Source organism: Cupressus sempervirens, unplaced genomic scaffold (assembly GCF_028749045.1).
Source record: "Cupressus sempervirens isolate cs-2001-9-10 unplaced genomic scaffold, ASM2874904v1 CseChr00s100001_01, whole genome shotgun sequence".
NCBI classification, from domain to species: Eukaryota; Viridiplantae; Streptophyta; class Pinopsida; order Cupressales; family Cupressaceae; genus Cupressus; species Cupressus sempervirens.
In genome coordinates, this window is record NW_028322205.1 from 6,807,195 (window position 1) to 6,879,283 (window position 72,089).

At 33.9% G+C, this 72,089-nt stretch overlaps 1 protein-coding gene across 1 annotated transcript; it reads left to right on the forward strand.

Annotated features, from left to right (window-relative positions):
* Positions 1 to 30,220: 30,220 nt before the first annotated feature.
* Positions 30,221 to 31,953, forward strand: LOC149527890 (geraniol 8-hydroxylase-like). Its single transcript, XM_089812038.1, has 2 exons — positions 30,221 to 31,114; positions 31,190 to 31,953. The coding sequence occupies exons 1-2, from the start codon at positions 30,227 to 30,229 to the stop codon at positions 31,823 to 31,825; spliced, it is 1,524 nt and encodes a 507-aa protein (XP_089668164.1). The 5' UTR covers positions 30,221 to 30,226; the 3' UTR covers positions 31,826 to 31,953.
* The last annotated feature ends 40,136 nt before the right edge of the window (positions 31,954 to 72,089 follow it).

Genomic DNA, 72,089 nt, shown 5'->3' on the forward strand with positions numbered 1-72,089 from the left:
GTGATGAAAGGTTGATTACTTGGTCCCATGGGTGGCATCCCTATTGTATATTGCTGAGGTTGGCCAAAGATACTATCACTAGTTTGCAAGATGGGTGGATTTGGAAGGCTGGGTTGGAGAGCAGCAACAACAATAGTGAAGGCAGTTAATGGTGAGGTGTTTTGGGAAAAGATAGTTTGGAGTGGCAAGGTATGAACCAAGGATGGAGTGGTGGTGGCTGGATTGGCTTGCAGAATGGAGATTTCAACTTGGGTGGAAGATGGTATGTTTGGGTCTATTGGATCATATGGATTGGCTTGAGGCTCTTCTTTTGGCTCATATTGAGGATAATTTGAATCATAAGAGCATATCGGGAGTGGTAGTTGCCTAAACAATGGGTGAGATGGTTTTGATAAGGGAGGAGGTCTTCCAAAGTCGAAGACTCCTATGTTGTCCCTTTGAAAGTTATCCATGATTGTTTCTTTGTTCTTGTCTATAATGGTGTTCACCAATATTGCATTTCCTGGTTGGTTCATGAAAGCTTCAATGTCAGTAGGTGATGGTATAGTGTTCTCTAGGCTGAAGGATGGTTGACTGCTCAAGCGAAGCGAAGCTATTTGATCCAAATGATAGTGCTCCATTGTTTCCTTCTTCTTCTTGGCTAAGCAAGTGATGGGTGGCATGAAAATGCAGAATGTTTCCTAGGGATGAGATGCAACAATGCTGATGGATGCAAAGGGGGAAGGCTTTACTATGCAAATGATTTCCTAGGTTGAGGCAAAGCTATATGACAAACCTAAGGAGGATTGGGTTGGGGATTCTAACTTCAAAGATATGTTGTGAAAGCATGAAAGGTCTGCTTTCCTATGTGCAAGCTTGGTGGTGATTGTGTCAACTTAAGGATAGACTGATGATCATTTAGAAAGAACATGAGATTGACCACTTGTGGATCCCAACCTTTAGCTGAAGGTGATGAGGGATGACAAGTGACAAAGCTAGACTACCCTAGATAATGCTCTGTCAAAGGGATAAACTTGGTGAGATTGGTGGATTTGGAAGATGTTAGGAATGGCAAACTTTTGCCAAGGTGACAACAATTTTGAAGGCTTGGATGTGAAGTTTTTGGATTGTTGGCTAGATGGTTTGGTTCTAAATGAGATGGATGAGCTAAAATGCTTAAGGGGAGGACTAAAGATGGCTGGCTTTCCTACAAATATGACTCTAAAGTGAAGATTATGCAAGAAGATGTAGAGAAACAAGGGGGTCTAATCATAGAAATCATGCCTAGTTGGTAAGGCATAAGCAGGGTTAACTCCTAGATGTTTGCTAAATCTGATAGTGCGATCTAACCAAGCCTCTTGAAGGGCTTCATCGACAGCTTTTTCTTTTGCTTTATGGAGTTTGGTAATTGAAGGACTTGGTGTTATTTCCTTTCTCTTGGCTAAAAGTTCTTGGTATGCCTGAGATGGCTTGAGTTTGGCTTTGTGAAACTTTTGTTTGGGTTTGGGTTGTTCTGACATGAATTCTTCAATCTACTTGGCTTTGAGAGATCTCAATTGTTTTGCTTTGATTTGTTCAACTTCTAAAATAGGTAGTGACTACACTAAGTATGCCCTAAGCTAGGATTGACCAAGTTTGGCAAACATTCATTCAACAAATAAAAAATCAAGTAATAGATAGGAACAACCAGATAGAAGTTTTTGATTCTCAGAATGTGATACTTGCACCAAGGAGTGTGTATGTTTTACAAATGTTTCGATCAGTCACTTCAAACACATTAACACCCTAGATGGTTGTCTGTAAGGCTGACAGTTGGTTTAGCTAGGGAGTCCTTGATATACCCAAGGTATGTGAGGCCCAAATCCATAGATGAAACCAAAAAGATGTCACACAGTTGAGAGGAGCGGTAACCCACTTCTCCTCTTTCACTTCTCAAGGGTATAAAGTTCCTTGAGGCTTAGCCCGAGTGACAAAATCTTGATTCCAAGAGAGGTTTCTTTGGATTCACCTCCCGATCTTTATACTCTACTGGAATGCTGGAGTTGAGGTTGTCCCAAGGGGTGATAAAATCTCCAAGTAGGCCTCCTAAAACTTAAACAAGATTTTGGATCCTAATCTTATGCACCCAAGTTGGCCTCGAAAGACGACAAGGGGAGAGAAGACTTAGATGATCTTGGGCTAAAAGATAGAATTCTTTTCCAACTGATGTTTAAGATTTCTGATCTAGACCTTGCAAACACACATGTTTAGGATGCAAATGTTCAATTCCAACTTGAAGCGTTAACAAAAGTAAAATTTATTGAAGAATGAATACACCAAGAAGATTTAGGGTCTAAAAAAGTAAACTCGTGTGCCTGGAGGCCCTCCACGTCAAGTATCGATTGATTTTTATTTAAGCCATTCAAGATTGAGTGTGAGTTTTTTTTAAGCCCAAAACAAAGATGTGTGAAATTTGATTTCAAGCGCATGCCCAGAGGCGCTCCATGTCAAGATTTGTTCAATTTTTATACCCAAATGAAGTGTTAGCGAGACTAATGTGCATTCAAGAAATTTTTTAACTTAGAAAAACCAATAAAAACACAAGTAAATAGAGTTTTATTTTTGTGGAGCACTTAACACCCTCTTAGGTAGACCCATCCCCATATATGGCACTGAGATTGCAACCAATGGTTAGAATGATGGGTGATTAAAAGAGGTGAGTCCAACAACAAACTCAGTCAAAGCGTCTTTATTTGATTTTTGTAACTTAGAAATTTTCTAAAATATGGATTCTTTTTATGCCCCAAAAGATGAAGTGTGATGTATGATAGTGATTAATTGATCCTTAGTATTGAAGATTGTGTTTGAGCCACATACATTCAAAGAAAAATGTTTAAACATTCAAGTTCATCTTAGCAACATGCATTCAAAGACAAGTGTTTAAACATTCAAGTTCATTTTCCAAGAGCAATTAAACTATGTAAGGAGAACCTGCAAGAAACATGGTTAGTGGTTTCATACATGCTCCAACCTGCAATAGCTATAAAAGCCAATTTGATTAGTCACCCAAAAATCTCAAATATTGAAGCTTAACTATGGGGAAAATAAAATCAACTTTTTTTGTTCTTTTTCTTAGGCATAAAAATGCTTAGAAAAACCTCTACTCTATGCTAAAATAGAAATGATGATGGTGCAGATAGGCAACAATAACAGGCGGAGATGATAGTTCACCAGGCGGAGACGCTAAACTGCGGAGACTCTAAACTGTGGAGATGCCAATCTGCGGAGATGAAAGAGAAAGAGGTGGAGATGACAGTTTAGTTTGGCGGCACAGACAATCAAAAAGTAGGTGAAGATGCTGAACTATGGAGATGATAGTTGAGTTGGCGGCGTAGATAATCAAAAACTAGGCAAAAACACTAAATTACAAAGATGACAATTGAGTTGGTAGTGCAGACAACCGGAAAGCAAGCGAAGATGCTGAACTGTGGAGATGAAAGTTGAGGTTGTGGAGATGACAATTTGGTGGAAGTTTAGCCAATAGGAGCCTAGGTGGAGACACCAAACTTTAGAGATGACAATTTGTCAAGCAGAGATGATAGTTGATCTGACGGAGACAATAGTTCACCAAGCGCACACGCCAATCTGCAGAGACGACACTACGCATGAACAAAACTTATGGGCACAATTTTTTTCAGAATATTTTATTTTTTTTATTATTTTTGGATCTTAGAGGGTATTTTGTCTTCCCAAATGCGTCCTTCAACTTGGAAAAATAAGAGAAACACCCTACAACCCACTCAAACAACAAAAAACGTTAGATTGTTAGTTTACAACAACAAAACATGGATTGAAATGGATGAATGAATGATCCATAGTGGGATCCCACCGGGTATGCCAAAATGTATACACTAATATGTTATCAAGAAATACTAATCTATTTAAAGAGACAAAGCATTAACTAACAAAACTAATATAACATATAAGAGAGACTAAAGAGGAAACCCTAATTGGGAATATGAGCCATTGAAAGACTCTCCCAATAGGAATGGCTCTTTTTTGATTTGCTATTTCTAATTAAGGTTTGTGCTTTAAGGATGTATGCTCAAGATTGGTGCTCAAATTTGCTTTAATGGTGGGGATGGGTAATGTCAAATTGGTAGCTTTGTGAGCTCTCAATTTGGCATAATAAAGGTATGGTTAAGGGTTTTGTTTCTCAAAATAGCATTATAACTTTAGCTTAAGGATTCTGATGAAATGACTTGGGAGGGGATCCAATTTATAGGCTAAGGGCCTGAGGGTTTGAGGGCTAAGATGCAAGGATGGAGAAAAGCTCATAGAGGGCTCAAATTGCATGAGAGGAGAGCACATGGATTGTGCTTCCTTACAACCAATCAGAGAATGACACATGTCACAGGGTGAGTGGATGGAGGAAAGGGCAAGGATGAGTCAAAAAAGGAGGCTCAAGGCCTTAAAGACCCTCATAAATGGCTTGTAAGAGCAATGAATGGGTTTGTAAGAGTCTTTATGGCCTTGTAAGAGCATTCATGGCTAGGTGGTTGGGATATTTTGGAGATTGTTGACTTTGCTTGGCTTAAGAAAGTCTTAAGCTTGCTTAGGGAATGTGACAAGGTTGAGGGGGGATTAGAGGTGATTTAGGATTAGATTAAGCTTGTTAGAGATAGGCAAGTGGATGGCATTTAATGAGGGTGGGTGAGTTAGTGGCTAAGCTTAGTTAGTATGGGTGGATGGGATGGATTAGGCTAAAATGGAGATTTAGAGATAGGCTTAGGGTGAGGATGAAGACCTTCTAGAAGAGTCTAGAATTTCTTAGGATGAGGATAAAAAAAATTTTAGGAAATAAATAAATTTTTATTTATTTCAAGGGTTTGGATTGAAGAGATATTTATTCAAATATTTTTAATAAACATGAGGATTAATATTTAATCTTAATTAAATATTTTGAGTTGGGATTAGGGGTAGGAAATGATGAGATTAGCCTTTAATCAAAATTAAAGAAGGATTAGAAGATTTTGGAAGAGGTTAGTGGTCTTAAGGAAATTGGCCAAGTTTTGGGCAAAAAATAAATAAATAATTTATTTTGGGATTTTTGGTCAATTTATTAATTAAATAATTAATAAATAAGGAAATAATGTTTAAATAAGACTTAAACATTTTTGGGAGGGATTACTTAATTAAATATTTTAAATTAAGATAAAGGGATTTAATGGCATAAAAATAAATTAATTAATTAAATAATTAATTAATTAATAAATGATGATGTCATCAGGAACTTTTCAAAAAATAAAAATACTTTATTTTCTAAGGGATATTAGGTGTCTACAAGCCTCATGTGCTACCTTTCCATGTGCCTTTGAAGATAGGGATAGTAGAATTATTATGGAAAATTGTGACTATTGATGAAAGAGATTTTCCCAAGAAAGCTACTTTTTTCCTGATTGTTACTATAGCACATGATTTTGTTTTTGTAAGAAAGGGATGGAAACACCTCAATTTATTTTTGGATAGGTACAACATGGCAGAGTCCCATGCAAGATTTATTGATCCAAAAGGATTTTATGATCTTTTAAGAGAAAGGATAAAGGTTGCCCACATGAAAAAATAGGTGTATTTTCCTAAGGATGTTATAAGAAATATATTCTCTTTATAAGAGCAGGAACTTAGGAAAGAAAAATGGATAGTGTTTAACAAAGTGTTGGAATTCATTAATGCTTTTGACCCTACCTATGATCCTTTGAAGGATAAAAAATATTGGGGAGCCAAAATGTAGGTGTTGATGAACAATTTTGATGTAATCATGCAAACAATAAATGAGAAAAAAGTTACATATGCCAAAACCTATCTAGAGAAGGTTGCAGAGGTATAGAGAAGAATAAATAGTAGAAACATAGTAGCTCTTGTTCAATATACTTTGCAAAAGAGGGTAGGATATGTGATGGTGTAGCATGTACAACAAGCTCCCCATCATGAAAGACCAAGGCCAGAAAGCTCAACTGTAGCAAGTGCCCCAAAGAGGCAAAAGTTGGAGCAAGGATTTTCTTCTCATCTAGAAAAATACTCCCCAAGCCAAACCCCAATCCAAATAGATGATGAAGAATCCTTAAGGGAGAAGCTAAGACAGATTGGTGGAGAAGAGGATGTTATTGTTACTACCATAGATTTGGAGAGTGGAGTACCTCAAGAGAATCCTATACCCTCCTTGGACCTTACAATTTTTGACTATCAAGGTAGGGAGATAGACCCAATCGTTGCTTAAGCTTTCTCAAGAAATTTATTAATGATAATTTTTTTGTTAAATCTAGAGCTTTTGCACAATTTTTGTGGAGATTGAATATATGAAATGTTAAAAATATATGTGAGAAAATAAAAGTAAAGCAACCTAATAAACCAGACTTTGTTATAAAGGAGGAGGTAAAATCTAATTTTTTGAGTGATTTTGCCCAGTTCACACCTGAGGCTGGAAGGTAATTGGTTAAATAGTCAGGGATCCTAATTTTTCTAGAATAGGACATAGCTAATGCAATGATTTTTGATTCAATAAGAAAAGAAAAAGATGTAAAATATAAAATTGAGGAAGAGGTACTGCAGGCCCACAGGGGAGTCAAATTCAGTGATGATCACCAAGCCCTGCTAATCTAGTCAATTAAAAAGAGAGAAAAAACTAGAATGCAGGAAATCTCTACTATAAAGCATACTGGTGCACTTACAGTATTTAGGGATGGTGAGGTTGGTAGCAAAAAATTTTTTAGAATGGCATTAGAAATGATGAAATTCAGCAATGTGGTGTCTAGAAAGGAAGAGTATAAGTTTTTACAAATTAACACTAGATTTGAGGAGGTTTTGAAAGCATATGAGGAAAGAGGTAATAAGATACAATCATTGGAAAACCAAGTATCTCAAATGGAAAAGCAACTTGGGAAAAAGAAGTTGAGAGAATCTAGTAGGCCTAGAATTGTATACCCTCATAAACCTATTGAACCATTCAAATCAACTCCCATTATTGAGATACCAGATACCCTAGAGAGGCCTTAATTATACATTGCAAAGGATTTTGAAGAAGAAAAGAATAAATTGTATGCACTGCATGTAGAGTTGAACAATCAGTATGAAGAAAAGATAAGGTAGGGTATACTATATTTGATATATAGAATTGAGTGGCCAACATTTTTTGATCACTTGGCAAGGATTGCACAAATCATAGATCAATTAAAAAGAGATGAAGTTAAATTAAAATCTCTTGTATAGAAGTGGACTGAAAGAAATAATGATATCACTGCTATGTGCATATCTATCATCCAATTGACTTGTCATTAAATAGAGAAGATTTTTTATTTGTTAAATAAGTTGGAGGGTTTTGATGACAAATGGGACTCTTTTCAAAAAAGAGTGACAATTTTTTTTTGAAGTACATAGTTGAAAAGTTTGATTTATTCCTAGTACTCTAAAAACTGTTCATAAAGTAAAGGGAAAAGAAGAGTTTTAGCATGTTTTTCATCTATGTTAGAGTGGAGTTTTTGCACATGCTTCTCTCACCTTTCTTTGTCAAAGAAATTTTCCTCTAAGACCTGTGTATTTGTTGGAAAATCTCTCTGTAAATCACGTTACCTATCATGTTTGCAAAAATCACAACTTCTTTGGTTTGTTCATTTTTTAGAGCCAAAGCCAAGAGGGTTTTTATGTTTGCAGCCTGTGTAATTTGACACATAAGTCACATTCTTCCACATTGTCAATGTTCTTCCCACAACCAATTTCCAAGACGTGACAACTTTATGTGGTTTTCTTTAGTATTTCGATGCCATTTTGAGTTTTTCTACGTGAACATCCTATTTCATTTCTTAGTGCTCTAAAAACTATTGATAAAGTAAAGGGAAAAGAGGGGTGGAAAAAAGAGTTGGATGAGATATTTTGTCAAAGGATGAATAATGTCATAAATGAAACTGGGCAGTTATTATGGGCAATGAACAATGAGGAATTGGTTAAAGTGCAATTATTCTATAGCACCATCAGAAAAGACTTTGTTGATATAGAGGCAGTTGGAAATTCTTTGATAACTGTACAAAGGGAGGTCCTAAATTTTGATTGGCCTAATGAAACTATCTACAATGAATGGAAGGAAAAATTCATGTCCATAGAATAGATGGTAGAAGGTAATAGGGTAGAAGATGATGTAGATGTAATTGTTACCTTTACAGTTGATGATGAAGACAAGGACAATCCCTAGGTTAAAGTGAGTTTTCAGGTAACCAAAGATGACACATCACATTCAAGCCTAATAGCCACTTACTCCAAGGAATTGGAATGATAAAAGAATCAAATCATAGTGTTTTTGTCATTCTACGAGATGTGACAGAAAAGGGGCCTACCAAAAGAATGTTTGATGTATAAATTTTTTTGTTATACACAATTTTGTCCTTTTGTAGGAGCAAAATGTAAATATCTTTGTGAAGGGACACTTGTCAATTTCTCTAAGCCTTAAGCTTGTTGCATCTCACACTATATTAGTGAGATCCTAGGGCTAGAGAAAGGGTCTAAATACTTGTATATTTTTCAACATTCAAGGAAAGTATAGTCGGTCTACTCATATGTAATTGTTTTGAGTTTCTTTCAATTGTTGTACTCTCCGATGATATAAAGAAATGATAGAATCAACAAGATATTATGGGTTTCTCAATGAGTTTATATTAGTTATTATATTAGTCATATAAAAGGATAATGCAAAAGGTTATTTACACTAGATCTATGTCAAAAAAATTTCCTCCTTTTCATGAGGTTGTTAATTTTGAGGTCATTTGAATAAGTTTCAATTGATTAAATGCAGTCTGGATGGGTTGTATATTGGTTTATTGTTGCTCTTAATTCAAGGGATTAGGTAAATGCTATAATAAATTAGTAGAATTTATGAGTTTATGAAAAGGATATTTCATAAGAATGGAAATGGGTGATTATTGTTGATAGATTCATTTACAAGTTATTTAAACCAGATCTCCTACTAATAGCTGACTCTCTGCCCCCATGGATAAGGCACTGGTCATACAAATCATAAATAATTGAGAATAGACTTTGCTTCGACATGTTAAATCAATTTTAAATTCAAAATCATTTTCTTTCCATTTTGTTCAAGGTTGTAATGCTCTTCAACACTCATTTATACATTATTTCTGAGTCTTAGGCAGCTATTATTTCCAAAAATATTTGTAAACGTAGGGCCCATTTGGCTGGAGGAATAGGAATACATATTCTAGAATAGAAAATGGGGCTATGTATTTATATTCTCCATTTGGTTCAACCAATATTTGATGGGAATTTGCGTCCACCCCAAAATTTATGTTTTCTAAAATTTTTTAAAATGGAATAGGAATACATATTCCAATAACACCTATTTTGGTGGAATTGTAAATCCCCATTTTTGGGCCAAAAATAGAATATGTATTCCTTTTTTACTTCGTATTCCAATTTTGTTTTGGTGCATCCAAACAAGGAATTCAATTTTTTTGGAATTTACATATGCCCATTCCACTTGTATTCCACTTGCCAAATGGACCGTTAAGGAGAATTGTGACCAAATCTACTTATGAGGGATGTGTATGAATCAGAGAATATCAAGAAATGGATAAATTGTGTATGTGTCTAGGATAGAAGATAAGAATTAGAATGAAACTAAATTAATTCTCATAAAGAAATATCCTTTTGAATCATCCCCTAGGTATACCGACCTTGCTCTTGCAGAGCCTAAAGAGTAGAAAACCAATTCTAGTTTTTTTTGAAGTTGGTTCCAAGTGGAATACCCATGTAATTGTCACATGGGAAATAGATTATCCTTAGATTATGTGAGTATCATCACTCTAGTATTGAACATTTTGTTGTTCAACAGTTTCAAACACCAACAGGATGCTCCTACATCAACTATTAAAATAAATTATAACATATGATATGTACAATTTTAAAAATAAATACTTGGCAAAAAAATAAATTAAAAACTATAAAGAAAAATTATTGTAGCGATAAATTATGGTTCAAATATTAAGGATATTTGATAAGATTAAGAGCTAGTTCATCTCACATTTAAATGTTAATCGAAGGTTGTAAACACGTGAAAGGTATAGTGTCTATTACTCAAGGGATGAAGATAACATGCTAATTGGGGAATGATGCATCTAGAGCATGCAAAATGAAACCTACAACAAACTAAATGGAACTCGTGATAGTAACTATCACTTTTTGGTGATAGGAGCTTAACTGAAACTAGAAAAGAAAAAACATAAAGCATGAATTTAAATAATAAACCACACAAATCAAAATTCATAATTTTATCTAAAAAAAATATGAATTAATGATAATTATTTATAATTACATAAATTAAAATATATAAACTATTAAACTAGTTCTATGTATGAAATCAAATTAAGATAACAACACACTAAAAAATAACAAAACAAAGCAGAAATATAAATGAAATTACATAAACTATACATTAATTCTATACATATGAATAAAATGAAAATAATAACTCATGGAAAACAAAAACACACAGACAATCTAAACTAAATCACTAGTTATTTTGATAAGTGGATCCTACCTTCTTAGTATGCTTGGTGATAAAAATTAAACACTCTTAAATACTCCTTCAATCACAATGATATTTCTTTATTCATCCAATGATATATTTTACACAAGTTATGTCTATAGGAAAAATTAGGTTACAAAAATCTATTTTACCTCCCCTTCTCAATAATTTCATTTACAATATATATGAGAGCCCAAATTCTCTATTTTCAGTATTCCCATCAATAAAAATGTGTTTTTATAACAACTACCAAAAACATGCACATTTGAATGGTGGAAAAGTAGGTGTTATAAATGGGAGGTTAGTGATTAAAATCACCTGTTGTCCACTTTTCTTATAATAGGCATATTTCATTGTAATAGACATTTGTTATATTTTAAATATGGTATGTTGTGGGTTTATTACCAAAATCATGCTTAGTTGATTGGTTATGAAAATAAATAGGATGAGAGAGGTTATAAGTTCTATTCTCACTTCATTACATTTTAGACAAATTATTTTCTCCTTGATTTTAGCCACAATATCCTCATTGATTTTAGCCATAATCTTCTTCTTGCACTTAGCCACAATCATATCCTTGATTTTATAAACTAATCTTCTCCTTGATTTTAGAAAATAACAATCTCATTTCTTTTAGAAAATAATCTTCTCCTTGATTTTTAGAAAAATAATATTCTCCTTTCTTATAGTCATAATCAACTAAATATGCAATTTTGTGCGCACCTAATGCTCCTCACATATCTAGAATTTCTCCTCCACATGAAACATTAATTTCCATGGTACAATAAATGTTAGTAAGTACAATCCAATATTATTCATATATTTTATTTAACAAAGTAAAATGGGTTCCATGATGGGATCAAGAAGGATAAAGTGAGATAATGGATAAAAATGTATGTAATAAACATTGTATGCCTCCCCCCAACTTAAAGTGATGACCATTATTGGGAGACTAGGAGAGGTAAGGTAGGGATATTGAATATATGATCAATATAATAAGAAATATAAATAAAGCTAAGAGGTAAAATAATTTTAAAAATAATTGATGAATAGGGGAAGAAGGTTTCTTTTCTTTGCTAGGGTTTAATGCGATCTATGAGTTTCCTTGCATACGGCTCTCTATTTGTGCTTTCCTTCTGTGTCCACCACTTTTCAAACCAAATTTACTATAGGAGCTTTTAGGCTAGTTTAAAATGGCCCTAGCTATGGTGACCTAGTTGTTAATACTTGTGTTCACACTACTACTTTGGAAAGCCATTGTGCCTGTATTGAACAGACATCATTGCAAGTTCATCTTGAAGGTTTTTTAGGAGGTAATCCTAATATTATCCCTCCTTTGCAAGAATTTGATGCTACTTGTGATCAGTTAGAACAACATACCTTAATAGGGTATTTTGTGGGTAGGAATCCTTTTAAAGCTATGCGGCAAGAATAGGTTAATAAGAAATGTTCTGCCTTGACATTGTGAAAAACCTTACCAAAGGTTTTTTAATTTTTTTTTACCAACTAATCATAGGAAAATGTAATTTTTAATAATGATCCTTGGTCTATGTGTTCTTCCCTGCTTTTTTTTCAAAGATGGTCAAGAAATTTCACTATCTTTGATGAAAAAAAGGTTAGAGTTCATATAAAGGTAGAGTTATTGGGTTTACCCTTTCCATGTTGGCCTTTTATTGAGTCCATTGTCAATACTCTTAGCAAAGTTATTAAAAAGGAACATGAATTTTTTTTCAATGCTCGTCCTTAGAAATTTGTTTGTGTTGAGGTTGATTTTTCCAAGGATCTTAAGGATTCTATGGAAATATAGATTAGTTCACAAACCTTCTCTTAGAAGGTGCTTTATTTGAGCCTATTTAACACCTTCTATAGAAGCTCGTTAGTGGAACACAAGATTAGGGATTTCCATTTGGCTATGACTAGGGTTAAACCCCCACCTAAAGAGGCTCCTACCAAACTAGTAGAAGCAAAAAAGGAAGAATGGACTACTATTGGGTACAAGGGCAAGGCTCCCTTAGCTCCTAAATAGTCATATGCAGCTATCATTTTAGTTCCTCCTATCTTAAAAGAACTGCAAACCCTAGCCAATGTAGGGATGGAAGTAATTTTTTTGTAACCAAACCATAGTGTTTGATAGGTTTCAAACACTAGTTCATAGGGGATTAAGGTTGCTACTAGGGCTAACAGCTTGGTTGTGATTCACAACCCTCTTGTTGTTGCTTCTATAGTGACTTAGAATGTGTGGTGTTCTCATAGTCCTCCTAGATGTGCTAAGAAACCAAAGGAGAAACATCGAGCCATCAGTCCAGAGGATTTTCCTTCTGGCTTTAACCCAGTTTCAACTTTCTTCTAGAATAGCTACTCCTCTCTTGAGAATGAGGAAGATATGGAAGATTTTCCATGAATTTTTTATCATGGAATGTGCAAGGTCTTACAAACCTCTCTAGAAAGTACAACATCAAGGATACCCATCATAGAATTGGAAATTTAGATTTTCTCTATATGCAAGAAGTTAAGATCTCTACTTTAACACTTTCTCCTACATGTCATGCCATTTGACTAGATGGCATTATGTTCTCCTCTCAAAATAATTCTAGTAGGGGTGGTGTATTTACTCTCTTGTCACCTTGTCTTTATTCTACTATTATATCACACAGTTCTAACCCTATGCACAGAATCATTTCGATTTTTCATTCCATTAAAAATCTTTTTTTTGGATTCATTAATGTTTATGCTCCCAATTATGCTGTGGGATCTCAATCGTGGGACTAGCTAGCTGACAACTTGCTTCTAGCTACTTGGGTTATATCCAGTGAGTTCAATATGGTGGAGCTAGCCTTTGACAAAGATGGAATTTTTCCTTTTCATTGGAAAAATGGGGAAAGGGAAGCCTGGTACTAAATGCACAATAAATTGGGCCTTTTTGATCCTAATACTAATTGCCACCAACATAGTGGGGTTAGGCACACTTGGTCCAACTTTTGAGCTGGCTCTAACCACATATTAGAACATCTTGATCGTGCCATGATTATTGCAAAATATTTTTTCTCCTTTTCTAAGGATCAATATTTACCTATCATTTCCTTGCCAAATGTGATGTTATCTAACCATGATCACATTTATTTCTCTATTTTATGATACACAACTTTCTAGATAGTTGTTAGATCTCAAATTTTCCTCAACACGTCAGTATTGATGCATGCTTCCACTAATGCTCATATCCTATGTGTCTAGAATTTGGAGCCACGTTCATATTCCCAGAGATGATGGATTCAATGGTGGAATGATGCCATTACCAAAACTACTCACTTTTTGCACATCTATGGGAAACATTTGGCAATTTTTAGAAGACAATCTTATCAATCCACAACCATTGCTCTCAAAAAAGCTTTCAAGACTTTCACCCTTAACCCTTTTTATGTTGATTTTCAAATTGAACATGCCAAATTTTTTCATGACAAATAGGTTGTAGATAATTATGCTACCTGAGAGACCCAAATCAAAGCTCACCTCCATTGGTTATATGTTGGTGATAAAGCTTCAAAAGAGTTCTTTCATGTTCTTCAAGACTATCATATCAATTTTGGGATCAAACAAATTAAACAAGGCACCTTTGTTCTCTCCACTCTCCCTAACATCCTACAAGAATTTTTTCATCACTATGAAAATGTGTTTGCTTCATAGAGAAATTCGGTTTCTCAGGAGGAAGCTCTCAAAAAGTGTATTTATGTTACTCTAAATTGCCTAGAAATTGAGCAACATGCTTTTTGTGAGTAACTTCTTACCCTCTAAGACCTTAAAGAGGAATTTTTCTCTATGATAGATGATAAACCCCCTAGCTATGATGGGTTTCCTTATGAATTTTACAGACACCTCTTGGAACATATTGGTCTGAATCTACACAAAGTTTATCTTGAAGCCTATCATTCTAAAAGCCTAGGAGCTATTATCAACAAAGAAAACATTAAATTCATACCTAAGGCCAAAGATCCTAATGGTATTTACAATTGGCAACCCATTTACCCTTCTTAATGTGTTATATAAAATTATTGCTAAGGAAATTTCTCTCAAAATTCACCATCTCCTTAATTTAATTTTGTGGCCCAAAAAAACTAACTTTATCAAGTCCAAATATTCTTTGTTGTCTAGGAAGGTATGGAGTGGGCTCACATGACCAAGCAATAGGCTATCTTTTTTAAAATAGATTTTTCTCTAGCTTATGACCAGATTGAATAGCCTTTCATTTTGGCTATTCTCCAGCCTCTTGGTTTTGGTCCCAATCTTGTACAATCCATAGAGATGCTAATGCTTTCATTACCCTCAATCACTCCCAATTTTATTCCTTTGGGATTTTCTATTCCATCAAGCAAGGTTTCCCTCTAGCTTTGGTTCTTTATGTTCTTGTTGTTGAAGGGTTTGGTTACTTGCTAGCCCACTCTATGTCCTCAGGTTTGGTTCATGGCATTTCTTTACCAAAATCCTCTTCCCTATTGGTCAATGGTCATTTTGTTGATCATTCCTTTCTCCCTCTTTTAGAGGATGAAGAAAACATCAATAATGCCTTGAATTTCCTTGAAACTTTTTGTCAAGCCTCTGGCTCTTCTATTCAATGGCATAAAATTCTCTATTATCGCTAGTATTTTTTGCCAACTCCACCTTGGATTAACTAGTTTGAATGGAAATTGGTCACTCATGGGGATATTTTACACTTTTTAGGCATTTCTTTTTCCTTTCAAGCATTGCTAGTGGATCTATGGAATGCTCTACTTGCCAAGATTACTAAGAAGTTGGATTATTCACTTACAAAACAACTTTCTCTTGCAAAAAAAATCCAAATTTTCTCTAAAGTTCTTGATGCTGCATATGTCTATTATTCTTCTTGTAGTTGTAGGGCTCCTTCAAAAATATCTTATTAGAAATTAGAGAGATTGCTCAGTGATTTTCTTTGGGCTTCTAGTTCCAATCATCATGGCTTTCACAGAGTTTCTTGGGATTTTTGTTATCTCCCCAAAAATTCTAGATGCCTTGGCCTTCTCTCCACATAGAAGCAAGGCCTTTCTCTATGTGCCAAATGGATTATTCATGCAATCACTAGAGATGAAGCATAGAAGATTCTAGTTTGGCATTGCATTTCCTTTGGGTTTCCTGTTAATAGACTGACATGGAAGGGTATTAGCTTTCAAACCCTTCTCATCATATGAGAACCCATGCTCATATAGGGTTGTTTTGTTATTAAGAGCATATGGAAAGCTTGGGAAGATGTTAAGCCTTGGCTTCACTAGTTTGGTGATGAGTTTTGTAATGGACTCCCTTTGAACCAGTAGAAAGTTTGGTGGTCTCCCATGTTTTCCTTCCAAGGTATTCCCTTAGCCAAGACTCAAGGTGCTTATGCTCTACATTTTTTCAAACGAGGCATCAAGACTCCTAAAGATATTTTCTCTAGAGTCTCCATAAGTCTTATGTCTTACTTGTTTAGATCGACAAACTTTTGACTTATTGCTTTCTACAATTCCAAGTCACTTAACTCATAAAGTGGGTATCTTGTTTGTTATACCATGGTGGACTAATTGGAAGTGGAATCCTACCACTCCTTTCACCAACTAAAAACCAAGTCTAGGTTATAGATGTCTTTCTCTCCATCTATCGATGGTGAATATGCTCAATCAGTGATGGTATTTGCAATCTTCCTTTTCTCAATGGAGAAAGTTCTATGACACTATTTTGAGTGCCATTATAGAGCCCAAGATTATTCATTTTTCTTGGTTCCTGGCTTTTAAAGGTCTTCCCCTTGGGCCTTGGCTAAAGCATATTAGGGTTCTAGATCCTAGGTGTCCATTTTGTCGTCAACCAAAGTCTTTCCTACATATGTTCTAGTTTTGTAGATGTGCTCAAAATTATTGGCACTAGATTCATGATTTTTTAAAGTTGTTTTGGCCTAAACTCTTTTCTTGCCACATGGTTATTTTGGGGGATTCCCCTAGGATCCCTAGAAAATTTACCTAAATTTGGCATACCTTCAGGATGGAGATTTTGTTCACTCTATGGAAAGATAGAAATTTTGTTCTTTTTACTCACAATTTTCTTGATATAAATATTGCTATGTATACAAAGGCATGCATTTGTAATAATGTCATGATGCAAATTCAAGTACAAGAAAACAAGGTAGCCCTAGAGGTGGCCGACCTTCAAGATCTTATTAATCACTAGGGCAATGCCCCTTGTACTATTGCCAAGGTATCTCCAAATGCCTCAGTTGATACCATGACATCTAGAGGCCACTACTAGAGGTGCACTTCTTTATGCTCCACTTGCACAGACTGCACTCCTAGGCTTCCCATCACTGCTCTCCCAATAGTGGTGATCGTGGGTGGAGACACTACTTGATTTCCCTACCCCATGGTGGCACTAGCTAGTCCTCAACTCCTCCTCCTATTCCTTAGCAGGTGGATTTTGGAAAGTGGCCTTTTTGCAAGGAATTGGCCATCTCTCCTCCATGGCCTAATATGAAGGATGCTAACTAGGACCTTGATGATGTTGCTAATTGTTGGATTGTTCCCAACCCACCTAGCAACCACAAGGATGACTGGGGATTTCATGGTTGAGATGAACCACCCTCATCAGTTGGCACTGCTTTAGCTACTTGAGGTGTTTCTCTTATATGTTTTTTTTTTTTTTTTTATGAATAGTTTTTTATTTTGGCTATAGTCATGTGAACTCTTATGGGGTGATCTTGTATCCCCGGCCCTTTTTTGTGAATTGTAATCTTAGTATATTATTTCTTTAATAGAAAAGGACTACTCATCAAAAAATTGATAGTTTTACAAACTTACTTGTTAAGAAAAGTCAAGGCATCTCAATAATATAGTTTATGAATCTTCAACAAGGAACCAAGGAGTAAGCCAAGAACTTCAACACCAAAAATATGTCTGCCTAACTAGAAACACTAGAGAGAAAACACTAGAAGGTACCAAAAAAGATTACTTGAATGATTGCTACATAAAAGATCACCATCTAGAGGAGATAATATACAACTTACTAAAGGTAACTAGGTCCATTTTCCATAGCATCTCAACTGAATGTGTATCATGTACTATAAGTGATCAAAATCATGATGATCACCAAAAACTAAAGCACAACCACAATATGAAGCATAGGAGATGCGAGCAACACTTAGTTAAAAAGAGCCACGGAATCAAGGAATGGTCCTTGAAAAATGGTTAATTGAACCCAATAATTGCATTATTTTTGTGCTTTTATCCAATTTTTGTGACTTTTTCTTTTATTTTGTTTTCATTTTTGATAATGACAAGTTACCATTGGCAAGCCAGTTTTCAATCACCTACCACTTGATATCACTATAAAAATAGTTTTTACCACTAAGAATTTATTTTCCAATTGATATCCATGAGAAACTTGTTTTCAGATAATAACTAGCCAACAACACCAGAAAGTTTTCATTATTGGATTATTTATTGCTTTTATTTTTTCCCTCTTTCCTATTCTTTTCAATGTCTACATAGAATGACCATAGAAAAAAATTGTTATATGGATGAAGAAGAAGAACACAATCCAAAACCTCTATTCCTTTGATGCCCTTAAAAAAGACACTATTGAAACTAGATTGCATAATGAACTAGAAATAATGACCAAGAATAACCTAAGTATGATAACCTCTTTCCCATATAACTAGTTTTGATCCATTGATCTCATACCACTAAATCTAGAGTCTTCTTGTAGACTCCAAAATATATACTTCATGATAGAGACAAGGTGGAAGAGTGAAAGACCAACTGTAGTCACTAATGTGTCCATAAAATTGTAGGACGGTGGATACACATCTCTAGAAAGGAATGTGATGATCTACAAAATGCTCAAGATCCTTATGCATGTCTTCAATTTTCTTTTGGATGGGTATATCTATAAAAGATTGCGATAAGATTTATGAATATCATAGATCAAATGATGTACCATCCTTCATTAGTGCAAAGGTATTGGGTCACCACAATAAGAGACCTATAGCTATATTATCAAGACCAAGCATATCAAGTATAGTAAACCAATACTAGATCATTTCAATAACTCTACTATTGACTATGTAATTTATTTTTTAAAATGGTAGGTAGAGTTATCAATATGAATAGGTAATTGATTATAATAAATAGATAAAAACAAAAAATTCTTGTATAGATATAATATGAAGGAAAATCAACATAAAAACACATACCTTGAATTGGTTGAGATGTCGCATGTGGGGTATTCTAGAAGAACCCATGAAACAATTAATGAATCTTTATTGAGAATCAACCAAGAACCAAAAAATCTCATTTACATTATATAAAAGAGCTCAAAATAGAGCATTCTTTGCTATATAAAAAATCTCATTTACAATATATAAAAGAGCTCAAATGCTCTATTTTTAGCATTCTCATCTATAAAAATGTGTATTTATAACAACTCCCAAAAATTGTATGTTTGAATGGTTGAGAAGTAAGTGTTATAAATGGGAGGTTAGTGGTTCAAACCATCTATTGTCCACTTTCCTTATCATAGGCATCTTCTCTTATAATAGGCATTTGTTATATTTTAAATACTATATGTTGTGGGCGTATTATGAAAAGCATGCTTGGCTGAGTGGGATGGAAGAGGTTATAAGTTCAATTCTTATTCTATTACATTTTAGAAAAAATATTTTCTCGTTAAATTTAGCCACAATCTCCTCACTGATTTTAAAGCCACAATCTTCTCCTTATTTTTAGAAAAAATAAATCTTCTCCTTCATTTTTAGAAATAATTTTCTTCTTTATTATAGTCAGAAACAAATAATATGCAATTTTGTTTGCACTCCTCAAATATTTGGAATTTCTCTCCACATGAAACATTAATTTCCTTGGCACAATAAATGTTAGTAAATACAATAAAATATTATTCATATATTTTATCTAACAACTAAAATATATATATATATATATATATATATATATATATATATATATATATATATATATATATATATATATATATATATGCAACATTAAATGAAAAGATGGTATAGAAATAGAAATGAAGGCCTATGGGATGGATATATGAGAGTATAATTTAGGACATAAATAGCTCTCATCAACTATTATAAAAAAATCAAGGTTACTATTGAAGTGTGATGATGAAAGGTAATTTCTTGCACCTATTGAAAACAAATTGATACAAGTATAATAAATGTGTTTAAATTATTATTTTGTCACTGATATCAAACCTGCTACTTTTTGGTAAGATAACTGCTTATATGTTTTAAGCACTATCATTTGTTTTATTGATGAAGAGGATTTGATCAAATGAGGTAACAATAGCACCTAGAGGAAGGTTGAGTTATGATATGAAAAATGAGTACAAGAACTAGTTGAGACAATGATATTATAGTGCACTAATAATCTACTTAAGTTTGGTTACATGGAGTAAGTTTAGAAGAATGAGTTAAATGAAGTTTGGCTTTCAAGCTTGATTAAGTGGACAGTAGGTGCCAAGCAAAGCTAGTCTAAGATGAACAAAAAATTAGCTTGAGCTAAGAAAAGTCAATTTTAGTGTAAGATGAGTGAAACAATGTAAGCCGAGTAAATTTTATTTGATGTTAAACACCAATAAAATTTAGTTTGTGTCAAGTGTTTCTCCAGTAGATTTTGAGAATGGTAGTATGTGTCGAGCATCAGAAGATAGTTAATGTTGAGTGTTGGCATAATGAGAAAGATCAAGAATTTGATGAATCTGAGCCAAAAAGTTTCATTTCTTGGATTGTGTGAACTGTGTGGAAGATAAGGTTGATGAACTTGTGGCAAAAAATTCAAGATGAAACATTTTGAGGTGAATTCAAAGAGAATTGAAGTAGATGTTTCTAGAAGGGAATAAAATTAAATGAGCGAAAGATTCATTGAATCCTACCTAATCTAACCTAACTCTAAAGTGGACGATGGAGGATGAATGGAAAAAGATCATAATTCTCTATTTATAGAGATGGTTGATGAGAAGAAAAATTTGTCATGTGTGAGAACCTAAGAAAGACAAGCAGTCTAGGGTATTGCTTCATTCAGTGGCCTAATAGAAGAGACTACATTGGCAAGAAAAGCAAGAAGGCTTAAGGGTATGGATGCTTGAAGGGTGAACAAGCTAATAGAGTTGAAGTATATGAAAGCCAAGTAGAATGAAGGATTGAAATAGAGATTTGTAATGTATAGATGAAGTTGTAAGTTGTTATCAAATCAAACTTTACTATTACTCTCTAATTATTTTACCAATCTAGGGTAAACCCTTTGGATTAAGGTTGACCTAACAATCATTTGTAAATCCTGTAACTGGGTGACATTCAAAGTGAATGATTTAAAGTCCTCTAACAAGGCTCACTCCTAACTAGGTGATTGAAATCCTTTAATCGGGTCACATTTAACAGCGTGTATTGTAACCTTTCATAGGGTTGGCTTTTTATAGGGCATTGTTTTAGAAGAGCAAGAATAAGTAGCATGTTACTGTTGGTTTTTCCCAAATTGGGTTTCTATGTTAAATCATTGTGTCAAATGTGTTACTGAATTTGTTATGTTTCATGTTTACATTTCAACAAATTGATTACATAGTAATCTACAGGTTTGAGTGATTGCATAATCTAATAGATGCATGCATGATGAAAATGTTTTATGGATATGGGTTCACTAAGCTGTAAAAATTTTATTTGTATATATGGACCTTGGATAGCTGATTCACCCCACCTCTCAATTATTCTAAAGAATTCCAACAATTCCTATCAAAGTCATGTACTTAAGAGGACTAGTATGAAGGTACTTGAAGTACATAGATCAAGATGTCAAAAAGAGAAGTACCCAAGCTTAATAGACATAACTTCCTTGCATAGAAAATTTTGACGAATCTGTAACTACGAAGTCTTGGAGATCATGCACAATCTACCATTGTTGTTGAGCATGCTGATCTTGCTAGATCCCTAACTGTCAAAGATCTAAAAAAGAAAAAGGAATAAAACCAAGAAATGTTGGAGATTGCCTCTACCCTAAGCTATGCTAAGTATGATGATATCAAAAGTTGTGACAGTGAAAAGGAAATGTGGGATTCTCTACACACTATTTATGGAGGTGACAAGAAAGTTCTAAGAACCAAAGTTGAAAGTCTCAGGGGTAAATTCGATGACATGAGAATGCAAGAAGGTGATAATGTTTCTCAATAATGCTCTAGGATAAAAGATGTTATTAATGCAATAAGAAGAGCTACTAGTAAAGTAGATGATGATATTGTATTAAGTAAAGTTTTCAGAACATGGTTGCCTATTTATGCTATTAGAGTTTCAGCAATACAAGAACTGTGATGTATGTAGGGAAATGATCTAACTCTTGATGGTTTGGTAGGCAGGCTCATTGCTTTTGCACTATCTAACTTTGATAATTGTAGACCTAAAAATATTGAACCTTCTTTCAAAGCTAAGCTATCATTGAATGAACCTGATGAGAAGAAGAAGAAGAAGAAGAAGAAGAAGAAGACAAAATATACGCCATGTAACAATGATATGGATAAGGAAGATATAGATCAACTTGAAGAACTATTAAAATGGAGATTCCACAAAGGTAAAGGATAATTTAAAGGTAAGTTACCTATCATGTGTTTCAATTGCAATAAGGTTGGTCATATTACTGCTAGATGTCTAGAGAAAAAGGATTATAGAGGTGGTGACAAGTACAAAAGTAGAAAATATGAAGAAAAAAAAGACTATAAAGACAAAGGCAAGAAGTCTTGCTACATTGCTAAAGAGGAAACAAAAAATGGATTTGAAGATCATGATGATGAAGTGATGTATGTTACAAGGAAGGATGAATCTGATGAGGATGAGGCACCTGCACTAGTGTCTTGTGTGAACAAGAATGATAGATGGATTATTAATAGTGGGTGTTCATGTCACATGACTAGAGATAAAATTAAGTTCATTAACTTGAATTATTATGATGAAAATTGTGTAAGGTTTGATAATGATGTACCATGTCTAATAAAAGAAAAAAGGTTCTATCAAGATCACAGAAAAGATTTTATGTGACAATGCTTACTATGTTGAAGGACTTAACTATAATTTTGAATGTAAGGTTTAGTTTGAGAATAAAATTGCTAAGATATATGATGCTAATGGAAAACTAATTGGAAAAGGTGATCAAACTAGACGTAATCTATTCTACCTTGATATAGAGGATGCTACTTGGTTAATTGTAGAACTTGATGATGTGTGGCTATGGAACAAGAGGTTATGTCATGTTAATTTTGATAACTTGGTTAGTATTAGCAACATGATAGAAGTTAAAGGCTTTCCTAAGTTGAAGAAACTTGACAATATAATTTGTAAACAATGTTAGTTAGGCAAAATGAAAAGGTCAAATTTTAAGAGCAAGACTCATACCTCTAAAGGAATATTAGAGATAGTTCATAGTGACTTGTGTAGACCAATTGAAGTGCAAAGCTACAAAGGAGATAAGTACATTATGTTGCTTGTTGATGATTATTCTAGAATGATGAATTGTATGATTTTGAAAACAAAATCTAACACTTTCCAAAATTTTAAGTGGTACTTAGCAAGAGTTGAGAAAGAAATAGGTAAAAGTCTAAAATGTTTGAGATTTGATAGAGGAGGAGAATTTACAATAAATGAGTTTGAGATATTTTGTAATGACAAAGAAATCAAAAGACAAAAATCTTCTCCTAGAACCCCTCCAGAAAATGGAATTTTTGAAAGGAGGAATAGGTCTCTAATGGACTATTCTAGGACACTCATGATGGAGAAAAATGCTGCTTTGAAATAATGGAGAGAAATTGTAAGTACAACTATCTATACCCTGAACTATGTACAATTCAAGAAAGGTACTCATTCAACCCCTTTTGAACTATGGTATGGATACTCATCCAATGTGAAATATTTTAAGGTATTTGGAAGCAAATGTTATATTCTGAAAGATTTTAAGAATAAAAAATTAGATGCAAAAAGTGAAGAAGGAATATTTCTTGTTATTCCATAAGAGGTAAAGTTAATAAGTGTCTAAATACTCATACTAACAAAGTTGTGAAAAGTACAAACGTGAAATTTGATGAATATACAAAAGTATATGAGGTTGAACCTATGAAGGAACGAAAAAAGAATACAAATCATTTGTATACTTTTATGAAGGTATGCCTACTGATGAAGATGTGGTAAATCAAGTTATAAACCAACAAAAAGTTTTAGTGACTACTGAGTCACATACTATGAATGTCGAGTTACATTCATGAACCAAGCTACATTTATGTGCTGAGTTACATAATGAAGTTGAGGAACATTCTAATTCTAAAATTAGTGTACATGAAAAAGATCTTGAACTACTTAAAAGAGAGGTACATAGTGATTTAAAATTTGAGAGACCAAATGTAGAAGCCAAAGCTAAATAAGGATTGTCTAAGTATGTCAGGAGGCATCATCCTACTGCACAAATCAATGGAGATAAAGATGCTAGACTAATAACAAGGAACAATTTGAGAAATGATACATGTTTGTTGAGCATGCAAGAACCTAAAATAGTGAAAGATTCCTTAGAACATATGGACTGGAGTAAAGCCATGGAACAAGAGATTGGACAAATTGAGAAAAATAAGACATGGACTCTAGTTCCTAGACTAGAAGAAAAAAATATGATGGCACCAAGTGGGTAAATAGAAACAAGTTAGATGAAAATGGTGAAGTCACATGGACCAAGGCAAGATTAATTTGTAAAGGATATGAAAAAGAAGAATGGATTGGCTATGGAGAAACATTTTCCCCTATTGCAAGATTGGAAGGAGTAAGAACCTTTCTTGCTTACTCTGCATATAAAGGTTTTAAAGTTTATCAAATGGATGTTAAGTTTGCATTTTTGAATGGTATATTGGAGGAAGAGGTTTATATAGAACAACCAAAAGGATTTGTTGATGCTAAGAACAAAAAGATGGTATATAGACTACACAAAACTTTATATGGTTTGAAGCAAACACCAAGAGCATGGTATGAGACACTACATAATTATCTAGTGAAGATTGGATTTGAGAGGATTGATGATAAAAATAATCTATACTTGAAGGTAGAGAAAGGAAAAGGTAATTTTTTATCTAAAATTTTTGTGGATGATATCATATTTGGAGGTCAAGATACTTTATGTAATGATTTTGCAAATGAAATGAAGCAAAAATTTGAGATGTCTATGTTTGGAGAGATCAAGTTATTTATGGGTTTGCAAGTACATTAGATGAAATATGGTAAATACATCAATCAATTAAAGTATGTAAATGAGGTATTGAAAGCTTTTGGATTGGAGGATTCCAAACCAATAAGTACACCTATGGTGAAAAAACATAAATTGTCAAAGAACAATTATTCAGTTGAGGTGAATAAGACATTATAAAGGTATATGATTGGTAAATTATAATATGTAGTACATAAACACCAAATATTGCATTATCTATAGGGATAGTTCCAGGTAGAATCACTTGATGATAGTAAAGAGAATAAATAATGAGATATCTGAAGGGAACAAAGGACTATGGTCTATACTATAAGAAAAATGAAAAATTTGAATTGAGTGCCTATACTAATGCTGACTAGGCTAGAAATGTTGATAACAAAAAGAGCACCACAGGAGGAGCATTTTTCTTAGGCAAAAGGTAGGTCACATGGATGAGCAAGAAACAAAACTACATTTCTCAATCTACTATTGAAGCAAAATATGTTGCTACTACGGTAAGTTGTGAAGGTATGAAGGAAGAAATCACTAAACTTTTGATACTTTATTGTGATAATAAAAGTGCAATAAATATATCAAAGAATCCTATGATGCATACAAAGACTAAGTACATTTCAATCAACTATCATTACTTGAGAGAATTAGTTAAAGATAAAGAGGTGAAGATGGAATATATCAATATAAAAGAACAAATAGCTGATATCTTCACAAAAGTATTATCTAAAGATTCTCATGAGTATCTAAGAGATAAACTAGGGGTGATACCCCTAAACAAAGCTATCTAAGAAGTATGAAAAGTGCCATGCATCAAACAAGCTAATTGGCATATGTTGTGCATTGATGTAGTGGATCTTACTTTAAGAGCTACCTAAAGTAATCAAAGAGTTGGAGCTATAAATTAGTCACAAGCAAGGTGATAGAGGGAGAAACTAAAAATATTCATATTTGCATATGAAGATGACAAGTTTTTGGCATTGTTGTCAAATAGGGAGAAATTTTTGTCAAGAAAGTGCACTAAGATCAAGAAATCATAGAGGGAGAAATCAAGATATTGAAGATATAGACCTATGGAATATCTACTCAAAGGGAGAAAGTGTACAAGTGTATTTATTGATTACATCTACCTAGTAAGAGGGAGATAATGTTGAGGAGATATAAGAAGTGATCATAAGAAAGTCATAAGGATGAGTTGATTGATTATCTATTGATCATAATAGAATTTTGTAACCTATTCAAAATATGGAAGTTGCTAAAAGAGGGAGAGATTTCAATGCAATGAATTATTTTCTTTTTGGTATTTTGTTTGTCTTACTGATTAAGTCTAGTCAGTTTGGTTTGCCATCAATACCAAAGAGGGAGATTTTTGAAAATAGATTGGTACAAGTATGATAAATATGTTTCAATTATTATTTTGTCACTGATGTCGAACCTGCTACTTGATCATAAGACAATTTCTTATATGATTTAAGTATTATAATTTATTTGATTGATGAAGAGAATTTGATCAAATGAGGTAATAATAGCACCTAGAGGAAGGTTGAATTATGATATGAAAAAGGAGTACAAGAATAAGTTAAGACAGTGGTATTATAGTTCATTGATAATCTACTTAAGGTTGCAAAGGTTGGTTACAATGAGTAAGTTTAGAAGAAAAGTTAAACAATGTTTGTCTACCAAGCTTGATTGAGTGGATAGTAGGTGCCAAGCAAAGCTAGTGCATGGCGAGTAGAAAATCAGTTGGAGCTAAGAAAAGTCAAATTCAGTCTAAGTCAAGTGAAACAATGTAAGTTGAGTTGATATCTAGCACTGCTAAACTTTAGTTTGTGCTAAATATTTTGATAGTAGATGTTAAGAAATGCAGTATGTGCCAAGCATCAGAAGCTAATTAATGTTGAGTGTCAGCATTATGAAAAAAATTAAGAACTCGATGAATTTGAGCTAACAACTTTGATGAGCTAGTGGCATAGAATTCAAGATGAATCATTTTGAGGTGAAATCAAAGAGAATTGAAGGAGATGTTTCTAGTAGGGAATGAAATGAAAAGATTCATTCCTCTTCTGACCTAACCCTAAAATGTACTATGGAGGATGAATGACAAAATATGTTAATTCTCTATCTATAAAGATGGTTGGTCAGAAGCAGAGGTTGTCATGTGCAAGAACCTAAGGAAGACAAAGAGTCTAGGGTATTGCTTCATTCAGTGACCTAATATAAGAGATTGCATTGGCAAGAAAATAAAAAGGGCTTAAGGGTATAGATACTTGAAGGGTGAACAAGCTAATAGAGCTAAAGTGTATGAAAGCCAAGCATAATGGAGGACTAAAATAGAGAACTGTAATCTGCAAATGGAGTTGTAAGTTTTTATTAGATCAAGCCTTACTATTATTCTCTAATCATTACACCAGTCTAGGGTAAATCTTTTGGATTAAGGTTGACCTAACAGTCATTTGTAAATCCTTTAACTAGGGAACATCCAAGTGAATGATCTAAAGTCATCTAACAAGGCTCACTCCTAACAAGGTGATTGAAATCCTTTAAGTGGGTCACATTTAACGATGTACATTGTAACCTTTAATGGTGTTGGGCTTTTACAAGGTATCACTTCAAAAGAGTGAGAATGAGTAGCATGTTACTGGTGGTTTTTCCCAAATTGGGTTTCCATGTTAAATAATTGTGTCAAATGTGTTATTGAATCTATTATGTTTCATGTTTACATTTCTACAAATTGATTTCACAATAACCTATAGGTTTGAGTGATTGCATAATATAATGGATGCATGCATGATGAACATGTTTTATGGATATGGGTTTACTAAGATGTTAAAAATTTTATTTGTACATTTGGACCTTGGATAACTGATTCACCCCTCCTCTAAGTTATTCTAAATAATTCCAACAACACATGCTAGATCTGTAATATCTCAAGTTTAGCTTGGACAACTCAACCAAAAAAAAACCTTTAAAAAACATTTTCAATCTTTCATTCCCTTAGTCATTTTTCTCATCCCATCTTAATAGATAGATGCATTATTCTATTTTTACAATAAATATGTTGTTCTAGTTACAAATTTCTTGGGGAAAAAGAAAAGTGCCACTGACATAAGAATTTATGATTTATGCATGGATAAAGAAAAATGCAAAGTACATAGGAATTTATGATTTTAGTAGGGATGAACAAATAAATGGATCGTAGAGCTCACTTGGACTATTGTGTGTCCTCTTTTATACACTTTTAGTCATTGATTTTTAAAATTGAGTTGGCATTTCATATTAAAGACAAAGCCTTCTCAATTATAATATAAAAATTAAATAAAAAGTCAATGTACTTTAAAATATAAACAAAAAATAACTATACTTTAAAATATAAATATCCTTGAGAGAATTGTTTTGAGTATGAATATGGCTTTTGAATTTAAAGTAAAGTAGACATCATGTTTAACAAGGACTTCCAATCTTAGCTTGGGGTCCGAGGGAGGGACTTAAGCTTTATTTTCAAGGAAGATAGGATCTCCTAAAGAAGAAGAAAAATTACTAATAGGATCATTTAGAATCTTCTCCTAAATAATAAGAGCCTCTACAAAATCCATGGTTGGTCATTTCAGCACAAAAATAATGACAGGGCTAGAATTACCCCATGTCCCCATACAACTTCTTAAGTCAATTTTCTACTTAAAAATAAGTTATGCAAGTGTCAAATAAATTGTCAAAATAAAAGTGGGCTCAAAATAAGCAACTACTGTATATTAAAAAAAAAATAGGTGTCTACATAGAAAAAATTCCCTCCTTTTTTTCATTTACTTCCATTTAGTTTCCTTTTTTTTACATTTATATCTATTTTTCCCTCCCAAATTTAAGTCCATTATTCAAAAATTAATTTTATGCTTCTTAATATAAGAAGAGATTAGCATTCATGGGGTCATCTAGTCCTTAAAATACAGAGTAGCAGCTACTAGCCAAATTAAGCTAAGAAGCTACATCAAGACCTACTCTTAGCTCCACCAGCTTAAGAGAATATTTTTCAAATCTACATTATTGTTAAAATAAAATTTTAGAAGGAAATTTTAATTTCCTATTTCTTCTCAGTACAAAATTATATTTTGAATTATATGTTTTGAATTTTAAAATATTAAAATTCATAACTCCCAAGTTCCTCCAATGTTGGAGTTTAAATTTGTAAGTCAGGTTGCACTAGAAGTTCATGGGGCCATCAAGTTTAAAATATTCAAAAAAAATCTATACAACACCCACTCAATTTCTTTAGAGGAGCCCCCTCCATAGGACTAGGCTCCCTAAGAATTTTTAAAAATATTTAATGATGAGAGATGTCATGAATTTTTTATTTCTTCTAGCTAAAAGAAATTAGCTCCTAGATTTAAGGAAATTGGTGGTCCCATAAATTTAAAAATGAAAATAACCTAAAGTAGGGGTCCTATGGGAAGGGCTTGGGATCTATTTTTTTGGAGCAAGTAGCCCATGATAATTATTTTAAGGGGGCCAAAGGTTTATTTGGATTTTTTTTTTTTTTATATAAAATAGGAGCTTTGACTTTTTGGCCCTCTCAATCTAAGTAGGTCCATCAGATTAGAGAATAATTCTACCATTTTTCAACAACCTAATCTTCAATTTTTAGGAAAAATGAAATAATTCTACCAAACAAATTTATAAAGAAATATAATTTTTATTTTAAGATTCATTAGAAAAACAACTTCCTTGAATTTAGGAGCTATCATTTTGAAGCAAATTCACATATAAATTATGTAGCACTTGCTCTATTTCTAAGAAAGTGAGTGCCTATGGTACCCTAGCCTAAGATTTAAATTTATGATTATTCTTTAGTGGATAAATAATATAAAATTGTTGACATGTGGGGAGAAAATCTACTAAGCTAGTGGGGCTATTTCTAACCCCACTCCATTTCCATGCATTCAAATTAAGGGTGCTAAAAAGTAGGAGTTCCTATTTTGTAGGAAATGAATTGAAATAAACCATTAACCCCTCAAAAGATTGCTAGATATGTTAGAGGGGAGTTAATGAAAGGTTTTCAATTATCTATCTCTCTTAGGAATATGACATGTTTAAGTGTAAGGCCCTAATTGAATTTTTTTAATTTTTTTTCCAACATTTGAAAAAAAGATAGGTCATTACTTGTCTATTTGATGCAATTGAAAATGCTTTGGTGTTTGGAAATGATAATGTGTTTGACAAGTAATTTGGTTTACTATATGATTACAATTCAAACTACTGGATTCCCAAAATGTATGTATATAATTATAAAATTCTAGAAAAAGAAAAACGTGTTACGACAAATCCTAGCCAAAGGAAAACGTCTTACGACATGGAAAGATAAGGTTGCGCTGGCCGCACGTACTCTGCCTATAAATTAGACACCAGTTATACACTGGAAATTGGCAATATGGGGGTTCTACTGCTTTCTTGGTATTCTGTGCTCCTTACTGCTGCTTCACTGTTGTTCTTCTTTTTTGTATGGCGAAGAGAGATGAAAACGAGGATTTCTCTGCCCCCTGGGCCTACTGCTTGGCCCATTGTGGGAAACCTCTTTCAGCTGGGCAATAGGCCTCCCGAGTCTCTCTACGCGCTCTCTCTCAAACACGGCCCACTCATGACTCTCCGCCTCGGCATGAAATCAACAGTGGTCGTCTCCTCCGCCTCCATGGCAAAGGAGGTTTTCAAAACACACGACCATATCTTCTCTGGGCGGACGGTGATAGAAGGCGTCAAATCTAATTCCCACCACAAGGCCTCACTTATTTGGGCCGAATACGGAGCTCACTGGCGCAACCTCCGACGCATCTCAACGGTCGAGCTTTTCAGCAACACCAGACAAGAAGCTCTTCAACACTTCAGAAGAGCCGAGGTATTTCACACAATCAGACTCATTTACGAGGACAAGGGGAAAGTGATAGATATCGGGAGGACGGTGTTTTGCACGTCTTTGAATATGTTGGGAAACATGATCTTCAGCTCAAGAGTCTTCGATCCCCACAATCCGGCTTCAGCTGGATTCAACCATTCCGTCTGCGAGTTGATGAGGCTCGGAGGAAAGCCCAATTTGGTCGACTTTTTCCCCTTTCTCCGCTTACTCGACCCGCAGGGCGTTTGCAGTCAGATGTCCAAGCATTTGCAGGCGATGTACGATTTTGTTGATTTGTTCCTACAGAAAAGACTCGCCTCCGAAAGTGAAAACCTCGGGCGAAACGATTCCTCGAAGGATTTTCTGGATGTTCTACTAGATTCCAGAAGCCAAGATTTCACAACCGCTGATATTCGACCCTTGATAGCGGTATGTATTGAGAATAACTTATCAAATGCCTAAAGAAACAATCTTTTATTTAATCTTCTTCTTTAACTTTTCCAGGAATTCTTTATTGCCGGTACTGAAACGACAACTTCAACGGTAGAATGGAGCATGGCAGAGTTCATTCGCAATCCAGAGAAATTAAACCGTCTCCGTCAGGAACTGGATGAAGTTATTGGTCCCGATCGGAAAGTGGAAGAATCTGATTTAGATCGTCTGCCTTATCTCCGTGCAGCCGTGAAGGAGACATTCCGACTGCATACGCCGGTTCCTCTGCTGCTTCCACACAAGGCTCAGAGCACATGCGTGGTCGAGGGATTTGTGATACCCAAAGACACGCAGGTGTTTGTGAACGTGTGGGCCATTGCGAGGGACCCTTCAGTTTGGACAAGCCCTTCCGAATTTCTGCCCGAGAGATTTCTGACGGGTGAAAATTGCAAGGTGGATTACCGCGGACAAAACTTCGAGCTGATTCCATTCGGAGCGGGGAGAAGGATTTGTGCTGGGCTTTCATTGGCAGATCGTATGGTTCATTTCATTTTGGCTTCTTTGCTTCATTCATTTGATTGGGTGCTTCCAGATGGGATGAGCTATGAAGAGATGGATATGAGTGATGAGCTTGGAATTACTCTGAAGAAGTCTGCACTGTTAAATGCAATCCCCGTGCCTCGTCTCCCGCATCACGCATATGAGTAGTAACCTAGATTACCACTTATATGAATGCCTATTATACATACTAAATAAGAAAACAATGAATGAAAGTCTATAAATGTCTCAAGTTGTCTATTATATAGCCATTTTCCTTCCGAGGTTCCCATGTACAAGGGACTATTCGCAGAATTTCATTACTTAGCTTTTAAATATTATCTTTACTTTTTACTTTATATCATTTTCATTATAGTTTTATGACTCGCTTGAAGTATTTTAATAGTGAGTTTTTATTTTGAGTTTTTAATGTATTTAGTATAGTTAGAGATTTAATTTGTAATAATGTAATGATTAATAAGACAAAGATTGATTAGATGTTTTGGTTGAAATATTATATTATAATTTTATATCTTACTTCAAATTATTTTATTAAAACTTTGTGTGATATAAAAAATTACTTTTCTTTCTAAATTTTTTTAATTTTAAAAATAGACATTGTCTACAAACAAGAGAAAATTAATCAAATAGAAAACATTTTATAGATTCTTTTTATAAGATCATTACAAATAAGAGAGACTTTGGCAAAGATGCTATAGCATGGTTCTACTAAATATGTTAAAAGAGGAGAAAATAAAGACAATGCGTGATATAAATTTCAAAAATCGAAGATGAAATAATAGATCGACTTCTCATATAAATTTATAAAGAAAATAATTTCAATCAAACTAATAAATAATTTGAAGCAAACTAATAATTTGGGTGGCTGGCCTAGAAAAAGTAGACATAGTGAAAGAGTCACTATTAGCAAACATGACTCATAGACCCATATTTAGTAGACTACACACCCATACTTAATATCAGAAACATAGCAGTGAACCAACTTACTATCATATAGGTATTGTTGATCACAAAAAGGATAATTATCGACTCTAAACTAACAACTAAACTAATCGTAGTATCATGGAGGTTTGTAATAACAACCATTAAAGGCATAATAAAATTGTTCGAAATCCAGAAATGCAAGACTTGAGAGTTTAAAGAATAGTAAAATAGCACAACAAAAATAAAAATAAAGATATAAAAAGAGGAAAATTGCCAATCTTTTCAATCCTCGTGGTTGGGTTTGGATAACAACACATCCATCCAGTTGTCAACCAAGAACCAATATAGCTTCCCTCCATCAACATCCTCTTTATATCCCCCCTGGCTTCTCCTACTATAGGAGTTGGAGGGTCGTTGCAATAGCATGCATGACCTTGAAACCATAATCAATCGAGGATGTGAAATGAGACTCCGTCTTGATCATTCTATCTTTCTTCTTCTCCAGCTCGATCCACAATTTCTTTAGCTCTACTTCCTCCTCCAAGAAAGTAGTCCTATCAAGACTAGGTAGGGGGATTTTGGATAGGGGGATGGGATGGGGTGATGGACGTGGGTTAGACATGGGGGAATGCAGATTCGGGGAATGAACCAGAGGGGTGGGCAAGAGGTCAGGGCTAGTAGCAAGTTCATGATTTTGTCTCCACAAAGGGGAGGTAGCAATCAAATGGGAGTTCATAGTTTCTTTCCTAGTGGTAAAGTCCACATTACCCATGCTAAAAGTAGCAGAGACATGAGAAACTTCTTGAGAAGCCTTTCCAGTGTCAACAGAAGACTTAGCCAAATCATTAACATATTCCTCAATGTAGTTAATCCTCTTGAGAGGTTGTTTCATTTTCTCCTCACTATCATTGGACTAAGAGTTCAACTCAACCTTGTTAGTGTTTTTTTTTTTGCATGTTTCATTTTGCTAGGGTTATTGAGCAAGCGGTGGTATATCCTCCTATCTCCCATCAACTTAGTAGTAATATTTCTAGGGTTGAGCTCAAGGTTAGGGTTAGATTTTGAGAAATATACCATGTAAGGGCCCTTATCTTTCCTATGTCTAGATAGAGGGAAAGCTTATGGAAGAATAGATGAACTAGGTATGAAAGTTACAATAGCCAGAGGAGAAATGTTAGGTGTAAGGGACTATAAAAGCATAACATTCCTAGGTGGAAACATAACTTTGTCAAAGTTATATAATCTAAAAATCAAACCCTAGTGAAGGATGTTGTAATATTTGAACCTAGCCATACATTTCCTGACATCCATACTAAAGCTTCTAAATCCATTAACATAAAGAAAGGGAAACAAATTGTGTCATGATAACAAAAATGATTTAGCTAAGGTAAGTGGTAGTAGTAACTTAACTTTGTGTCTCCCTTCTAGAGTGAGGCATTTAATTTTTATAAAGTAGAGATCACCCCATGGACTAGGCAAGCTCTCTCTATTGAAACTACCACATAAATGAACTATCACCTCACCTTCTTTGAAGAATTGATTCATACTAGTTTGATCTTCTTTCTTAGTGACCCTTCTCCTCTTATTTCCCTTCATGGATAACCTTGTATCCTAAGCTATGAATTCTTCATTAATATTGAATGTAATACCACCAATGGTGATACGTCGCACTTGCCAAGTGTTAACAAATTGCATGGAAACTAACTTGTTGTGTCCTTCCATGGCATCCATAAATAGAAATAGGCCTTCGTTAGTAATTTACATCCACGTGTACAACATATCCTGCCGCAACTATTTGATATGCCTAGACTCAATTTTGTCCAAATTGCCACCCATGTTGACCAAGACCTTTAGTTCCTCAAGATCTTCCAGTTTGGAATTTTAAAAAAGTCCTCTAGTAGAGGTGGTTTTGGTTTAGTATAATAAATTCTCCTTAGGTAGTAAAGGATTTTTTAGGTTTATAGAAAAAAAATTCCAAAAAGATTGGTTATCAAATGACCAACCCCTTTCTTACTTAGTAGGTTCATCCAAAAAAAATTATGATTATTTTTTGGAAGTTTTCGTAAAGGCTTGCAGGTGATGCAATGTTTTCCCATTTTATTTATCAACCACTTTAATTTTCCACCCTTGAAGGGGTCTAATGGGGTGTGATATTACTACTTATAGTAATTAATTAAAATAATTATTTGTTACTTGTGATGCGTCCTTCACTCTTAATGAGAGTGATGATATCAGAAGGGTTTGACATCAACTGTCTCCAATAAATAATATCGGTCATTCCAAATACCAAATGTGCTAGCTTGCCAAGCATAGAATTTCCCTCTAAAAATGTGTGCTAAGCTTTCACTACCCTCATTATATCAAGGTACATCCAAACATTGGATAAAAAACCTTCCAAGGACCAACCCATCTTTGACTAAAAATTAACAACTTCAAAAAATAACTTTGAATCCCCTTCAAAAACCTTGTTGGTCCTACCTAAATGGGAAGTAAATTTGATCCCCCACAACATGGCTAGGGCCGCTGCCATATTAGAAAAGTTATTTTTCCAAAATTTCTTGTATAAGCTAAAATCAATCTTCCTTTTTCATCCCTAACAATATCACCCCCTACTACCACCCTCAACTTAGTTGCACTATTAAAGTTTTGCTTGATCCATCCACCTACGGGGGAATTTCATTCGGTATTAGTTATGTATTTCTTTTAGAAGTATTAAAATCTATAGCCTCCATAGGAAGATGAAAATCTATTGATCAAATAGAAATACTAGGGGGAGGGGGGTGTATCAAAATTTCTCCAAGATGTCACCTAAATAGTTTTTCTTAGGAACTTCACCATTAGAGCAGTAACATTTTCTATATTTAGCTCAGTTTCCCTAGAAAAATCCTATTGTTTCTTTCTCCCTAGATGCTCAAGAAGACATGTGGGGAGGATGAGTCAAGGGGGGATCTAATCCATAAATTGATGTATGTCACACCCCCATGAGAGGTTAAAATTTTACAAAATAGTAGTCCACAAATGAGTTACTAATTGGAAAGAGACAAAAAGGTGGTAGATATCTTTCTCCAACCACTTACAAAGGCATCATTTATTAGGAAATTAGAAGCCTTTTCTCTTGAGGTTATTAATAGTTAGGATTCATTAATGAAATGTTTACAACTAGAAGAAGTTTATCTCAGGTATTAACAGTTGAAACCAAACCTTCTTCAAGAAAAGTCATAGGACCTCTATGTCATTCAAGTGAAGGTATGGAAATCTTACAAAGAAATCACCCAAACCATTACTATCCCATATTATTTTTTCACTAAAGGGTGTCATAAGGATCTTGAAGGCATTGATAAACTCCTACAATTCCTTAATATGTGCTAAATCTAAAGTTTTCCTCTCCTATTCCTAGTAAGTTATCCATTACTGGGGAGGATTAATGTAATCTTTGAAAAAATGTCCAAAGGTTTTCTTTATAACACTTTCAACATTACAAAACTTGTTGAAGATTAGAGTTTTACCTCCTAACCAATTGTCCTCCCAAAACCTGATTTGGTTCCCTTTTCTAATTAGCCATCCAAGCCCTCCGTGGAGAGAGGTACATTTTATTATTATGTTGTTTTAAATCCTCAAGCCATAAGGGATATCTTTATTAACCATGCGAGAGGTCAAGGGTGCATTATCAAGATGTTTAACCATCATTATTTTTGGCCAACCCTCCCTCCTCTTTGGCCAAATTCTATGAAATTTTATCTATGAAGAATTTGTTGAGGTCCTGAACTTTTATAACTCCCAAACCTTTGATATCAGGGGTTGGTGAATAATATCGTAGTTGTCCAAGATAATTTTATCTTTTTCTTCCAAGAACATCCAAAGGAAACTTTTGTATAATTTCTCTAGCACAAGAGCCATAGAGATCAAAAGTTTAAAGAAGGATAGAAAGTACACTAGAATCTCTTAAAGGGAGGCAATAAGGAGCTAGAGTTTTCTTGCACTACCAAGTGTCTTTCCTTTCCATCCATCTAGCTTTCATTGGAGCCTTTCAAGGATCATGTTCTAAAACTAGTTTCTAACTTCATGCATCATGAGAAGGAGGCCTAACTAAGTGTCCAAGAGGGAGGGTATTTGAAAAAAAAGTATAGAGGTGACCCTAGTTTATAAGACAAGCTCCGTATTGAAGATGTAAAATTTTCTTTTTTGAATTTTGATATGTTGACCCAAGCTTGGACATAGTGGTCGATAATATTCTTCCATTACTTGGTCTCAATGAAAGAGGAGATACCAAACAAGAAGTAGTTGGAAAATTACAATTGGAACAATTATTATTTTTTCATTGATGTCAAATCTATTAATAAGACATATTACTACCTAATATAAATGTCATATCTATTTGATTGATGAAGAGGATTTGAGAAATTGATCATAACAATAGAGCCTAGAGGAAAGGTTGACTTATGAAAAAAATGTACAAATGGACATTTGATTAGATAGAACTTGACAAGATATAATGATTATTTATATAAAAAAAGCTAAGCTAAGCTGAGAACTCTAGATTCTTCCAAACCCTAATTAGGTTACGTATGGTTGAAAAAAAAAGATTGTTATATAAAGAGTAATCAAGAATAGAGTATATATTGATGAGAGATGAAGTTAAGCTAAAATAGTGACAACTTGATCATGTTGTAGTAAGTTAGAGTTACCAAGCACAAAACAATAGAAAATCAGTCATGCCATGTTTCAATGGGTATAAAGGAGTCATAGGGTATCCTATGAACCCTTTCAACACATTACAAATAAAAATATGTTCCTAGATATCCGAGGACCCCTAGGGACATACACATTGTATTCCACTGGCTCAAAAGGAGTTATAGGGTACCCTATGACCCTTTTTGATCCATTACATGAGAACATATAATTCTAGGAGCCCTAAGACCCCTAGGAACATACATGTTCATTTCCAATGGGTCGAAAGGGGTCATATAGTATCTTATGACCCCTTTTGAGCCACTAGATGATAACATATGTTCCTAGGGACATGTGTATCATGTTTCAATGGGCCACAAGGGGTCATATGATACCTTATGACCCCTTGGAACCCATTACATGTCAACATATATTCTTAGGGTTCCTAGTGCCCCTTGGGAAATATCTTTTATTTTCTAATGGGTCAAAAGGGGTCATATGATACCTTAAGACCACTTTCAACCCATAACACAACAAATGTAGGTTCCTAGAGGTCCTATTACTACTAGGGTTATGCATGTTATGTTCTTACTGGTTCAAACCTAGGTCATAGGGTATCCTATGGCCCATTTCAACCCACTATATGACAACATATGTTCCTAGGTGTCTTAGGACCCCTAGGGACATATGTGTATAATAAATGAAATATAGAATACTAAATAATAATTTATAAAATTTTATAATGCTATGTTAAAATATATTATACTAGATATTATAGTATATTTAATACTATATAATAATATGTTATTTATAATATTATATATAATATATAATACTATAGATACCATACAATACTATATGTGATCCTAATATACTCTATAATTATATTTAATAACATATAGTTTTTTAATAATAATATTTATTATATAATATATGTAATAGTAAATTAGTATATAGTAGTTTTTATATATTAATATAAGTTTGTTGGAACTACAATTTTTTTTTAAACATACTTATATAACTTTTTCTTAAAATTTACGAAGGTACTAAATTTGTAGATTTTAATTTTATTGCCACCAATCAGGTATGTGAAATTATTGGGTACATGATAGCCATTGGATTCTTGATTAGGCTTAGTATTTAGAAAGCCTATTTGGTCAACCCAAAAAATACGTTTATGCCATATTTATTTGACATCTAGAATTTGACTGATCATCTGATGACTCTTGTTTCATCCAAATTCAATGAAACAAAAGGGTTTCTTGAGAACATTCTTAAGATTTTGTCAATATAACTATTCTCAAACTACAAGACCGATAAGTAATTATTAATTAATTTCTAATGAAGATGCCTACAATGTGCAAATTAAAATACTAATTGGGAAAAAAAAAACTATAACTTTCAAATGGTATAACATTTTTTAAATCTTAAAAATGCATCACATTTTATTCTTTTCCTACTACAAGGAAAATAAATCAAAAGTTAATATCATAAAGTTTTGAACTAGTTAAGGTGGTCAGACATGGGAGATCTTGTATTCTAAAAGCATTATAGTATAAAATTTATAATAAATTATTTATTTGTAATAAAAAACCCAAAAATATGTGTCACATCTGAGCATGAGTCTAGTTCTTATATCTATAATCTTATTTAAAAATATTATAATTTGGTTTTGATTAAGGTGGTTAGACATGCACCTTCTTCTTATTTTCATCTTGAAATGTTTGTACTACTGCATTAAAATGAAAAAGTTGGAGAAACTACATTCAATTTTGTACAAATTTTTGTCTTACAACTTTTTATATATAAATTTTTTAACTACTTTAAAATTATGCATCAAGTTGACATAACCCTGATTTACCGATTTTTCACTACCACTTAATGGCATAGTTTTATTGACCATGATCTTGCATGTACCCACTAACTCTACTATATTTGATCCATCAAAGTTCCTTATTATACAATAACATACCACTTCAAACCTCTATTCAAATATGTATCCTCTTCTATGATGACAAATTTTCTTCATTGATTAGTTCCTCTATTCCATTGATATCCTGCCACACTAAGCTTCACCAAAATATTCTTCTTCTCTTCGTGATGCTGCTTTGTGATGTGATACATAATTTATTCTTCCTTATTCCCTTATGTAGCAATAATTTAACCATAAACCCAAAACCTAGATCCATTGACCATAATCTTGTCATCCAATTGTTCATGTGATTTAATCATTTCTAGAAGCCATTTTTGACCTTGTAGAAACTTCTTGAGCAATCCTCCTTTTCCTCATTATGTTGATCTTCATTTCATTACCATATCTTGAATAAAACTTAAATCATCCATATTTCCTTTTACAATGCATCATCATCTCTTTTATTACCTATAAGCATTCATTCTTTTCACCAAGTCATCCTTTATTTTGATAGGACTTTGTTCGTAATTTACTAATAAGACATAGTCTTGTCGATAAGTATTTCAAGTCCTCTTACCTTCTTATTTTATGATATTATGATTAATATTTTCTTGTGTAGTATCTATTACCATATATTCTTGATAAGAAATCATAGGATTCAATTGTCTACCACTTGTTATTGTTTGTTCCAACTTGTTGTGCATTCGTTTTGCACGAGATCAACAACAGGAATCCATTGTGTAATTCCTCTCTTGAAAAGAAAATCATTTTAAGGATCCACTCCAAGGTTCAATGTTTGTCTTGCGACATACCAAAATCTGCTCAGTAGAAGATAAATGTGAATGTTCACGAGGAGGCCTTTGCTGGTTCCAAAAACTCTTTTACCTTGGAATCAAGTAAAATCTATTTGCTATCTCAAAATATCACACCAAAAGAACAATATTTTTGTATTTTCTATTTTTCAATGAATGCAACTCTAATAATGCAGCTACTATGAGGTCCTATTCTAACAGGGGGGTTAGCAAAGAAAATAATAAAACTGAAAGCAAATAACATGAAATCAAATAACTTGAAAGTTAAATTCCTAAATGGACATAAGCTATAGAAAAAAACACATTGTGAGTTAAAAATTTGAAGAAATTGGTAGGAAACCAATGAAAATAGGAGCAGCGCTTCCTAGAATCCACTGATGCAATTGTCAGTGAGAAGCTTTAACAAATCAAATGATGTTTCACTCTTCATCAAATCACAAGGCCATAGAAAGTGCACTCATGCGAGACAAAAAGCTATGTAGACACAATTAGGTGATCTCTTCTCAAGCTCGTTACGTCAACAGAATTCATATATCCGTAGCAAACACTAGAACTAAAAGATCGTAAAACCAAAAACAACACAATAAACCTTTGGCTCAATCACAATCTCATGAATAAAATCCACAAAACAATGACACATTCAGGCAAGAATAACTACACTCTGAATGCTAGCACCAAAAGCATAATTTTATTGCATAATAATGGTGGCCCATTTTACATTTTACAATGGGATATTTATAAGAAATTGTCTCCTCAATTTGTGTTGAGAGTGAGAGATATCTTGATGCAATAAAATGCTTTTAAAACATTAAAACAAACTAAATATATACAAACTAGTAATCTAACTAGTGCTTAGAGGGACTCCATCCATATTTTATTCATTAATTGGATGAATGAGCCCTTTACATGTCAAAAAAAATGAAAGCATGAGAAAGAAAATAGGAGGAAGCCATCAGTCGAAGTAGAAGTGCATGGAGACACCAAAAATAGAAGTTGGCCCTTCACTTGATCTGTGTCGGAGTTAACTTGCCATCGAAATGCATTTCCAATGCATGGAAAGTGTTATTTTTGGAACTGGCAGTCAACTATCAGTGCACCTCTGAATTGTAGAGCTGCAAAACTGTAGACCTATGGACTTGTAGAGCTACAGACCTATGGAGTTGTGGACCTATGGAGCTGCAAACCTGCAAAGCTGTGGGCCTTGATTGGGTCAAAATCTCAAAATTTTACTAAGTGTCAAAATTGAAATTCTGGTATCTGGGTTTTGCTCATCTTTATCCTAAAGATATGTTTTGATGTTTGCCCTTGAATTTCTCTATAATCTCAATAATCTTAGCAGCATCGAGAAGATCCAAAGCCTCATACTTATCTTTGATCTTCTGTCTATAGTTGTCCACCTCAATTCAAGTTTTTGCAAAATCCCCAAGTTTGGTATCCAACTCTAACAATGCTTCTTCTATCCTGAAGGCTTGTCTAATGTCTTCATCACTATATGCTTCCTCTAAAGTCTTTTTGAAGTTTTCTACAACTACCTCAACTGGTAAAAGCTTCTCTCATTCTTCATCTTCAAAAATATCCAAGCATGCATCACTATATAACTTGTCTACTTCCAAAATTCGCTCTCGTGCTTGGTCCTTGAGCCTATGTATCTCATCATGCAATGTTTCCATCACCTTATTTCCCTTTACAATCTTTCCTATCCAATCATCTATCATGTCTAGCTCTTCACCGGTATATATATCAATTAGAATGCAATACCTTTGTCCTTTTATGGCCTATAGAATTTGCAAATCCTTGCTCCAAACTCGTACCTCATCCATAATACTGAAGTCCTGCCTCAAAATTGCCATGATCTTATGAACATTGTCTTTTGTAGCATGTAATAACTTTAGACTTCCTGTAATTATAGTGACACCCCTATCCTCAAGGTTGTCTCGCCAATCCTGACAAGCTCTCAAGAATGGACTGAGTCGTACACCTCCCCCTTCTTTACGAATGTTAGTCAAAGTCTCCTCAAGGCATTCGGAATCAAGAGGACCAATAACTTTAGCTAGATATCCTTTCAAGATCTCAACTTGCCTTCGAAGTGTTCTGATTTCAATCTCATCATGTTCCATATGGTTAAGAACCTCCTTGACTCCCATAGTCATCATCTATTGAGAAGTATCCCATGTAGGCTTTCCTAACATGATATCCTTCATTTCATAGTCCTAAAGGCTGATAGCTTCTTCATCTGTACATTTCGGAGGGTGAGCCACCTTTGCAAATAAGTCCTAGTTTCGAGTAGTAGTAATGAATGCAAATCGTGTTGCATCCTATAATGGAGAGTTAGGCTTGTTCAAAATCTCTGCAATGTCACAAATATCATCCTCTGAAGCAAGGAATTGATGCTTAGCACTTCTCATTATTTCTTTCCAGAACCATCTCGAGATATGTCTTTCTGTAACCTTAGCTCTAGATGATGAAGGGATGTGTTCAACTACCTCCTTCCTTCTATCACTCTTTCTTGGAGTCTCTTGTTGTAAGGGTTCTTCTTCTGTAGTCTTAGTTTCTATAGATCCAATAGTTTGATCCTCAACTTCCTGGGAAGGTTGTTGCGTACATTCCATTACCTGTGCCTCTTTTGATGGCTCCCTAGTAACCCTTGGTTCTGGTTCTCCTTGTAATGATAATTCTTTTTGAACATGTTCTTCTAAACTCGGAGATGGAGGTGTCACTAAAACCTTACCTACCATCATAACTTGAGGTGAAGATGGGGGAGTTGGATGAGGACCTTGTGTCTCAAGTGGCATCTTTATCCAATCGTGCCGTTGAAATTCACCTATAGGAGTATCTCTAATATTATATCCAACCAATTATGTACCTACTGGCATGAAATCAAAATCTAGAATGGAGATAATATCATCACCTAGCTCCCTTTGCTCATTCACCCATCATTGTACTTCATCTTTCGAAGAAGAGAGTTCTACTATTTCAGCTTGGGTGGGTGGTGGGGTACTTGTGACATTCTTCTTTCTTTCCAATTCTGTGGCTTTGGCCAATCAGTTTCTCCCTTGTAGAGGCACTTGCTCTTCCTCCACATCTGACACTATTTCATCCTCGTCTGATTCTTCCTTAGGAATGGTTTCAAGAACAGATGGATTAGGCACTAATCTTTTACGAACTCTTTGCCTCTTGTTCATTCTAAACTTAACCCTCCTTTGCTTCTGTGGAACCATAGGAGAAGTGAGCTCTTCATGCATTAGATGAATGGATGTCTCTAGAATCTCTCCCTCTTCTTGTTGGCTTGACAAAATAGGAGGCAATGGAAAATCAACTTGGATATGAGAAATTCCAGGGTCTTAGGGGTCTTGGGGAGTAGATTCATGCTACTGCTAAGGGGCTTGTTCTTCAACATGCTCTGTCTAGATCCTCTGACGAGAGGCTCTCTTCCTATTTTCTTTCTTCTTCTCTGAAGGATGGTAGTATCCCACTGGGTGATCAAGCTGGTAGACTATTTCTAGCCTGATAGGAGACTGGAGCGCAAAGATAGGAACTGTGACTTTCCTCCCCTTTACGCTTTCTGGGTGAGCATGTGGATGGAATATCGGTGTGTCTAAAATTGGATCAAGTGGAAAGGGTTTCTTGATCCAACTCTTTGTCATTCTGATGATATGTCTTGCTCGATGATTAATATCATCTCCTTCCTCTCTATCAATTTTTGCATTTAGGATGGGCCTTTTACCAACTTTATCTATATTGAATAAGGGATCCAGTAGCTCCTGCAAATTCTATAACCTTATCTCATCTAGGATGGTCAAATGGAGAGCCTTCTTCGCTAAATACAAAGTCATTCTACAATAGTCCCCAATACAAACATCATAGTCATTTGTGCCATTCATCCAATGATCTTCAATTGCATCTTCATGGTAGAAATCTTTTCCTGCTAGATTTTCCACTTTACCAACATTTTCAAAGAATAGCCGAGGAGATTTATATTCCTTGAGACAATAATTTTCACATTCCCATTCAAAAGTTAGGATATCCTACTTTCTCTTTACCTAGTATGCTCCTATTACAAAAGGCCAATCCCAACAAGGTCTTCATTGTTTCTTGATCCTCTCATAAGCTAACTCAATCTGCCAAGAAATTTTCGTTAGAACTAACTTGTCACTTGGGTATCTTGGGAGCTTCTTTGGATGGATGGATGCACCACCAACCTGAATGTATGTGAATGTTCAAAACTGGATGAAATATGCACCAAGAGTTGTGATCTGTGCCCTGGCCTCATTAGACAATCTCTTCCAAATAATCCCCTTCAATGAATCGAATGATGGCAAAGATGAAGGCATCACTCACAATCCTATACTCTTTTCTTTGTGGAAGGAGCTTCATCTTAACTAGCTAAGGATAAACTATATACGGCCATGCATTAGGATCCTGCATACTACCCTTCTTGTACAACACAGGAGAATCGGTGGCTCTTGCTGCAAGTAGATATACCACATAAGAAGTCATATAGAACTTCTTCTTGTCCTTTACTTTCCGCAACTAATCACACAAGTTCTCACTAAGTGTGGTGGCCCAATCTAGTGGCATCTTTGTGTGTCTGATGGTCTCAATGAATTTAACCATGAATAGAGCGAGATGACCCGCTACAGGGAATCCCATAACTCTGCTCAGGAGAATGATTGAATATCCAATGTCATCCTTCATGTATCCTTGAGTCATATCTACTTCACTAATTTTCTTTCCCCAAGATGGCTTCTCAATTAAGTATGAAGAATATATGATGTCGATGGCCTCCTAGTGATGATCCTTATACCACCTCTTGGCTGCTTCATATGAAATCTTGATAAACTAATTAGCTCTAGGTAGGTGAAAAACCCTCTCGATATTACCAGGTCGTAGATCTAAGACCACTTCCCCAATGATGCTGTTTACCACACTTTCCTTAGGAACAAAATGTCGAGATAAGGTCATAATCGATTCAGCTGACTGAAGGGTCCCAGGATGTGATGCTGCAATTATTAATCCAGACCGGATTAAGGCAGATCTCAAAGAAGATCTTTCAGTTGGGTTGTTACAAACCCTCAAAAACTCTCCCAGGTCCATGTGTCCAAGTTCTGTGTCTTTGATCTCAGAGTGTTCATCATGCAATCATCACTTTGGGGTTATGCCCTGGAACTTGTACACAACTGGCTTTGTTGTTGATCTGGATGTGGATGTCATTTGATTATGTTACCTGTATGTCACAAAGAAAAAGAATAATTAATTACTGGATACATATAAAACATTTTTAAAAAATGATCTCCTAGAACTTATTTTATTTGTTGTGTTTTATATATATATATATATATATATATATATATTGGGTTTTTGACTTTATATATAAAAAAAACTAAATTAAAATTTTTTTTTTTAAAACATGGGTGGGTAAAATGTGGTGGCGACAGCCCCAAAGGGCACGGTGGCAGCAGTGTGTGTGCGTTCGGGAGGGGCGTAGCGATGGCTGTGCATGCACATCCTAGAGGGGTGCGATGGTGGCATCAGGCATAGCCTAGAGGGCACATGCAACTCTATGCGCGTGCCCAGAAAGGTTTCGTTGCAGCGCAGCATCACACGTGGCCCAAAAAGGTGCCACGACGGTGCGTGTGCATCCAAAAGGGCGCACACAATGCCACGCTGCACGCTTCTTCTCCTGAGCGCATGCAAGCTCAAAGGCTACATGGGGGATGGAGGGGGGAAGGTTTTTTCATACCTTTCCCTCCTCAGCTCTACTTCTCCAAAACAATGAGGTGAAAAAAAAGGGGGGAAGGGGTTTTTATAACCTCCCTTCCTCTTTTGCCTTTGCAAAGCGCGTGTGCCTCGATATGCATGCGCACGAGTTCTTTTTTTTTTTTTAAATAATTTTTTTGACTTTTTGATTCTAATTTATTTAATTGAGATTTCTTCTCCCAGCTCCTAAACTGAGTCCAGGAGTCAAAAAAAGTAGGGGGTCCCCATTCCTGGTGAGGAATGGGGCGTGTGTTGTGGACACCACAACACAACTATTGCCCAATAAGATCCTTATTGAAGTGCCTTTTTGACATAGCTTAACATCTTTATATACTAAAGAAATATTATCTCTAAAATATATGATAACAAGTGAAAATAATATTCCAAATTGTCTAACATTAATGAAAAGTTGTATAATGTATTATCACATTCTAATATTTCTTCATTAGCAACTTGAATTCATCAACTTGATTAGTTATGGAAACATGATCACAATGAAGGAATTTATGACTATGGCATAATGAAAAAAAATTAGTCCTCTATACTTCTGGAGGCCAAATCCCCATAACAAGTTTCATACTTACATTGGATAAATAGTCTACAAAAGTGAAAGTGGAAACAACACTTGCATATAGTTTATGTTCTATGACAGGGTTCTCTTTGTTATCTACTATCAATAAATTAATAACATAAACAAACCATGTGAACTAATTATAGAATGCCAAATGTTAAGACTCAAAGACAATGCCACATATCCAACATCCCAATTATTGTTTTCCTATTTTTCTAAAGGGGAAAAAATAAAATAATAATGAAAAAGATAAAAATAGAGCCAATAGAAAAGAGAAATACAAATTGAAAATTTGTAAATTAATAGGAAAAATCTACCTTACCTCATGTTAAGTAGGAAATTTCCTATATTTCCCAATTTCCAATGCAAGAATTACTAGGTAAGAGTATCTTGAAAACATTAGTCCCGACCATTAAGTAGGAGTGACTAACAATAAAAATAAAAATAAATACCTTATCAGGTGTATTGAAAATTAATACATTTATTTATTTATTCTAGTTTTTTATATACATTTGTATAGTACACGAGGTCCAATGGTAGGTCATGCAAAAAATCAAGGTTTCCTTTTTATTTTATTTTGTTTAAGAAATATCTTATTAAAGATATAATAGTTTCAAATCAGTTATGCATCCACTTAATATATATATAAGAAAAACTTCAAAATATATGATGCTAAATGATAATAAAAGACACCATTATATTTACCAAGTTTAAATCAATTGAACATGTCATTTTCGTCAAGTACCATTTTCTTTTAAATAATATTTGTATTATTACACACACACATGTATGTATGTCTATATATAATAAAAGATGCTATTATATTTATGAAGTTTAAATGAATTGAACATGTCATTTTCGTTGTATAACATTTTCTTTTAAATAATATTTGTATTATTACACACACACATGTATGTGTGTCTATATATATGATAATAAAAGATGCTATTATATTTACCAAGTTAAAATGAATTGAACATGTTATTTTTATCATGTACCATTTTCTTTTAAATAACACACACACACACACACACACACACACACACACACACACATTTGTACACACACACACACACACACATTTGTATGCATGTATGTATATGTATACGTATATTTGTATCTATGTGTATATAAATATATATACATATGTATATATAAATGTGTATATACATATATGTATATATAGATGTGTATATACATATATGTATATATACACATCTACACACACACACATATATACGTATATGTGCATATACATATACACACACACACACATATGTATATATATACATATATAAATCCATGTATATATAGATGTATATACATACATATATGTAAATACACATCTATATATACATATATACACACATATATACATATGTATATACATGTATATATACATGTACACAGACACAAATATTACTTGAAAAAAAATGGTATGCCAAAAATGACATGTTCAACTCATTTGAACTTGTTACTTATAATTTACAATCATATGTTTTGAAGTTTTTCTTATCAATATTAGAATTAGTTATTATAAACAAAGTTTCATAATTATTATATAAATAAAAAACTTTCTATAGTCCTAGATAACAAAAAATATATACCATTACTCAAACTAATAGTGCTCTCTTTTACCTTTGATTATATAATATTTTACAAAATTGAAATTAACTTTTTTTAGTAGGTAAGAGTATCTTGAAAACATTAGTCCCCACCATTAAGTAGGAGTGACTAATAGTAAAAATAATAATAAATAACTTATTAGGTGTATTGAAAATTAATACATTTATTTATTTCTTCTAGTTTTTTTATATACATTTGTATAGTAGATGAGGTCAAATGGAAGGTCATGCAAAAAATCAAGGTTTCCTTTTTATTTTATTTTGTTTAAGAAATATCTTATTCAAGATATAATAATTTCAAATCAATTATGCATCCACTTAATATATATAAGAAAAACTTCAAAATATATGATGCTAAATGATAATAAAAGATGCTATTATATTTACCAAGTTTAAATGAATTGAACATGTCATTTTTGTCATCTACAATTTTCTTTTAAATAATATTTGTATTATTACACACACACACACATGTATGTGTGTCTATATATATATATATATATATATATATATATATATATATATATATATATATATATATATATATATATATATATATATATATATATATATATATATATATATATATATATATATATATATATATATATATATATATATAAAATAAAATATGTTATTATATTTACAAAGTTTAAATGAATTGAGTATGTCATTTTCGTCGTGTACCATTTTCTTTTAAATAATATTTGTATTATTACACAGACATGTATGTGTGTCTATATATATGATAATAAAAGTTGCTATTATATTTACCAAGTTTAAATGAATTGAACATGTCATTTTTGTCATGTACCATTTTCCTTTAAATAATATTTGTATTATTACACACACACACACACACATGTGTGTGTGTGTGTGTGTGTGTGTGTGTGTGTGTGTACGTACATGCGTATGTATGTATGTATGCATATATGTACACACACATATGTATATATATGTATATTTATGTATGTATATGTATATGTATATCCTTATATGTGTATATAAATATATATAGATGTGTATATACATATATGTATATAGATATATATACACATATATATGTATATAAATATACATACATGTATACATATATGTCTATAAACATCTATACACACACACACACATATACATATATGTGTATATAGATACATGTATACATATATGTATAGACATACATGTATGTAAATACACATCTATATATATACATATACACACAAATATATATACATATGTATATATATATGTATATATATGTACATGTGTATTATACATGTACACATACACATACAAATATTACTTGAAAAAAAATGATATGGCAAAAATGACATGTTCAACATATTTGAACTTGTTACTTATAATTTAGCATCTTTAATTATCATTTAGCATCCTATGTTTTGAAGTTTTTCTTATCAATATTAGAATTAGTTATTATAAACAAAGTTTCATAATTATTATATAAATAAAAAACATTCTATAGTCCTAGATAACAAAAAATATATATCATTACTCAAACTAATAGTGCTCTCTTTTACCTTTCATTATATAATATTTTACAAAATTGAAATTAACTTTTTTTAGTAGGTAAGAGTATCTTGAAAACATTAGTCCCCATCATTAAGAAGGAGTGACTAATAATAAAAATAAAAATAAATAATTTATTATTTGTATTGAAAATTAATACATTTATTTATTTCTTCTAGTTTTTTATTTACGTTTATATAGTAGATGAGGACAAATGGTAGGTCATGCAAAAAACCAAGGCTTCCTTTTTATTTTATTTTGTACAAGAAATATCTTATTAAAGATATAATAGTTTCAAATCAATTATGCATCCACTTAATATACATAAGAAAAACTTCAAAATATATGATGCTAAATGATAATAAAAGATGCTATTATATTTACCAAGTTTAAATGAATTGAACATGTCATTTTCATCGTGTACTATTTTCTTTTAAATAATATTTGTATTATTACACATAGATATGTATGCGTGTCTATATATGTGATAATAAAAGATGCTATTATATTTACCACATTTAAATGAATTGAACATGTCATTTTTGTCATGTACCATTTAAAAAAAAATAATATTTGTATTATTATGCACACACACACATGTGTGTGTGTGTGTGTGTGTGTGTGTGTGTGTGTGTGTGTGTTTATATATATAATATGTATGTATTTATATGTATATGTAGATAAATATATTCATATGTATATATATAGATGTGTATATACATATATATACACATATATATGTATATATATAGATGTGTAGATACATATATATACACATATATATATGTATATATACATATATACATACATGTATACATATATGTATATACATATAGATATATATATGTGTGTGTGTATTCACATCTATATATATACATATATGTGTATACACACACACACACACACACACACACACACACACACACATATACATATATACATAGGGTATGTGAAGGATCATGGTGTACCAAACTATGGCCTTAAGTGGCAGTGAAAAATTAGCAAACCAGGGCTATGTTAACTTGACACATAATTTTAAAGTGGTTATGGATTTTATATCAAAAAGTTGTAAGAGAATAATCTATAGAAAATTGAATGTTGTTTATAAACTACTAGGCCTTATCTAGAAAAAACAATAATTGATTGGTTAAAAGTTTGGAATTTAATGCAATACTATGAAAATTTCAGGGTGAAAAAAAAAGGTAGGTGTATATCTGACCACCTTAGTCAAAATAAAATGATAATATTTTTTTTAATATAATTATAGATATAAAAATTAGACTCATTCTCAGATGTGATGCATATTTTTGGGTATTTTAATTCCAAATAAATAATTAAATATGAATTTTCTACTAAAACTTTTTCAAAAATAAACTCTCGTGTTTGACCACCTTAACTAATAGAAAATTTTACCAAATTTTATTTTTATTTTATTTTTCTTATACGAGGTGAAGCATAGAATGTGAAACAACTTTTGGATTTAAAAAATGTTATACTGTTTGAAAGTTATAGTTAGTTTTCAATCAGTATGTCAATCAACACTTTACAATAATCTTCATTGAGAATTAACTAATAAATACTTATCGAACTCAGAATTTGATAGCAATTATATCGATGGAATTTCAAGAGTGATATAAAAAAACCCTTTTTGTTTCATTCAATTTCGATCAAAAAAACATTGTCAGATGACCGAATAGGCTTGGTAAATACCAAGCCTAATCGGATGACCGATTTGAAATTAGATATCCGATCAGGGCCAACAATTTTCCACACCAATTTGGAGAGAAATTTGAGAAGGGGGGTTTTTTTCAATTTTAAATTTGGAGGGAGAGAAATTTAAGAGAAAATAAATTTAAGAGGGAAATTTTAGATAGTTTTAGAGGGAGATTTATTTCAGAAAAGTGTGGACATTAATATTATTATTATATATTATTATAATAATTATTATATTATAGTAATATGTATGATGATTATTATTAAATATAATATAGTTATAAATATAATAACAATTATTATAACTAAATACAATATATATGATATATATTATTATTATTAAATAAACATAGTAGTATTATATGACTAAATTATTATATATAATAATATATATGGTTCTTATTATTAAATCTATAATCTAGTAACATATATGATTATTATTGTTATATAATCTAATAATATATTATTATTATATTAAAATATGAAATATTATATAATTATTAAATATAATATTGTCATAAAATGCATCATTTCAACACATTTCATGACAACATATGTCTCTAGGGCCCCTAGTGAGCCTTAGTGACGCATTCCCAATGGGTCCTAGGGATATACATTGTCATGAAATATGTCAAAAGGGGTCATAAGTCACCCTATGACCCCCTTCAACCCATATGAATGATTCTAATATGTCACTAGGGGTCCTAAGACCCCTAGGGGCATATGTCATCATGTAATGGGTCAAAAGGGGTCATAGGTCACCCTATGACCCCCATTGACCCATATGAACGATTCTAATATGTCCATAGGGGTCCTAGGACCACTAGGGAAATATATCATCATGTAATGGGTGGAAGGGGGCCATAGCTCACCCTATGACCCTCTTCAACCCATATGGACGATTCTAATATGTCCCTAGGGGTCCTAGGACCCCTAGGATCATAGGTCATCATGGAATGGGTTGTCCTAGGACCTTTAGGTACATATGTCTTTATGGAATGGGTTAAAGGTGGTCATAGGGTCATATGAACGATTCTAATATGTCCCTAGGGGTCTTAGGACCCCTAGGGACATATGTCATCATGTAATGGGTTCAAGGGCATCATAGAGCACCCTATGACCCCCTTTCACTTATATGAAGGATTCTAATATGTCTCTAGGGGTCTTAGGACTCATACGAATATATGTAATCATATAATGGGTTGAAGGGCATCATAGGTCATCCTATGAACCCCTTCGACCTATATGAATGATTCTAATATGTCTCTCGGGGTCCTACAACACCTAGGGAGATATGACATCATGGAATGGGTCAAAAGTGGTCATAGGTCATCTTATGACCACCTTCAACCCATATGAATGATTCTAATATGTCCCTAGGGGTCTTAGGACCCCTCGGGACATCTATCATCATGAAATTCTTCAAAGGGGGTCATATGTCACCCTTTGACCCCATTCGACCCATATGAATGATTCTAATATGTCCCTAGGGGTCCTAGGACCCCTAGGGACATATTTCATCATGTAATGGCTCGAAGGGGGCCATAGGTCATCGTATGACCCCATTCAACATATATGAATAATTTTAATATGTCCTTACGGGTCGTAGGACCCTTAGGGCCATATGTCATCATGAAATGTGTACAATGGGGTCATAGATCACCCTATGAATCCCTTCGACCCATATGACTGATTCTAATATGTTCGAGCCCTTAGGGACATATGTCATCATCTAACAGGTCAAAAAGGGTCATAGGTCACCCTAGGATCCCTTTCGACCCATATGAATGATTCTAATATGTCCTTAGGGGTCGTAGGACCCCTAGAGACATATGCCATCATGGAATATGTCGAAGGAGGCAATAGGTCACCCTATGACCCCCTTCGACCCATATGAATGATTATAATATGTCCCTAGAGGTCCTAGGACCCCTTGGGACATATGTCATCATGTAACGTGACCTATGACCTCCTTCGACCCATATGAACAATTCTGATATGTCCCTAGGGGTCCTAGGACACCTAGGGACATATGTCATCATCGAATGGGTTGCATGGGTTCATAGGTCACCCTATGACCCCTTTCAACTCATATGAACAATTCTAATATGTCCTTAGGGCTAGGACCTCTAGGGGCATATGTAGTCATGGAATGTGTCAAAGAGGATCATAGGTCACCCTATGACCCTCTTAAACCCATATGAACAATTCTAATATGTCCATAGGGGTCTTAGGACCCATAGGGACATCTGTCATAATTTAATGGGTCGATAGGTGACTTATGAACCCCTTCAACCAATATGAATGATTCTAATGTATGTAGTCATGGAATGTGTCGAAGGGGGTCACAGGTCACCCTATGAACCCCTTCGACCCATATGAAAAATTATAATATGTCCCTAGGGGTCTTAGGACCCCTAGGGGCATATATCATTATGTAATGGTGGAACAAGGTCATAGGTCACAGTATGACCCCCTTCGACCCATATGAATAATTCTAATATGTCCTTAGGGGTCCTAGGACCCTTAGGGACATATGTCATTGTGAAATGTGTCGAAGGGAAACATGTGACACCCTATGAACCCCTTCCACCCATATGAACTATTCTAATATGTCCCTAAGGGTTCTAAGACCCCTAGGCACATATGTCATCATATAATGGTTCGAAAGGGGTCATAGGTCACCCTATGACACTCTTCAACTCGTATGAACTATTCTAATATGTCCCTAGGGGTCCCAGGACCCTTAGGGACATATGTCATCATGTAATGGGTGGAAAGTAGTCATAGGGTGACCTATGAACCCCTTCGACTCATATGAATGATTCTAATATGTCTCTAGATGTCTTAGGACCCTTAGGGACATATGTGGTCAAGAAATGTGTTGAAGGGGGTAAGAGGTCACCCTTTGACCCCCTTCGACACATATGAACAATTCTAATATGTCCCTAGGGGTCATATGACACCTAGGGACATATGTCATCATGTAATGGGTTGAACGAGATCATAGGTCACCCTATGACCCCCTTCGAGCCATATGAACGATTCTAATATGTCCCGAGGGGTCGTAGGACCCCTGGAGACATATGTCATCATGGAATGTCTCGACCAATATGAACCCCCTTTGACCCATATAAACAATTTGAATATGTCCCTAGGAGTCCTAGGACCCCTAGAGACATATGTAATCATGGAATGTGTTGAAGGGGGTCATAGGTCACCTTATGACCCCCTTTGACCCATATGAATGATTCTAATATGTCCCTACGGGTCCTAGGACACCTTGGCCATATGTCATCATGAAATGTGTCAAAAGGTGTCATACGTCACCCTATGACCCTCTTCAATCCATATAAACAATACATATGTCATCATGTAATGGGTGGAAAAGATTTATGACCCCCTTCGACCATATGAAAGATTCTAATATGTCCCTAGGGACATATGTTGTCATAGAATGCATCGAAAGGGGTCATAGGTCATACTGTGACTACCTTTGACCTAGACAAATGATCCTAATATGTCTCTAAGGGTCCGAAGACTCCTATGGATATATGTCATCATGGAATGTATCGAAAGGGGTCATATGTCATCCTATGACCCCCTTTGACCCATATAAATAATTATAATACATATGTCATCATGGAAAGTGTCGAAAGGGGTCATAGGTCATCCTATGACCCCCTTTGACCCATATAAATGATTTTATTATGTCCCTAGGGGTCTAAGGACACCTAGGGACATATGTCATCACGGAATGCATCCACCCATATAAACAAGTGTAATAAATCTCTAAGGATTGTAGGATGCCTAGGGACATATGTCATCATGGAATGCATCAGAAGGGATCATAGGTCATCCTATGATGTCCTTTCGACCCATATAAATGAGTCTAATATGTTTGTAGGTGTCCTAAGACCCCTAGGGACATATGTCATCATAGAAAGCATCAAAAGGGATCATATGTCATCTTGTGACCCCCTTCGACCCATATAAACTATCTTAATATGTCCTTAGGGGTCCTAGGACTCCTAGGGACATATGTCATCATGAAATGCATTGAAAGGGGTCATAGGTCATCCTATGACCCCTTTTGACCCATATAAATGATTGCAATAGGTCTCGAAGGGTACTACGATGCATAGGCACATATGTCATCATGGAATGCATTGAAATGACCTATGACCCACTTCAACCGATATAAATGATTGTAATATGTCCCTAGGGGTGCTATGACCCCTAGGAACATATGTTGTCATGGAATGCATCAAAATTTTAATATATTCCTAGGGGTCCTAGGACCCCTAGAGACATATGTTGTCATAGAATTTGTCAAAAGGGGTCATAGGTCATCCTATGAGCCCTTTCAACCCATATAAAGGATTCTAATATGACCCTAGGGGTCCTAGGACCCCTAGGGACATATTTCATCATGAAATCCATCAAAAGGGGTGATAGATCATCCTATTACCCCTTTTGACCCATATAAATAATTATAATAGGTCTCTAGGGGTCATAGTACCCTTAGGGATATATGTCATCATGAAATGTGTTGAAAGGGGTCAGAGGTAATCCTATGACTCCCTTTAACCCATATAAATGATTCTAATATGTCACTAAGGGTCCTAAGACCCCTAGAGAAATATGTCATCATGGAATATGTCGAAAGGGTTCATAGGTCATCCTATGACCCCTTTCAACCCATATAAATGATTATAACATGTCCCTAGGGGTCCTAGGACCACTAGGGACATATGTCATTATGAAATGTGTCGAAAGTGGTCATAGGTGATCTTATGACCCCCTTAGAACCATATAAACAATTTTAATATGTCCTTAGGGGTCCTAAGACCCCTAGGGACATATGTCATCATGGAATGTGTTGAATGGGGTCATAGGTCATCCTCTGACCCCTTCAACCCATATAAACGATTCTAATATGTCTGTAGGTTTCCTAGCAGCCTTAGGGAGATATGTCATCATGGAAAGTGTTGAAAGGAGTCATAGGTCATCTTGTGACCACCTTCAATCGATATCAATGATTTTAATATATCTCTAGGGGTCCTAGGACCCCTATGGACATATATTGTCATGAAATGTGTCAAAATTCTAATATGTCCCTAGGAGTCGTAGGACCCTTAGGGACATATGTCATTATGGAATGTGTCGAAAGGGGCCATAGGTCATCCTATGACCCCCTTCAACTTGTATAAATATTTGTAATATGTCCCTAGGGGTCCTAGGACCGTTAGAGACATATGTCATCATAGAATGTGTTGAAAGGGGTCATATGTCATCCTATGACCCCCTTTGACCCATATAAATAATTCTAATATGTCCCTAGTCATCTTAGGACCCCTAGAGACATATGTCATCATGGAATGTGTCGAAAGGGATCATAGGTCAACCTATAACCACTTTTGACCCATATAATTGATTCTAATATGTCCCTAGGGGTCCCCTAGGGACATATGTCATCATGGAATGTGTCAAAAAGAGTCATAAGACATCCTATTACCCCCTTCAACCCATATAAATGATTCTAATATGTCCCTAGGGGTCCTAGGACCCCTAAGGACATATGTCTTTATGGAATGTGTCGAAAGGGGTCATAGGTCATCTTATGAATCCTTTTGACCCATATAAATGATTCTTATATGTCCCTAGGTGTCTTAGGAGCCCTTGGAACATATGTCAACATGAAATATGTCAAAAGTGGTCAAAGGTCATCTTGTGACCTCCTTCAACCCATATAAATGATTCTAATATGTCCCTAGGGGTCATAGGACCACTAGGGACATATGCCATCATAGAATGTGTTGAGAGGGGTCAGAGTTCATCCTGTGACCCCCTTTGACCCATATAAATGATTCTAATATGTCCGAACATATGTCGTAATGGAATGTGTCGAAATGACCTATGATCCCCTTCGATCCATATAAACGATTCTAATATGTCCCTACTGTTCCTAGGACCCCTAGGGACATATGTCATCATGGAATGTGTTGAAAAGGGTCAGAGGTCATCATGTGACCCCATTCGACCTATATAAATGATTCTAATATATCCCTAGGTGTCCTAGGACCGCTAGGGACATATGTCATCATGAAATGTGTCATAGGTCATCCTCTGACTCTGTTCGACCCATATAAATGATTCTAATATGTCTCTAGGGGTCCTAGGACTCCTAGGGACATGTTATCTTAGAATGTGTCAAAAGGGCTCATAGGTCATCTTGTGACCTCCTTCAACCCATATAAATGATTCTAATATGTCCCTAAGGGTGCTAGGACCCCTTGGGACATATGTTGTCATGGAATGTGTTGAAAGGGGTCATAAGTCATCCTATGACCCCCTTAGACTCATATAAATGATTCTAATATGTCCCTAGGGGTTGTAGGACCCTTAGGGACATATGTCGTCATGGAATGTGTCAAACGGGGTCATAAGTCATCTTGTGACCCCCTTCGACCCATATAAATGATTCTAATATGTCGCTAGAGGTTGTAGGACCCCTAAGGACATATGTCATCATAGAATGTGTTGAAAAGGGCCATAAATCATCTTGTGATGCCCTTCGACCAATATAAATGATTCTAGTATGTCCTGAGGGGTCGTATGACCTGTAGGGACATATGTCATCATGGAATGTGTCGAAAGGGGTCATAGGTCATCATTTGACTCCCTTCAATCAATATAAATATTTTTAATATGTCCCTAGCAGTCGTAGGACCCCTGGGGACATATGTCAATATGAAATGTGTCGAAAGTGGTCATATGTCATCTTATGAACACTTTCAACCCATATAAATATTTTTAATATGTCCCTATCGGTTGTAGAACCCCTAGGGACATATGTCATCATGGAATGTGTCAAAAGGGCCTATGACCCCCTTTGACCTATATAAATGATTCTAATATGTCCATAGGGGTCCTAGGACCCCTATGTAGATATGTCATCATAGAATGTGTCGAAAGGGTCATAGGTCATCCTATGACCCCTTTCAACCCATATAAATAATTCAAATATGTCCCTAGGGGTCCTAGGACCTGTAGGGACATATGTCGTCATAGAATGTGTTGAAAGGGGTCATAGGTCATCCTATAACCCCCTTCCACCCATATAAATGATTCTAATATGTCCTAGTGGTCCTAGGACCCCTAGGGACATTGTCATCATGGAATGTGTCGAAAGGGGTCATAGGTCATCCTATGACCCGCTTCGATCCATATAAATAATTTGAATATGTCCCTAGGGGTCCTAGAACCCCTAGGGACATATGTCACCATGGAATGTGCTGAAAGGGGTGATACATCATCCTATGAGACCCTTCGACCCATATAAATAATTTTAATATGTCTGTAGGGGTCGTAGCATCCCTAGGGACATATGTCATCATGGAATATGTTGAAAGGGGTTATAGGTCATCCTATGGACCCCTTTGATCCATATAAATGATTATAATATGTCCCTAGGGGTCCTAGTACCCCTATGGATATATTTCATCATGGAATGTGTCGATAGGGATCATAGGTCATCCTCTGACCCCTTTCGACCCATATAGATGATTCTTATATGTCCCTAGGGGTCCTAGGACCCCTAGGGACATATGTCATCATAGAATGTGTCAAAAGGTGTCATAGGTCATGCTATGACCCCCTTCGACCCACATAAACAATTATAATATGTCTCTAGGGGTCCTAGGACCCCTAGCGACATATGTCCTCATGGAATGTGTTGAATGGGGTTAAGGTCGTTCTTTGATCCGCTTTGACCCATATAAATGATTTTAATATGTCCCTAGGGGTCTTAGGACCCCTACGGACATATGTCCTCATGGAATGTGTTGAAAGGGGTCAGAGGTCATCTTGTGACCCCTTTCAACCCATAAATATGATTCTAATAGAAATAACGTAGTAAAAATATAATAATATTGTAAAAATAATAATAATATAGTGTAATAATCATATATATTATAGATTCTAATAAGAATAACATAATATATTATTATATATTAATAACATAGGTCATAATAATAAAAATATATTATAGATTATAATTTATAGATGATAATAATAATAATAATAAATATATATATTTATTATATTTAATAAAATTATAGTAAAAATATTAATAATATAATAGTAATATAAATTATATTTATAGATAATAATAATAATAATAACATAATATATTATTATATATTAATAGATAGTATATTATATCTTTATGTTTCGTTATTATATATTATATATTATATTATATATAATAGTTATGTTATTATATTATATATTTATAGATTACATATTATATCTTTACATATTTCATAACTCAAATTCATTTTTTCCTACAATTTTTTTGCCCACAGTATCGAATATCTGATTCGATATCGGATATCTGATCTGAGATTGGATATCCGATAAAGCTCGGGCTTTACTTTCTAGATTTGGTACCTAGATAGGTGAAAAAAGTCAGAGCGAATTCTGAAGTGCTTTTAGACGTCTTCAAACTCTATTTTTTTCACATCACCACTTTTTGGCACACCATGATCCTACACATACCCCATACATGTATAGTAAATACACATATATATATATATACATGTATATACAAATATATACACATATATATACATATGTATATATGTATATATTGACATGTATATATACATGTACACATGCACATACAAATATTACTTGAAAAAAATGTTATGCCAAAAATGACATGTTCAACTCATTTGAACTTGTTACTTATAATTTAGCATCATTCATTATCATTTGGCATCATATGTTTTGAAGTTTTTCTTATCAATATTAGAATTAGCTATTATAAACAAAGTTTCATAATTACTATATAAATAAAAAACATTCTATAGTCCTAAATAACAAAAAATATATATCATTACTCAAACTAATAGTGCTCTCTTTTACCTTTCATTATATAATATTTTACGAAATTCAAATTGACTTTTTTAATGTAAAAAGTATTTGTATGGACTAAAGATAATTTGTGTACTTTTTTGTGTAAATAAAATTTATATAGTGAAATACTATAATTATATTATAAACAATTTAAATCATGTAAAAATAACATAAAATAAAATACCAATTGGTTGTTTTTTATTATGAAAAGAAGCAATTAACAGATGCTGACTTGAAGTACAATTAGATCTCTATAAATGAATAATAGAACATTACCAATGCCTAGTAATGAGAAATGTAAATAAGTTAGATCCCCCTTTGTGAATGATAAAGGTTCACAAGTGACTAACCTACCAACCACGGTCAACATTGTTAATGAATAGCTTGGGACAAGCCCCCAAAATAATTATAATTTTAAACCAAAAAACAATAACAAAGGAATTGTGTCCACCCTTTAACGGTGTTAGCAATCACTTGATCACAAGGAAAATAAATTTTAAAATATTAAATCACCATAACAACAAGGAAAAAGACTCTGGTCATCCATGTCTGTTTGAACTCCAAGCAAAAATGTAGGCCCAAACAAGACTATACCTCCAACCTTGGCAAAAAGACTACATATCTTCCAACCATGGGTCTAGGCGATGCTCAATCTCTAGCCTTGGCAAAAAAAGTATGGATCTTCCAACCATGGGTCCAGGAAATGCACAACCTCTAGCCTTGGAAAATGCAATTAGAACTCTTCTAGCTTCCTACAAAATCCCAAAACACCATGATAGAAATGAGAGGAGTAGGGGGAGAGACAAAACCCCCAATGTAAGAGCTTCTCGCCCTTCTTCCACTAACAAAACTACTAAAATTAGTGCTAGTACACATCATCTTGATAAGAGTCTCCTCTACTTCCCAATGCCCAAATATGATCTCCACCTCAATAGGTGATAGCTCCACCTCTACAAGAGATGTAAAGATAGAAATAAAGAGGAAGACCCAGGTCATCCTGAAAGGAAGTAACACAATCTCTACACAAAAGAATTTAGTTGTAGAGTCATCCCCTTTTCACTGAATGAAGCATGTTATCCAAACACGCTCTATATAGATAGATATCTTATAATAAGGAGATAATCACAAATAACAAAAGGAAAGTACCTCTTGAGTCAATTCACCACCACTTTCCCCTAGTAATCAACTACCTCCATAAGCTTTGCCCCACCTTAATAGAGTCATCCACCTCAATAGGAAGCAAGAAAGTGAAAGAACTTAATAGAGGACACGTTCATAACACATGCATCAAAATCCCCAAAATGGCTGCCTCAATTGTATTCCACCACTAAATAGTGGAAGCCTTCACCCCAAAGCATGAGAAACTAAAGGAAACAAAAAAGAAATAAGAATCAAGAGAAAGGAGAGTTTCGAAAGGATGAATAAAAGTGCACCCCACAAAAGTTCCTAGCCAAGGGGGTCTATTGACAAGAAAAGCCAGAAAAATGAAGACCCATCTAGGGAAAACAAACCCATCAATAGAATGAGCAACAAGGATAGGGACAACATTTACCCTGTAGACTAGAGCATCAATGACCAAGCCCTTGCAAAGCCTAGGAATCATAAAAGCCCCATGAGCCACAATACAAGGCCCCATGGAGAAGCAGTGTTGTTGAAGCCACTATACATAACCATACAATCCAAACCCATATGTAGCTTCATCTTCAACAAACTCCAAATACAAGAGAGCCCACCATAGGTGGAGACTAGCAACACACTTGGGCCAAACAACCCAATACATCCAAAGCCCATAGTGGAGAATAGATGTGCTACTAAAAAACACCTCCACCAACATATTACAAACCCTTCCACATAATGGTAATCCTAGAAAGGTATCTCCAATAACATCCAAACTATGAAGACACCCCACAAAACCACCATAGGGAGTCCCCACACAACAAGGCACACAAAACCCCCCAAGAAAAGTATCCATTCAAGCCACAAACAAAATGATGTCACTAGCACGGGAGACAAAAGAGTCCATCCAAACAACCCACAAATCCATTGCTAAAAACACTAAAGATGGAAGATCCAACATTAAGGACCCCCACTAGGAAAACTACACATCATCTTGTTCATCTAAGGACTCCTCAGAATTACCTGCGTTTGAGGATTGGGCTCCTCCAAAAACCTAGTAGCCTATTTCGCTCCTCCAGAGATGCTACCCATGTTTGAATATCAATGTATTGTTACTTGTAATGGTCTCTCTTATTGTCTTCCAGTAATATATATTTTGGATATTTTTATTATAATATATTTTAAAATAATAAACTCTTATAACTTGTACAAAAAATTAAATGTACATATGTACTTTTTTCATATTTTTGTTGATTCTCTTGTCATCCTTTCGGGTTGTGAATAAGAAATGAGAGACACTCCTCTAAATAGTAGGACTTTAGTGCCAATGAAGGGCTTTAAATGCCCATTTCCTAGACCTCTGCTCAATTCCAAGCTATAGAGGATTCTCTTAGGATGACTAGAGAATGAAGAAGGACATCCACTAACTGGGGAGAGAGTTCAAGTACCCAGTTCACCTAGATAATCATATACCCATCCTTGGTATTAGTAGTTTTAATATCAAATATTGTTGATCATGTCCAAGAGAAAGCTTTAATAGAAATTTTTCTTGATAGATATGCTAGATAGGAGTTTTGAAAATATTTTTATTAATTTTTGGCTCTTAAGAATAAGATGTGTTTAAGGGAAAGACCCTATTTGGGTTGTTTTCTCACACAAATTTGAATAAAAAGATAGGTCATTGCTCATTTGTTTGATGCAATAAAAAATTATTTATTGTCTAAAAACCATAATGTGTTGGAAAAGCATGTAGTTTACTATGTGATTTGATTGCTTATGAGTTTTTCATGTCTAGTAAGGCCACCTTCTATGTTATGCATAAGATGTTAATTTTTGATTGTCCATTTCATAGGTTGCATTTAATAACTTGGAGATAACACATAGTGGCTGATGAGTTCAAAGAAAAACTAAAGGATGAGGTTGATCATGGTTTGGGTAGTGGTATTCCTCCTAAAAATATGGAATACAAAGAAAAGAAATATTATGTGCTTGGTTATTGTCTTCCAACGCCAGAGGATGTTGTTGAGAAGTCATGTATTTCATGAATCGATTTTATATCTATGGTTTATTTTTGATAAATTTTAGTACTACTTGACAACCTTCCAATTTATATTTATAGGAGTCATTTGCTTGTTCAATTTTGTTTAGGTTTAGTTGTATGGTGCTAGCATGTGGTTGGATAAAACATCTTAACAAGGTATTCTTATTTCAAATTCATGGATTTTCTAGCTATAGATATTCAAAACTTATGATGCATTTTGTGATTGTTAGTTATATATTTTCTAAATATAATACATCTACCTATGACTTTTTACCTTACAAAATTATAATAATAAATAAATTATATAGAAATCCTTTAACATTTAAATTTTATAAAATATAATATAAATTAAAATATTAAAATAAACTATAAAAAATGATATAAATTCAACAAATGAAATAAACAATCAAATAATAATATTCATAATAAATAAATATTTAATACTTATAAAGAAAAACTATTATTAAAACTTCAATGATACTATTCAAGTGTTATGATGAAAGGTAATTGCTTGCACCCAAATTCTAGATTTGTAATTTCACAAGTCTAACTTCGACAAGACAACAAAAAAAAAATCATTATTAAACCTTTTTAATATTTCATTTCCTTAGTTAGTCATTTTTCTAGTCCCATCTTATATATAAATTATTCTATTTTTACAATGAATATGTTATCATAGTCACAAATCTCCCAAGAAAAAAGATGTGTCACGTACATAGGATTTTATCATTTCAGTGGGAATAAAGGAACATGCCACATGGCATGGGCACCAATGATGATAATGAACCTATGGGAGTGGAGGCTTGCAACCACAAGAGTGAAGCAGTGATTTTTTATCTATGGGAGGGTGGCTTATTACCTTTTATGGAAGGGATGATAAAACATGAGAAGAACATCTTGATGCAATAGTTTATCTTGTGGAATGATAGAATAGTGACCGTCAACGGGATGAGTTTTGAAATCACCGAAGAAGTTACAGCTAAGGTCAATGGATTTCCCATGGGAGGCAAGAACTAGTGCAAGAAAGCACGTGTGAATGATGAAACTAGTGTGTAGAAGTTCTTCAAGTTTGATGAGGAACTAGTTCAAATGTGTGGCAGGTTTTCTATGGGACATCTTCCTAAGCCTCTAGACATTATCTGCTATGATATTATGACATACATTACCCTTGAGGATTGATTTTAGGTACTTTATTTCTACCATTTCCCCATTCTTAACCATTTCAAAAATTTTGGATCAAATTTCCTTTCCATTCCTTTTTTTTGAATTCAATGGAAGACCATATATTCAAAGCTAGGAAAAAGAGGGGGGAGTGGGGGAGGAGGAAATCCTTTTGTCTCATCCACTAGGGTTTCATGAATAAATTGTATATTCATCACCTTACCCTTAACATGCTACTCTTGGTCAACCTACTGGCTACTGCTACTCCACAAGTTTCTCTAGACCATGGCCTTGGCCCTAGCCGTAAAAAAACCAAGAAAAGCCCTACCACTAATGTTAAAATTAGTCTCATTGATTCCTGTAAAGACATAAGGAAGAAAAAAAGAGTGCTTGGAGAACCAACAAATGCCTCCAATTATAGAAATTTAAGTCCCCCCTTAACAAGATTTAGCTTAGAGTCTATCAGAAGTGACATTAATCCCGCCAAGAGAAAGAAACCTCATGAGGACATTGGCAAGAAGCCTATCTCCAACCCAGTTAGTCCCTCCCACATTTCAAATACCCTTGAAGCTAACCCTTCCTTGGCTAGAAGTTTAGGGGAGGACATCACCTCCCTCCTGAAAGGTAATCCTAAGGAAGGGGGAAAAAAGGGAAGCACAACCATGGCTAGAGTCATGGAAAGGCTCAGTTGGATAGGCTAGAACTATTGATGAAGGAGTTAGCGGATAATCACATTGGCATTTCAAAGAAAATTGAAACTTTGGAGGATTTCTTCACTAATGCGATGCATTCTGCAATCACTATGCTTTATTTCTTGCAAGTGAATAAGGATGTGAAAGACATGGGAAAGGAGAGCAAGACTACCCACTCCTTATAGGGCTTCCTAGTAAAGGATAGGCTAAAGACTCTCTTGGAAAAACCTATCAAAGAGGATGGGGTGGATGTGAACATGGATTAGTTTGAGCCAAAGAAGGATAAGGAACCTGAAAAGAAGGAGGGCAGTTAACCCTAATGTTATTTTTCTTTTTGTTGTTATGATACCAATTACTCTAAACTTGATGCCCTACAGGGCTTTATTATATATATATATATATATACATATATATATATACATGTATGTATATATATATATATGTATATATGTATATATACATACATGTATATATATGTATATATGTATATATACATACATGTATATATATATATACATACATGTATATATATATACATATATACATGTATGTATATATATATATATATATATATATACATGTATGTATATATATATATATATACATGTATATATATATATACATATATATACATGTATATATATATATGTATATATATGTATATGTATATACACATATATATACATATACATATATACAAATATATATATATATATACAGATATACAGATATATCTGTATATATATACATATATACAGATATATATATATATATATATATATGTATATATATGTATATGTACATACACATATATATACATATACATATATATACATATATATATACATATATATATATATATACAAATATATATATACATACATATATATATACATATATATATATATACATACATATATATATACATATATATATATATGTATATATATACATATATATATATATATGTATATATATATATCTGTATATATATATATATATATGTATGTATACATATATATATATATGTATACATACATATATATATACATATACATACATACATATATATATATATATACACATACACATACACACACACACACACACACACACACACACACACACACACACACACACACACACATACACACACACATATATATATAAGTTTAAATGCTAGACTGATAGTAGTAGCGTTTATCCTTACTACTAGAATTTTTTCCTTTTTATTTGCTTGTTAGTAGTATGACTGATGGTGTTAGTTCTATTCTAGATCATATTTTCTTTTTGAAGTATAAAAATGGTATCAATTAGATGGTTGGGAGGTAACCTTTGATTGATCTCTTAGACTTTTTGTACTCTGGGGTCAACCCCTTATCCATTTGGTTGCTATTTAATACTTCAAAAATATGCCATGTACAAAAGGAATTTATGATTTCAATAGGGATGAAAAAATATATGGATGGTAGAGCTCACTTGGATGGTCATGCAACCTCTTCTATACTCTTTTAGCCATTGATTTCTAAACTTAAGATGATCATTTCAAATTTAACACAAAACCTTTTCAATTATAATAAACGAATTAAATAAAAATTTAATGTACTTTAAAATATAAATAAAAAATAATATACTTTAAACTATAAATATCCTAGAGAGAACTATTTTGAATATGAATATGGTTCTTTGATTTAAACTAAAGAAACATCATGTTTAACAAAGTCTTTCAATCTTAGGTTAGGGTCCAATGGAGGAACTTAAGCTTCGATTTCCAAGGAAGAAGGTGTCTAATGAAAAATAAAATAAATTTCTATAATAGGATCATTTAGAATCTTCTACCAAAAAATAAGAGCCCATACACTATCTAAGGCTAGGGTCCCATGAGCACCTACTTCCTTAAAATTAGAGTGGGTACTGCTTAGATTTTTTAGGGATATTTTAAAAGGGAAGCAGTCCTATGGATTTATATGTGAGTCCACTTCAAAAAAACATAGTTGCTAAATTTATGAAAGTTTTTGTCTCATGAATTTTGAAAAAATAAAATAAATTTATTCATAGATTTATTTGGTGGGAATTCATTTTGGTGCAAAAATGAAGTGTAGATTGTTGACAAACGGCATAATTCCTCCCTAAGTTGGTGGGGCTAAATTTAGCCCCACCCCTTTTTCACCCACTCAAATTGAGAGGGCTAAAAATTTGGGGCTCCTATTTTATAGGAAAAGATTCCAATTAACCCTTTAGCCCCCCCTTAAAAAGTATCATGGAACCACCTGCTCCACAAAAATAAAGCCCAAGCTCCTCCCATGGGACCCCTACCTAAGGCTTCTCACTTAAGTACAAAAATAATGGTGGGGCAAGATTTAACTCCACCAATTTAAGAGAATATTTCTAAAATCTACATTCTTGTCAAAATAAACTTTTAGTAGGGAAAGTAAGTTTTTCTATTTCTTCTCAATACAAAATTATATTTTGAATGTATATTTTTTATTTAAAAATTTTTAAATTCATAACTCCCAATTTCCTTTAATTTTGCACTCTAAAATTTAAGTTAGTTTGCTCTAGAAGTTCATTGGGAAACTATGCTTAAAATATTTCTAAAAAACCTTCGTGAAACCCACTCATTTAAAAAAAAAAAAAAAAATCCTATGTCCATGGGACCCCACCGTAAGAGTATTTAGGAAATTTATAATGAATGGTCCTATGAGTTTTTTATTTATTTTAGGTAAAAAAATTCAACTCCTAAATCTAAGGAAATTGACCTAGTCCCATAAATTTTAAGCATAAAATAACTTAAGATTTTAAATTTATTATTTATTTTTGGTGGGAAAATAATATGAAATTCTTGACCCATGGTAAGAAATCCCCTAAGCTTGTGAGGCTATTTCCAACTCCACCCCAATTCCACCCACTCAAATTGAGCGAGTTAAAAAGTAGGAGCTTCTATTTTGTACTAAAAAATTCTAAATAAATCTTTAGCCACTCAAAATGATTGCTAGATATATTAGAAGCTCATGGGACCACTAGGTTTAAAATATTCCTTAAAAACTTCCTTAACACCCACTCATTTTTGGAAAAAAAATTCTCCCTTCATGGGACCCCACCCTAAGAGTATAAATCTCTTCAGCTTGTGGGGCTATTTTCAACCCCACCCCATTTCCACCCACTCAAATTGAGAGGGCTCAAAAGTAGGAGCTCCTATTTTGTAGGAAAAAAATTAAAATAAATCTTTTGTCACTCAAAAAAATTGCTAGATATATTACAAAATTTTAAACTTTCAATCTCTCATAGAAGTGTAAGATGATCCCTCTTACATGTTATTTTGTATATGTTTTATATATATGCTTTGAATATTTGAATGTAGTTAATATTGGTGATATGTTTTGAGATTTCTCTTTTTGGAGCATATTCAAGTTTAGCACGAGTTATGGGCCCTTATAAGGTGAGGGGGTAGGGGCCAATAATGAATGTGCCACAACAATAATCTACGTCTGCATGCATTGAAGGGGTAATCAATATGTGAGTAAGCCCTCCCAAATCGATTGATGGCTATTAATTTCATTTGGGCCCCTCTCTTTATTAGTTGGAGTTATGATCTAGATGGTTTAGGGCAACATGAATGAAAGGACGACCCTTGTACACACACTCCATGTTCACTGGTGATCATTTTGAATCTCATATAGAATATTTGACAATGTTTAGTGATCTGTTTATGGTATTTTTTCTTAGGTGGCCATGAAATGAGTAAGACAAGAGGAAATGCTTTTGGAAGATGTGTTTATGGTGAATGTTTTGTTATACTTGGGTTCTCTCTTTATTAGTGAGATGTCCTCCTTTCAACTCCTAATAGGTTTGACACAACTCCAAACATGGTTAGAATATCTTGACATGGATTCAAAGTCTCCTAATAGAGATTGATTGATTGTATTTCATTAGTAAAATATTTGATTGAAGTAGTCATATCATATGCTCCATATGCATTTTTATGCCAGAGGCATTCCCTATATGAAATGAATGAGCTAACCTCAAACATCAATGGTGGAGAGGGTTGAACAACCATCAAAATCATCAGAACCATTGATTTTCACTATATTTCATTGGCTGTGCTAGAAGTAGATTGTCAATTACAATCCAATTAGAGTCCATTCAACTCGTCCATCCTTTATTAGATCTAGGATGTCTGTGTACGTATTGGCAATAAATTTCTCTCTGAAAAGTGAGTCAACTTGCCATTCAAGAAGATTATGACTGTGACTAATGTAGATTTCCCTATGCATCGATTGTCATCATGTTGTTTGATACCAAAATAATTAAATGACATTTTCCACGTCCCTAACAAACCAGTACTCTTTCGTATTAATTTCAGCTAAATCCTCGGGAGAAGTTCTATTTCTGATCTAGAGAACAAGGATAGCAACAAAAATTTTAGTACAGAAAAATATTGGTTGTATTTCAAAGTCTTTAGCTTTGTTTTCTTTAGTTCGTGATGCATAATTCCTGACAGTTCTCGTGGGGCACATAGGAGCAACAATTTCTCTTCTTATTGAAGATTGATGCTGAGATCTTCATTTCAAACTCCAGCTCCACCGCTCCATTTCCACCGTTCTATAAATAATTTCTAGAATACTTCAGTTTAGGAGTAGTTTAAACAAGAAGCATGCTGTACATATGGCATGCATTAGATGATATTTTTGGATGCATTTTAGTTTACTCTTAGTTACTTCTTCTCCCATCCTTAATCATAGGCATGGAATAATGCTAAAACTACTGTCAGAACTCCTGATCTATATTTTGATCTATGTGTTAGGGATTAGTTTTAACAATTTTTATTTGAATAAATGTATTGGCTAAACAACAATTTGTTGGTGGAATAATATATCAGTTTTTTTCTTTGCAGTAGAATAGAGCCTTCCTTGTTTTGAATATTATCATTCTTTTTCTTTTGTGTTGCTGTTGTTGTTTGAATCCTACATTTGGTATCAGAGCTGAAGGTGTTTGGAAGACAGCAGCATGGCAAACAATTTGCAAATCCCAGAGTTTGATGGAGTTGATTACCAATATTGGTCAATCAAGATGAAGAATTTTTTGAATAGGAAAGATTTTTGGGAGATCGTTGAATCCGGATATGAAGAGCTTGCAGATTGGAATACTCTCCAACCTAATGACAGGAGATTGAAGAAAGAAGCTGAGAAGAAGAATGCAATGTCATTGTTTCACATTCAGATGGCTCTTGATAAGAGCTTGTTTCCTCGAATTGCTGATGCACAGATAGCAAAAGAGGCTTGGAAGACTCTAAAAGATGCTTACCATGGCAATGATTAGATCAAGGTTGTGAAGCTACAAACCTTGAAAAGAGAATATGAGAACTTGAAGATGAAGGAGATAGAGAGTGTGGGAGATTTCTGTGTGAGAGTGAAAGATGTGACTCATAAAATGGCCACTTTGGGTGAATCTATTGCTCAAGAGCAAATAATACAAAAGGTATTGAGATCTCTAACCCCAAGATGGAATATTGTAGTAATTGCCATAGAAGAAAGCAAAAATTTAGCTACCATGGAGTATGATGAATTGGTTGGATCTCTTATATCACATGAGGATAGAATAAGGGACACATCTATTAGTGTTAATGAGAAGGCTTTTTCTTCCCAATTGCAAATTTCAAAGAACGATGGTGCTAGCAGCAGTAGTAACAACAACAAAGGCTCGGGAAGGGGCCAAAATCAGAAATTTTCAAGAGGATCTAGAGGAAGAGGAGGTGCTCAAGGAGGCAGAGGTAGAGGCAGATTTGATAAAAGGAATATCCAATGCTATCATTGCAATAAGTATGGACATTTTGAGAGAGAGTGTAGACTGAAATCAGGTAACAATAGTGCAAATTATGCCCAACAAGATGAGGATCCTTCCTCGGGTAATTTATTTTTGTGTTATGGGAAAGGTGAAAGTATTGTGAATGATGTTTGGTATTTGGATTCTGGATGCTCTAACCATATGTCTGATAATAGAGAAATATTTTCAAAGCTTGATGATAGTTACAGATCCAATATTACCCTTAGTAATAAAAATACTGTGGATGTTGCGGCCAAAGGAGCCATGGATGTTCAGACAAAGGAAGGTATGAAAAGTGTTCAAGATATTTATTATACTCCCAAGTTAAAGCATAATTTATTGAGTGTTGGGCAGTTATGTGAGAAGAATTATAGAGTGGTATTTGAGAACATGCACTGTACTATCTATGATAAGAATCAAAAAAATAAAGTGATTACAGTTGTTCCTATGACAAAGAATAGGATGTTTCCTTTGAAGTTTGGTCAAAATGATAATCAGCTTGTCAATATGGCTTATGAGGATAAAATTTGGTTGTGGCATCTCAGTTATGGCCATTTAAATTTTAATAGTTTGAAGAATCTAACATCAAATGCATTAGTTCTTGGATTGCCTAAGGTTGAAGAGCATGAACAGATTTGTGAAGGGTGTGCAAAAGGGAAACATTCAAGGGAATCATTTCTAAAAGGCAATGCATGGCGGGCCCAATACCCACTTCAACTTATTCATTCAGATATTTGTGGTCCAATGCAAACACAAAGTTTGGGTAAGTCGTCATATTTCATTACTTTTATTGATGATTACTCACGCATGTGTTGAGTATATTTTTTGAAGACTAAAGATGAAGCCTTTGATACATTCAAGAAGTTTAAAGCTCGCATAGAGAATGAGAAAGGGAACACAATAAGATGTTTGAGAACAGATCGAGGAGGAGAATTTTGCTCAAACAATTTTCAAAATTTTTGTGAGATGAATGGCATCAAAAGACAACTCACAACTGCATACACACCCCAACAGAATGGAGTGGCTGAAAGGAAGAATCGTACTGTGGTAGAAATGGCAAGGAGCATGTTACAAACCAAGGGTTTGAACAATTCTTATTGGGCCGATTCAGTTGCTACAGCCATATATATACTCAATAGGAGTCCTACAAGTG

Bases quoted from the DNA above. Each gene is read 5' to 3' on its own strand.
- LOC149527890 (XM_089812038.1), top strand. From the start codon at position 30,227: ATGGGGGTTCTACTGCTTTCTTGGTATTCTGTGCTCCTTACTGCTGCT. The intron at 31,115-31,189 runs GTATGTATTGAG...TAACTTTTCCAG, and splicing joins ATATTCGACCCTTGATAGCG to GAATTCTTTATTGCCGGTAC.